Source organism: Perca flavescens, chromosome 11, assembly GCF_004354835.1.
Source record: "Perca flavescens isolate YP-PL-M2 chromosome 11, PFLA_1.0, whole genome shotgun sequence".
NCBI classification, from domain to species: Eukaryota; Metazoa; Chordata; class Actinopteri; order Perciformes; family Percidae; genus Perca; species Perca flavescens.
In genome coordinates this window covers 12291049-12342676 of record NC_041341.1, presented here as the reverse complement: position 1 = coordinate 12342676, position 51628 = coordinate 12291049, and the positions used below count along the sequence as shown (strand labels likewise).

At 40.4% G+C, this 51628-nt stretch overlaps 2 protein-coding genes across 5 annotated transcripts in view; both read left to right on the top strand.

Moving 5' to 3' along the window:
* The first annotated feature begins 668 nt into the window (after positions 1-668).
* LOC114564500 (LON peptidase N-terminal domain and RING finger protein 2) lies at positions 669-17831 on the top strand. The gene is made up of 12 exons (XM_028591879.1): positions 669-2271; positions 7327-7445; positions 8293-8415; positions 8701-8856; positions 10172-10397; positions 11641-11740; positions 11871-11985; positions 13155-13276; positions 13761-13947; positions 14049-14183; positions 14978-15127; positions 16126-17831. The coding sequence occupies exons 1-12, from the start codon at positions 1524-1526 to the stop codon at positions 16282-16284; spliced, it is 2340 nt and encodes a 779-aa protein (XP_028447680.1). The 5' UTR covers positions 669-1523; the 3' UTR covers positions 16285-17831.
* Positions 17832-29656: 11825 nt separating this feature from the next.
* Positions 29657-51628, top strand: part of LOC114563793 (mitogen-activated protein kinase kinase kinase kinase 4) — a 111138-nt gene continuing 89166 nt past the window's right edge. For all 4 annotated transcript variants that reach the window (XM_028590670.1, XM_028590669.1, XM_028590668.1 and 1 more), the window contains exons 1-2: positions 29657-29936; positions 30208-30273. In XM_028590670.1, coding sequence (XP_028446471.1) covers positions 29880-29936; positions 30208-30273 — 123 coding nt within the window. In that variant the 5' untranslated portion in view covers positions 29657-29879. The remainder of the gene's footprint in view (positions 29937-30207; positions 30274-51628) is intronic.

The following is a 51628-nucleotide window of genomic DNA, read 5'->3' as shown; positions in this document are numbered from 1 at the left end:
TTTACCATAACTGTAAAAATGACATATTTACACCAGGCGCTGTAAGTATAAGGTCAAAAGATCAAAACCACCCGCGGATAACAGCTCTTTCTCCCTGTTAAGGTCGGGAAGAAGGTACTGAATACATCAGGCCAGCACTGAGAGGCTCAGGAGAAACTTCTATCCTCAGGCCACTAGGCTTTTTAAATGAGGTAACTTTCTAAGACTGTATTTGAATGGCACTACAACATTTGAGATTGTTTCAAATCCAGAAAAGTGGAATAACCAGGCTACTTTTATACTATAATAAAATACTTGTATTTATTTTGGCTCAAAATTATAGATTTGAACCATTCAACACTGATTTAACAACTCCAAAACAAACATGGAACACTGCTTACATAAATCATTACATAAACATTCAATCCCACAGCCAGGACTAGGAAGAGATTGAGTGATAATTTAGCTAACTCAAACAGAAAACAATTATCCTTATTTTACCTGAAGGCATCTTATTGTGATATCACGTGTGAAACCTTGATTTAAAAACCCAAAACTTGTTTTAGCTTACAGATAGTCATCCACTGTTGTCTGTGAGAGGTTATACAATATCTTTGCGTTGTATAAGTGAGCCACTTAACGGGCCAATAGGAGCACGCTTCGTGCGTCTCGTGACGCCCCACGCTTGCTTCCGCGAAAAGTACGTGAGATCCAAAGGAGCAACAACCTTTAGCTGCTGAAGTTAGCCGGCTAGCGACCCAAATGGAGTACCCCAGCAACTGCTTTATTTTCATCCGATATTTATCGCTTTTGAAGAGAAAGACATGACATCCGGATTCGTTATAATATACAGGGTTTGGGGGCATCGGGTTGTAGAGAGTTTGTGGAGTTCGACGAGTGGTGTTAGTTAACATGCTGTAACGTTAGCTCTCGGCTTTAGCTACTGCTTCGGGCTCTCTTACATAAAAACGATCGGCTGATGTGGACTGGAGCAAAGACGGGCGTGTAGGTCTGTAGCTTAGATATAGCCACTTACCCTTGACTCCAATGTATTGTCAACTATTTTAAAACCTACACTTTGTTGAGTGTGATATAGTATCTTAACGCCGAGTTAGCACGATAGACCAAATGGAAATTAAGCTTCTTACTTGCTAAGTACGGATGACTTAAACAATGCTGAAGAATAATTTCTAATTGATTGCGTTCTCATAAAAAAGAGACATTATCTGGAAAGTGTGTAACGTTAGCCGAGAAATGTAATCTGACCGCCTCCGTGCTGTAAAGTGGAAGGGTAAAAGCGGAGCAACAGACTCAAAGCTTAGTACATGATAACGCCGACCTTCTTAATTCCAAGATGCCAGTTGTTTACAGGGAACACACGTCCCACACGGACCAGCAATGTTACACATACGTGCTGTTTTATCTGGATTGAGGTCGTATGATTTAAGTCCGAACCCACTTCCAGTGACTAGCCGTGGTTGTCGGGTATCATTGAACCTCTTCGCCGTCGCTTAAGTAGTTGATTTCCCCTTTAAAGGAAGACGATGGAGACGGGAATAAGGTCTCAGCAGGGCGAGCTGTTCGTCCACCCGCTCTCCAACCCTGGGGCTGCGGGGATCTGCCCCGAAATGCTGGAGGTGGCAGAGGAGGCCAACCGGGCTGGGGACTTTAACCTGGCTGCGGAGATCCACAGCTCCCAGCTCGCAGACCTCCAGCAGCCCGACAGGGGCTTATGTCTGAGAAAGGCCGACTGTCTGTGCCGAGCCGGGCGGATATCCGAGGCGCTGGACTCGTACTGCACAGCTGCAAACCTGGGCAAACTGCGCCCGGAGGAACTTTCCCTCTTGGTGGAAACCATCGCCCGGACTCTGTGTGAAAAAGAACTGGGCATCCACTGGAGGTTAAACGGGCATGGTAACAGCAGCAGCAGCGGGGAAGATGGGGTTGAACGTGATGGAGAGTGTGGAGAGGATGAAACACTGGACTTGTTTTCCTGTCGCATCTGTAAGTGTCTGCTCCACGAGCCTATAACCGTGGAGTGCGGACACACTTTCTGCAAACGGTGTTTAGAGAACAACTCCGTCAAAGAGTATAAACACTGCAAGCAACAGTTGAACAAAAAAGATGGTCTGCTCAACGACCTGAGATTAAACGTTGTTCTCAGCAGCTTACTGGATAAACTGTTCGCAACCGAAAGCAAAGCTAGGAAATTGTGGATCGAAGGAGAGGATTTGTGGAAAAAACAGAACCTCTCTGATGCTTTGGAGAAGTACAACGCAGCGGTGGATCTAGGTAAGATGGCTCAGCCTTCATGTATTAAACAAAATGTGTTTTATATTTCCCTTTCTTTTGTTAATTGTGAGAAGTTCTCATCAAAACTTTAGTGTTTTGTAAAGGTGACCTACTTTGTTCGGTGTAGCTTTTCTGTGTCACCGATAAGTGGCGCCACTCCTGCCTCTTTAGACTGCACTGAGATCAGACGTTATATGACGCATCGGATTTCGTTACCTAAGCAGCACACATACTGATCTACTTCTTTCCAATGGCGCATTTAGATCATGTTTTCTGTTTGTCCCCGTCAGTGCTGTGGTGTTTTCATAGAGCAAATATGGGGAACACTCTCTGGACATATGATAACCCACTTTGTAATTCAGACTCTATCACATCCACCAAATATTGTATTTATATGTATAATGCTTACTGCAGTAATATATATTCCTTAGCTGTGGCAGACTGCGTTGGACTTAAGCCCGAACCCCTCTCCTTTTTTTTGGTGTTTCATAAGCTGGCAGTTTATGATGTGTTGGATAACAGCAAGTTTGGAATCCTCAGAAATCTGAACCGACCTCTTTCCACATCTGACCCTCATAAAAAACAATTTGCCCTGTTCCTTAAATCGCTTAATGGGTGAAACAAGTCGCTGGCACAGCTGGCCTACTCAGGTGTTCACACTTTAAGAAACTGATCAACTGGAGATGAAAGTGTGAAGAAAAAAGGAGATATATTTCAGTGTCTGTCTGTCATTTTGAGCGTTAGAATGGCACATTTTCAGATATTTCTCTCCCCAGATCAATATTGATTCATGCCTTCTGTTTTGTGAAGGACTCAGGGTGAAGGGAGGGCAGCATGCCTTCACAGCTTTGTCACTGCCAATCAATATTTTCCTAACAAATCAGGAGGCTGCAGGCAGGCAGCAGGAAGCCTTGTGGTGTCTGTGATGTAAGAGGAGTGTAATGGGCTCATGTTGTCAGCAGATATACAGCTGTTATTCAAAATGTGCCTCTCTTGGTGGTTGTCTGTGCCACATGTCTTATGCACTGCATTTACACAACAAAAGTGATATAATGATGTACTGTCTTGTGTTTGTATAAGAGAGAGAAACCGCTGCAATAAATGGCTACTGAGGGAGAGGTTGCAGTATATTTTGCAAGGTAACCCAACTAAGGCTGGAAAAATTGGAGGACAAAATTGTCATTCATCATTCATTTTAATTTATTATACAGGGAAAATTTAATAGCAACAATTAAGTTACAATAAAACGGGCCTGGCTCAGTTTAAAAATGGTTTACAGCAGGTTCCTGTTCTTGCAGCGACATAAAACATTGAACACAATTTCGGCACATTTATACAAGACATTATTGACTAGACCGATAAAAACAAATAAAAACATTAAATACGAAAAAACAAGACTTAAAAACAATAACAATCGTGACTTCAGTGGAAGCAGCTCACTAGCCATTTGCAGGATCGCGGGCGCGGTTAACATTTCCATTGTAACGTGGAGCTCCACCAATCAGAGACGTTTCTATTACGCTTAGGATTGTGGGTAGGTAGTTGCAATTCACTTTTATTTATAGTCAAATTATAACAGAAGTTATCTTGGGACACTTTACAGATAGACTAAGTCTAGACCCCACACTATAATTTACAGAGACCCAACAATTGCCCCATTCTGTTGAGCTCTGTTGGCTCTTTTGTGACTGCTGTTTCTGGATCTGCCACTTTTTTTTTCACTCCTAATGCCTAATAGCTTGCGTGTGTCTCTTTGGTGAGAAGTGATGAGAATGTAGGTCATCCACCTTCTCTGTTAAAGCCCATCCAGTGTGAGCTTAGTTGACCTAATGCAGTGCCACGATCATGTTACAGTAAACGGTAATTCTTACCAAATTTGTTCTTGCTTGTGAGTCAGCTGTCCCGAGCCTGACAGATCAGACTTCCCATCATAGTGTGCAGTCAAGACTCCAGGGAGAGAATTGTGCTGTTTTTTTTTTTGTAAAGTGAAAAATTAGATTTTGATTTTGCTAGACTTGAGGAATGCAAGCACCTATTCTCCAGGCATAATATTCCAAATGTTCGTTCTTGCAGTCTCAAAAAAAAGTCTGTTTGAATAGCACAATAATTGTGCACATGTAACTATTGTCTGTTGTTTGTGCTTGATCCTCAGCTGATTTAGTTCAGGCAGCTTCTTCCCCTTCTTTTCAGCTTTTGGGAAGATGAGAGATCCAGCTTTTGGAAAATGGTTTCTTAAATAACTTGCCAAAGGGTTAAAGAATCCAAAGTTCCACCCCCGAAGTGCCAAGGGCAATGGCAAATGAAAGAAAATTGTTGGTAAATCAGTAATGGTCACCAACTTAGTGAGATGGAAGGAAACTGTAGATGCAAAGGACTTTGTCACTGTTGTGTATGCACAAGCTAAACGTCCTGAACGGAACAAATCGATGAAAAAAAAAAAAAAAGAGTTGTTATATACACTCACCGGCTACTTTACATCTTGCTAGTACTGGGTTGGGCCACCTTCAGAACTGCCTTAATTCTTTGTGGCATGGATTCAACAAGGTGCTGCTGGAAACGTTTCTCTGTGATTTTGGTCCATATTGAGGTACACTTCGGTCATAAAGGGATGGACATGGTCAACAACAATACTCAGGCAGGCTGTGGTGTTTAAAGTGCTCATTTTTTGCTTTTTGGCTTTTTCACTTTCCTTTATTGCGTTATACTGCGTGTCTTTTTTGTGCATGTGATAGGTTTACAAAGTGAAAAAGCCAAAAGTTACCATCTTCCAGAGAAAACTCTGTTCACAAACTGCTCCAAACAGCTCTATTGTAGTCCAGCCTTTACTTCCGTGACAAACATGCGTCACTTTGTAACACACATTATAATGCTCGCCTGGCATGCCCTCATACTCTGCTTCTTAATGGCTAGTTGTCTTTACCTATGTACTGCGCATGTGCGACTCCCAACAAAGATGGTACAGAAGTGAGATGCCTCACACAGGGTGAAAAGAGGAGCTGCAGCCATGTGCAGAACAACAAAAAGTTATTTTTTATTAAACCACATAAACCTATTCTGGTACAACCTCCAAATAAAAGTATGAACCTGAAAATGAGCATAATATGAGCTCTTTAAACAATTAGGGCCCAAAGCGTGCCAAGAAAATATCCCCCACCCCATTACCTTGCATCCTGTTTAAGCCAAATTCAGACCCTACCATGTGATGATGCAGCAGATTCGAGACTGATCAGGCCAGGCAATGTTTTTCCAATCTTCTTTTGTCAGTTTCATGTTTTTAAGTTGACAGGAGTGGCACCCAATGTGGTCTTCTGCTGCTGTCGCCCATCTGCTTCAATGTTTGATGTGTTGTGCGTTCAGACTCAGAGATACTCTTCTGCATACCTTGTAGCGAGAGGTTATTTGAGGATCACCTTTCTTCCCCATTCTGAAGCTTGGTTTGAACTTCAGCAGATTGTCTTGACAAGGGCTGTGCAATTAATCAAAATTTTAATCTGATTTCAGCTTCTAATGATCACAAAAACAGAATAATCGAGAAAAACGATTATTTTGCACTTTATGTGTTGCAAGTAAACTCTTATTTTGTGTTGTGAATGAAAAAAAAAAAGTTCAAATGGGAAAAGTATTAAGGGAAATTTCACAGTTCTAGGTGTTTTCACTGTTGATATGTTTAACGTTTTTTAAGTTTAATAATTGCAACATCTTTCCAAAAGTCAATGAGTCATAGTTTTAAATAAATGAGATTTTAATATGGACCAAAATAATCGGGATTATGATTTTTTTCCATAATCGAGCAGCCCTAGTCTTGACCACATATTGCTGCAACGTGATTGGCTGATTAGATATTTGCGTTAAACATTTGGACAGGTGTACCTAATAGAGTGACCAGTGAGTGTAAGTTATTTTGTGTTAAAAGGGTATTTGCATGACTAACACTAGGAGTATAATAGATAATGCTAACAAATTACATATCTATAAGAGAAGAATAACAAACAGGGACAGCATCTAACTGTCTGCAGAACTTTCCTCTTGCTTCTTTGCAGCTGTGTGCTATTTTGAACAGTCTTCCACAAATGTTTATTAAATACATACACTATTATTATGCTTTGAACTAATCCCATGTAGCCTAATCAAAGTCCCTGGTCGGTGGATGAAATATTTGTTTATATAATCATTATTAAAGTGTACCATTTGCTAATGTGGCACACAAACCCAGCCATGCAGTGACTGTTGTATAACAAAAACAGACTGGTTATTGTGCTCCGACACGACTGATGTTGTAAGGTTTTATCACTACATAATAGGGGTGTGACGAGACGCTTACTCGACGAGACACATCACGAGATTGGGTTCACGAGAACGAGACGAGATTTCTCGTCGAGGTGAAAAGTTGTCTCGTGAGGCGATGTGATGTCAGCGTGATGGAGCGTGGAATTACTATTGAAGATCCCCCTGCCACTTTTAAATCGTTTGTGTGGCAACATTTTGGTTTTCCTGCGGAAATAATAAACGGCGAAAAAGTGACAGACAAGACAAACACAATATGTAAACATTGTAAGAAAAAAATGCTGTATACCGCGGCTAACACGAGCACTATGCAAAAACACTTACAGCACCACCACAGCTCTCTACTAACTACTGCACCCGCGACTCGCGGGTGCAGTAGTTAGTAGTACGGCATTTTTTTCTTACAATGTTTACATATTGCGCTCGTCTTGTCTGTCACTCTTTCGCCGTTTATTATTTCTGCAGGAAAACCAAAATGTTGCCACACAAATGATTTAAAAGTGGCAGGGGGATCTTCAATAGTGATTTCAAGCTCCATCACGCTGACATCACATCGTTTTAATCTCACAAGATCGAGACGAGATCTCGTCACACCCCTACTACATAAGTTACATTTTACAGTTGCACGTGTTCTTGCATGTCAAATTGGTCTCTAGCCACATGTTACATTGTTGCCCTACTTCTGCTAGACCTAGAAAAAAACCATCCATCCCCTGGAGGCCTACATACTGACCTGATGGTGTGTGTGTCTGTTTTCCCTGTGGTCTACAGTGCCCTCTTCAGGCAGACTGCTGTGTCAACGGGCTGAGTTGCACATGGAGATGAGGAACTTCAGTCAGGCCGTGCAGGATGCCAACAGCCTCTGTAGGATAAAACCTCTCTGGACAAAGGTGAGACACAGGTCTGAAATGGATCTGCGGGGCAAAATTAAATACATCGGAGTCAAACTAATCTTTTTAAAACTAATCTTCTTATCTTCTTCTTCAAATCTTCTTCTTATGTTCATGAGCATCAGAAAGTTGTTTTATTTATTGCTGCCAGACAACACTGTCCCCTGCGGGTTACAGTAAACAGGACAGCTCAGAATATACTTCCACTAAAATAAAGTGAACAGAAAAACATGGGGGGGGGATGCAAAGCTGTTGATTATGGTGCAGATATGACTGAATCTTTCCAAATAAATGGGAGAAAAAGTTAATTTTGGACCCTGAATCTACATGTCTGTGCTGCAAATAACCATTTTATAGACAGTGTTCCACCTATATTTTGCATTAGACTTTTTTCATTTAGTAGTTGTGATATATGATATAGCATAGATAAAGATATACAGTAGCAGAAGTGTTGGACACAAGTGAAGACCAACGGAATGTAAAACATTTTATTCTAAAATCAAATATCTTCTTTTTGCAAATGACCCCCTGTCTACATATGAACTGCCGTTTTTAAAATGAAGTGCATTATGACTTGGTACTAAAGCTATTAGTGATGTAAGTGGATAATACACAATGTCTTCAAACTTACTGCAGATTTCAAAACATCTTGCTAAACGAGGGACATTTGTTTTGAAGGTGGTGTATAATAAAAATGCAATAATAGAGATGCTGATCCATCACAACACAGCCCATTAAAACACCTGTTGATATGAACGGATTGTGACATTGAGTGTCTTTTTGTTTTTGCATGTAGAAGAAAATATGTGTAAATCACACTTTGACACAATATTTTTGTTTATTTCAGGCTCACTATTTGAAAGCCACGGCGCTGAGCGAAGCAGGCCGGAATGATGAGGCATTGCAGGAATACTTTGTGTGTGTGGCGCTAAAGCCCGACTGGACCAAAGTCAAACTGGAGGCTCAGAAGGTAAGAGAAGCTCCTTTTGAATTAGAATTAAAAAAAAAAAATATATATATATATATATATATATCCTTTATTTATTCATCCTTAAGCGTAGCATTTTTTTCAATTTCTGATTTTAAAAACAGGTGTATAATATGAGGTGTTTAAGTCAAGTATATGTCATGGACAAGGAGAAGAAGATGTCAGCTCAAAATACAGAGAGAAAAACAAATGTCCCCATCTTCTTCTGCTTATCTGTCTGTGTATTGTGAACGTTAATCCGATGCCTTGTCTCGTTTCATCCTGCAGATCCTCAGCGACGTGTTCTCTTCTGTGTTTGAGAATAGCGACATGCCCACTCCGCTGCACCCACTGCAGGGGCGAGTGGCCACCCGCCTCATCAAACCCCCTGCCTTGCTTAGGTCCCTGAGTCCACTCATACAGAAACCTGGATCCTCCTCACAGGTGACTGCACACAAGCTAACACACTCCACGCACCGAGAACATTGGAAACATCACCGTCAGACACCGCCTACCAAGAGCCTGGGTCTGTCCGAGGTTTCTTCCCAAGAGGGAGTTTTTCCTCACCACTGTCGCACTGCTTGCTCTTGAGGGAATTAATGTAATTGTTGGGGCTTTGTAAATTATAGTGTGGTCTAGACCTACTCTATCTGTAAAGTGTCTCGAGATAACTTGTGTTATGATTTGATACTATAAATAAAATTGAATTGAATTGAATCTGTGAGAACAGATATATTATCCTAATGATTTGAGGGCCATTGGAACATTAACCCTTCAGTTTTTATTCAAATTTTATAGCATTTGAGAAAAAAAGAAGTTTTAAAACGGTATCCTGACCAAACTTTGGTCTGTGATTCACTCAACATCATCTGATCTTAACTATTAGTCAAAATAATTGATAATTTCTGCTTTTTTTTTTTAACTAAAAAATGTTGTATGTCATTTAAATTAGGTTTATTGACCATGAATGAAAAAATAAGTCTCGGAAAAAGGGAATGAAACGTCAGAAAAAGTTCATTTTCAATTTTGACCCGGAAGGACAACATGTTCATGGTGGACGGGAGGACAACACAAGGGTTTAAGGTGCCCTGCCACACGTATTTCATTACTTTGTGGTAAAGTCTGAAGTTCTACCATGGACAAAAAATGGCTTGGTTACCTTGTTTCAAGCCATTCTAGCGTGGTATAGAAAGCCTACAGGAAGACTGCTGGATTTCTGCCAGTTCTCATTAATATCCAACAAGCTAAGCTGTTTGAATCTGATTGGCTAACAGCTAGCCAATGAGAGCCTGGCTGTCAGAATCCTTTTACCCAGCCCAACTGGGCGAGCTAATTAATAGTAATGAGCTCAGGCAGTATGATGTCAGACTGACCAGCTTTTGTAATTGGCCTGATTTCTCTGCTTATTTCTTTTCCGTGATTAGAGCTGACAGAGGAGGTAGCAGTTCATTTTCAAATTCAAAACACAAACACATATGGACCTAACATATTTCAAAAATATGCAAGTAAAATGGTTTTGTATGGTAAATATTTAAGAAGATATTCTATAATAATGAAATATATATTTGATGTAATGTCAATGAAATCAGTTACACAACTCAAAGGGAAAATTGATGAGACTGGTGATCTTATCAGAGCACAGCTTGTTGAGTGTACTTTCACCGCTGCTGTCAGGACTGTGGCTGTCAAAATGATCATCCCTTCAGAATCGTCCGGCTCTGACAGGCTGACTAATCTCTCTGTCCATCTGTGTGTCCAGGACTCAGAGTTTAGTGTGACTAAAAGCGCTCCAGTGGACGACTCCTCCTCCAGACTCTCTGCTCCGTCTCCTGGTAAATCTGAGCATGCTGCAGGGGAGGGCCGCACCGATAGCCTGGCCAGCTTTCTGGCTGCACTGCCAGCATCCCCTGGTGGCCTCAAGAGGAAACACAGCGAGGATGGATCCTCAGCAGTCTTCAACCCCCCCTCCAAACTGCTCAGACCTGGTAATTTTTATTTAATTTTATACTTTTTATTGATCCCCAGTGGGGAAATTACAATTTACACACGGTTTGTTAAAAATCACTACACACTGGTAGGAGAATCTCTCTCTCATTCACTGTTGTTGACTGATGACTCACATGAAAGTACCATAACACTGATCACTGAATATGATTTATCGATATGAATTACTTTATTTATTTATTTTTTGTCCCTACTTGGCATAAAGTCTAAATAATTTGCTCTCATTGGTGTCACTGATTGGATGCCGTATTCCCTTTAAGTCTGTTAATTTTTTTAATCATTATTAATGGGTGATAGAATTATTAAATTGACTGATGGGTTTTTTTAATGTATCAACTCGTGCATTATTTTAATCCTATTGGTAAAATAAATCATTGCATTCAATTTCACTGCACACATCAATGTCATGTTCTTCATGTTGCTTTTGAGTAAAGTGGGAAATATCAGCATTTGAAGTAGCACGCGAACATGCAAACATAGCGGGCAGTGCGACTACGACTTACGTGATGTGGATTCTGTTAATTTAAAACTTTAACCTGAAGGTGTATTACTTTTTGTTTTACTTCTTAGTTCAACAGTGTTCAGTAATGACCAAGTGAATGCAACACAGCATTACAAAATCATTGCGAAGAAAGGAACAAGTAGTACAAGTAATTACTTTCTTCACTGAGTAATTGCTGTGTCATTAAGTTAATGGAGATGTGTTGATTCTGTATTTGGCTGAAACAATCCAATGCTGTGTACATCCTGCGGTCTGCTTCTCCGTACTGAACCAGCTTCTTTTCCAGCCAGAAAAGAGAAACATATTACGTATTCAATATATGTTGGGCATATTTCATGCTTTTGCAAAGTTTGAAGTAGAAATCTGCCCTCTCTGCTCTGTCGATAATAAATACCCTGAACACAAGGGCTCAGGTGGTAAGCGGTTGCCTACCAATCAGAAGGTTGGTGGTTTGATCGCTGTGCCCTGCAGTCCCATGTCGAAGTGTCCTTGGGCAACAAGACACTGATCCGCGACCTGCTCCCGATGCTGCGCCATCGGTGTGTGTGTGTGAACGTTTATCTGATGTGGCACCTTGTACAGCAGCCACAGTATAAGAATGTGTGTGAATGGTTCCTGTACTATGTAAAAGCGCTTTGAGTAGTCGTTAAGACTCAAAGTGCTACATAAATACAGTCCATTTCCATTTTACAAATGTGATGACGTTGCGATGTTTTGTACAGACGAGGAGAGCAGACCTAAGACGGATGCAGTGTGTGGCGGGAGGACGTTTCCTGCTGAGCTGTTGGACAGTGGAGATATGGAGTGTTCACTCTGCATGAGGTGACTGCACACAGTCCATGCATGACACATGCAGCCATGATATCAATGGCAAACGGCCAGTGTTGGAGAGCGCAGCATTTTAGGTGTGGCTGTGTGCTTTTCGTCATGTGTTCTCCTGTCTGTTCTCCAGATTGTTCTATGAGCCGGTGGCCACTCCCTGCGGACACACCTTCTGTCTCAAATGTCTGGAGCGCTGCCTGGACCACAACTCCAACTGTCCTCTGTGCAAGGAGAATCTGTCTGAGGTACACGCACGTTTTCTATAGTTAAACCCTTAGTTTAAAGGTCACATGACATGGTGCTCTTTGGATGCTTTTATATAGGCCTTAGTGGTCCCCTAATATTGTATCTGAAGTCTCTTTTATATAGACCTTAGTGGTCCCCTAATACTGTATCTGAAGTCTCTTTTATATAGACCTTAGTGGTCCCCTAATACTGTATCTGAAGTCTCTTTTATATAGACCTTAGTGGTCCCCTAATACTGTATCTGAAGTCTCTTTTATATAGACCTTAGTGGTCCCCTAATACTGTATCTGAAGTCTCTTTTATATAGACCTTAGTGGTCCCCTAATACTGTATCTTAAGGCTCTTTCCCCAAATTCAGCCTTGGTGCAGAATTACAGCCACTAGAGCCAGTCCCACAATGAGCTTTCCTTAGGATGTGCCATTTCTGTGTATGTAGCTATTGAGGAGGAGGGGGGGGGGGGGGCAAGGTGGAGGGTGGGGGTGTGGCCTTGACCAACTGCCACTTTGCTCGTTTGAAAGCCATGATGTCTCTCTCTTTCTCATGGGTGGGCCAAATTCTCTGGGCGGGCAAAGCAGAGAAAGGGGAGGTAACCTTGCTCCTTATGACCTCATAAGGAGAAGATTCCAGATTGGCCCATCTGAGCTTTCATTTTCTCAAAGGCAGAGCAGGATACCCAGGGCTCGGTTTACACCTATCACCATTTCTAGCCACTGGGGGACCATAGGCAGGCTGGGGAACGATATTAATGTTAAAAAACCTCATAAAGTGACATTTTCATGCCATGGGACCTTTTTAAAAAAAAAAAGGGGGGGGGGTATTACCACTTTGAGACGGTAGTTAGTGTTGTGACTTTGGTGGAATTTGTAGTAGTGCTGAATACATTTTTTCGTATCGTAGTTAGTATGTTGACAGAAAGTTAATCAACAAAAGTTTTTATAATTTATGAATTGCTAAAGTAGTTTATCTGTCAAAAATGTGAGATTTTGCTGTTCTCAGTTTTATATAATTGGAAATGTAACGTCTAAGTTTGGTTGGACAAAAACAAAACACTTTAAAATTGCAGGATTAATAGATAAATCAAGAAAATCTTGACCGAATAAATGATAATAAAAAACCTAGTATCTAATAAAATAGCATACTCATGGTATTTGTGTGTTGTCATTGCAGTATCTGGCCACCAGGGGCTACAACAAGACCCTGCTGATGGAGGAAGTGCTGCAGCGTTACCTGGGAGACGAGCTGGCGGAGAGGAAGAAAATCCATGAAGAGGAGATGAAGGAGCTGTCCAAGTAAGTTTCACACGCATGCAAACACACACACACTGAAATGGTTTAATGGCTTTATATCTGAATACACTAGTCACAGGATCAGAAATATACTTTATGTTAGGAAGTTTTTTTAATTGGAACAGTAAAACCCTTTACGTATTCAACCTATACACAAAAAAAAACGTCTCCGCTTATGTGAATTTTAAAGTGTTAACTGGTTTTGTTATTTAAGCATGTAGTTGTTCTGTTTTTTTTGTTTTTTTTTTACTTCTGTTTAACAAAAACAAACATCTATAATGGCAAAATATTTGAAAATTACAATAATGAAATCAATTTGGCAGTGCAATATTTGCTATATAAAGTTGGACTCCTTTCATTTGAAAAAGTAATTCTGCGTACCTAATTGGCCACTTCCAGACAGAATTGAGCGGTGTTCGATTTCTAAAACCTCCAGATACGCAGAAACGTAACCGGCTCAACAACGTCTTCACTGTGTCTCTTGTAGCTTGAACCAGGAAGTTCCCATCTTTGTGTGCACCATGGCCTTCCCCACCATCCCCTGCCCGCTGCACGTGTTTGAGCCGCGCTACCGGCTCATGATTCGCCGCTCCATGGAGACGGGCACCAAGCAGTTTGGCATGTGCATAGCTGATGAGCTCAAAGGCTTTGCTGACTATGGCTGCATGCTGGAGGTGAGTGTTTCTAGAGTCGGGACAGGATAGTACTACTTTGCTGCATGCAGTCAAATAACAGGTATTTTACCAGTGTAAATACAAGAGAAACTGTCTTTCAGGTGCGAGATGTGAAGTTCTTTCCTGACGGCCGTTCAGTGGTCGACACCATCGGCGTGTCGCGGTTCAAGGTCCTCAGCCACGGCCAGAGAGACGGCTACAACACCGCCAAGATAGAGTACCTGGAAGATCAGAAGGTGGGCTGAGAAGATCTTTGCGTGGGTGTGTTGTCTGTTAGAGCTTGGCATTCCGGACACTTACCATCATGCTGCTGCCAATCAAATGTCACACAAAAGCAATCCTGAGTTCCCCTCTCTGTGCCACTGGTAAATTCAGTCTTCCCAGAGGGGAAAAACTATCCCTCTCTGCACTAATCACACAAAGGCAAACACATAAGTTTGCTGATGTTAGTTAATATATGCCTAGTCTACATCCACAACGTTCCACTTCCGGTGTGGTTCAGGTGCTGCTGAAAATTCTGCCGGAGAACTTTCATTTCGGCCGGATGTCCGTTACCTTCCGCTTTTTTTATGTTGCCATTTTAAACTCTGGTGGTTTTATGAGGACTATGGTTAACTGCTCCTCAGATCTCTGCAGGGTAAATCCAGACAGCTAGCTAGACTATCTGTCCAATCTGAGTTTTCTGTTGCACGACTAAAACAACCTTTGAACGCGCACACGTTCCACCAAAACAAGTTCCTTCCCGAGGCTATTTTGCAGATGCGCCGGTGCTCCGCCCTTGACGATTGTGATTGGTTTAAAAAAATGCCGATAAACCAGAGCACGTTTTTCTCCCGTCCTGGAATGCTGTGTGGACTAGCCAGACCCTCCTTCGCAGCGTTGTGGAGGAGGGTCTGGCAATGCGAGACTAATGTGTGCCTAAATTCTTTTCTTAGAATTAAAAGAATTTAAAACTCTTTTTAGACAGGTGGAGGTTTTTATAATAAAAAATAAAAACAAATCCTAATGATTCACCTCTCTATCCTATCAGATGGAGGGGGAGGCGCTGGAGGAACTTCTGAAGCTGCACGACTCTGTCTACGAGCAGGCCAGCAACTGGTTCACCTCGCTGAAAGACAACATGAAGAGCCAGATCCTCAGCCACTTCGGACACCTTCCCAGCAAAGACCCCGACCCACAGGTCAGCAAACACCTGTGAAGCACACTTTTACCACGATCACTTCAGATTTAAACATAAATACATGATGAAATAAAATGCCCATTTACAGGTTAAAGGTATGGTAAGTGATGTTCATCCAATACACACACAGTCGATGGTAGGGGCGGGAGTAGGCCTGTCGCAATATGCGATAAATCAATTAATCCCATGATAAATAAAAATTAGCTTGATAATTTTGGGTTTGGTTTTTATTCCAGTGCATTTTTTGTTAACAGAGACTCCATTTTATTTATTGTTTTTGGTTGTTTTGTTCATTTATTTTGGATATTTAAAATGTCTTCCAGTTCCAGTGTTAAATATTCTTTAGAAATAAAAGTTTATTGAGCTTTAAAAAAGGTATACCTTCATTATTATGCCATTATCATTATATTAGATGAAAATGTTCTCAGAACGACAATATTATCGTTTATTGCAATCATTTCTGGGACACCTTATCGTCCAGCAAAAATGTGATATCGTGACACGCCTAGGCAGGAGGTGGGGAGGCAGCATTTGAATATCCCAGCCAGTAGTTATCTGTTTTATCTTGTTTTTGTTTGGCAATTGAGTACAAATATCAACAATCTGTGCAGAATCACTAGCGCGTTGTGAGCAGTTCAATTGAAGAGGTTTTATTTTTATTTATTTTTTAAGATATGCATAATTCTTAAATGCCTGAAGAGGAATTTAAGTATTTTACAAAAAAGAAAATTAAAGGAATTGTGAAGCCAGTTTTTCTTTTTTTCTTATATCTTCCCCCAGTAATCATCTTGCCACCCCGTGCTTGAAGGTAGTCCCACATAAAAAGCTGAGCACTCAAAAGAAACATGTTTTTGTAAGTGCTCTAACCACTGAAATCAGATTTCCTTTTAAAGATGCTCAAGAAAGCTTGTCCAGAATGTCCACACAGCCTTTCTTAAGCCCTGTGAGCAGCGAGAGATACACAGAGATCAACCGTATATATCTTTTCTCTCCTGCAGGGCAGTCCCAGTGGTCCGGCCTGGTACTGGTGGCTGCTCGCTGTCCTTCCGTTGGAGAATCGAGCCCAGCTCACCATCCTGGCCATGACCTCCCTCAAGGACCGCCTCATCGCCATCCGACGGGTTCTCATATTCGTCACGCGCAAGAGGCCGCGGTGATTGCCCAGCCCCTTGGGTTCATTTGTTGGTTCATTTGTTAATTAGGTTACTCGTTGGCTGATTCATTCAATCAGTTCTACATTTTTGTTTACGCTTTCATTTGCTTGCCCACTCTTACATTAGTTAATCCTATCAGATGCCCATGAGCTCCTCGCTGTTTCATGTACATGGGTACATGTCAGTTGTGTTGAGAGCGTCAGCTGGGCCAGGGTGCTGGCGTGAGGGCATCCCTGGTTTCTCTGTCTGTCTGTCTGTCTGTCTGTCTGTTCATCCAGCCATGCTCCCCACCCGCATGAATTAAGCTACAGCACGTCACCTGAACGATTGACCTCTCAACTCTTGTCAACTTTGTCGAGGCCGAGGTAAAGTCAGGTCAAGCTGCTTTACTTCCATTTAGATCATTCACGTAATTGACCCGTCTCTCTGTTATGAAAGGAACAAAAACCTGTCCTCACAAAAGCTGTGTGAGCGGAAAGGATCAGGTTCAAGAGGAATTCATTTTTCTTATAAATCTATACTAAGCAGTATTTCACATAAGCCGAAACAGCAGTGTGCCTGCCAAAGAGCCATGTGGCCCAACGCATCTACAAGTGTGACCATTTGTACAGGTACAGTCAAAACAAAAACTCAACTAAAATATAAAGCAAAAGCAAAAACCCTTGCTTAGTGGCAACACACTAAAGTGAATGTACTGGTCCGGCTGTAGTATGTGGGTGTTTTTCTTTCTCCTTGCTACATTTACAGAATCCGTTTGGCGAGGTGCACAAGAGGTCAGATTTCTGTATGTGCACCAGTAACAGCTGCTTCACTCTAAATCTTCCTGGCTGAGCCAAAACTCATGTGCAAAAACCTGGAGCTTTCTATCTGCTGCCTCACCCGGTGGTGGGCACGTACCTCAGACTGTCTGATAGAAAGTGAAGGGCACCATGGGAGTCGTTGCATTGAGAGGAGCCTGATTATGCCCATGTTAACACTAAAAAAAAAAAAAAAAAAAAAAAAAATGCATACTACACTGTGTGAGAACAAGTGCAACTCTACAATTTGTTGTCAAATGAGATTAAGGTTTAACGCAAGTTCTAGTTGTGTTTAGGAAAATGCACACACAATACTTCTTCCAGATACAGTTGATCTGGAACTGTGTCCTATTGTAGCATATCTCTGACGACTTTAAATACAGACTTAGGTATAGGGGTTGATTGTATATTTTCTTTTGTTTTCCGTTTCTCTCTCTGCTATGCCCTTAAGTGTACGTGTTTGAAATCTTAAGTTGGGTGATTTATATGTATATCAATGTAACTCTGAGGCCTTTTTGATGTTTTATTTAAGGAACATTTCACCCTTTCTCTTCCTTTTTCTGTTTCTCTGTCAGTACATTTACATGCACACTGTCATGCAAGTACAGTACATAAAGTTGCCATGTGAAGTTTTCTTGTAAACAATTACGTTTATATTAAATGTTTCTCACCAGAACACATTGTGCCTATACTTGAGGCCTGACAAACCTGTTGAGTAATGTTCGTTTCTCATAAACATTTTTGGAACTTGCATTGTTCCCTCTTTTTCTTTTACTGGCACAATGTGCTTAGCATCACCAACCACTGATCAATGAAGGAGCTTGAAACTGTTGACAGGAATGTGTCGCCCCCCCACAGCCCTACTAGTGGTTAAAAACTATGAAGGAAAATCAACCCTCTGAAGACGAAAGTCGCACCGGCGCGTCCACACGATGTCTGACAAAACTCCTACTCGAAAAAGCGATATTACAGAATTTCATTTAAAACATTTATTTACTATTTTAATTATATATAACCTAAGATTTTGGTAAACTCATTTCAAACACCGTAACAATTCGTACAACACATCATCATTTAAGGTTGGTTTTCAAAAGAGATTTGAGCAATTTCAAAAAGCCAACATTAACATTTCAGCTTTAGCGCCAAATTATCTCTTTACACATTGCTCTAGAAAAAATGTGGGCGTCACTACACGGAAAGCTGACATTTTGATATGAAACTCATAGGGACTAGTTATATGCAAATACCCTTAAAAGGTCTATTTAAGGGCGCCTGGTTAGCTCACCTGGTAGAGCAGGCGCCCATATATAGAGGTTCACTCCTCGACACAGCAGCCGCGGACTCTGACCTGCGGCCCTTTGCTGCATGTCGTTCCCCCCTCTCTCTCCCCTTCCAAGTCCAAGCTGTCCTATAAAAATAAAGGCCTAAAATTCCCAAAAAATTATCTTAAAAAAAAAAAGGTAAATTTAAGAAGATGTGTGAAAATGCCCTTAGACCTCAGAGGGTTAAAGGAAATGTTATACAATAATAACCATGTAGCCCAAATGTAAAAGTTATATTTTAAACAATGGGTTTCTGTTTTGTTTGCACACAGATGACCCAATACAGGTTCCTGACGCTTTCAAACTATTCCACTGATCAACAGTTGGTTGTGAGAACAGCTGTGCCAATTAAAATGCAGGAAAGAAGATTGGTAGGTGATGTTAAAAAAACGCAGGTTTTAAAATATTCAAAACGGCAGCTTTCCTAACGTTTTTCTCGGGATTCAAATTGTTTTGGTGAGAAACACTGAATTTAAACCTGTTTGTTTACAGTCATATTTGACAGCATACCTTAAAAGGAAGGATACATTGTAATAGGATGTGTTGATGGCTTAAGTGCAACTATTTTTGCAAGTCATAAAATGAAATCGAGTATTTACAGTAACTCTCAAAGAGTGAGTAACGGTGTAAGTCAAACGCCTGACTTTAAGATGGTTAAGTTCTTTTAATATGACCGCTGTTGTGATCGCATTCTTAGAGTGCATTTAAATGCACCGTTTCTCTGTATAATTCTGTCCTTCCAAATGTCTGAATCCTCTGCAGTCACTTGCCCTCTGTACGGGGCCGGGGCTCACAATGTGCTGCATTTCCCTGGTACATTTGTAAATTGAGATCTTATACCTATTTTTTTATAGCAAATAAAGAGAAACACATTCTGTCCCATTTCTACCTGTTGTTGGTTTGTAGCAGCTGATTTTATATTCTAGTTAAGAAGAAAGAACACCATGCTTTTTTGTTGATTTATTTTCATTGGAAAGTGAAGAAGATACACATTTCCATACAGAAGCAACATCCTCATCTACACATATCCCACTGTCATGCTCACAGTTGTATAGGTTATTACGTGGATGCTTGTGAACTATCAAACCGGTAAGTTCACAAGGTTTTTTTTAATGAACTAAACTACTAAAAGTTTAAAAAAGCAACTAAATATCCATTTCAACATATGCCATAGGACATATTTGCCGCATATTGGACGCCTGTCAACCTGAACAAACTGGATCCTTCCTACACATGGTCTGGGAGTGTGAACAGGTGCATGAGTTCTGGAATAAAACAATAATATCTGATGTGATAGGATGTCGAATTCCTACTGACCTGATTGTTTTGTTACTTAATGAGGACTCTAAATTACACCTGCTTGGGAGACCGAAGAAAGTTTTGGCTAGCCAGATCATCTGCAACCAAGAAAATGATAGCTCAACGCTGGCTCCCCCCAACTCGCTTTGTATAAATCAGTGGTTGGCGTACTTCCCAGACATAGTTATGCTTGAGCTCTCTACAGCAAGGATTAACAAAGCCAAGTCATCAACTATAGACCTATGGAGAAACGCAGCAGCACAGGTATTGGTCCTAATGACCTCAACACCACAAGAATTAGAGGAGAGCAACTAGGCAAGGTGTGATTTCTGTTTTGTTTTCTTGTATTTTGGTCTGTTTTGTTGTCCTCAAGACCGTGGGGGGGCGGGTGAGGGTTTTGGTTCCTGTTCGATTGTATTTGTTCTACAGTTGTGTTCAAAATAATAGCAGTCCAACATCACTAACCTCATAAATAAGAAGTGATATTTCTACATGGCAAATAATTTACTATTAAGTGTTGTAGAGTCATAGAAAACCAACAGTCATGACATGCATGCTGCTCATTTTGTGTAATTGAATCTGTAATTGAAAGGGGCATGTTCAAAATAATAGCAGTGTTGTGTTGACTTAGTGAGGTGATTGATTCGGTGAAGACGCAGGCATCAATTATGGTCCATATTTAAGGAAGGAAGGAAGCAAATGTTGTGTATGCTGGTTATATGCCTTGAAATGGCATCCAAAGCCTGAATGACATTGGGGAAACGCGGTCAACTACCATTCGAATGGATCGAAGAATAGCCAAAATGGCAAAGGCTCAACCAATGATCAGCTCCAGGAACATCAAAGAAGACTTAAAGTTACCTGTGAGTACTATTAGGATCAGAAGAAGGCTATGTGAAGCAAAGCTATCAGCTAGAAGCCCCCACAAAGTCCCATTGCTGAGAAAAAGACATGTACTGAATACGTTGAAATTTGCCAAAGGACACATTGACTGGCCAAAGGAGAATTCTGTGGACTGATGAGAGCAAAATGCGCTGGATTCAAGCCACAGTACTGTGAAGACAGTAAAGCATGGTGGTGCAAAAATCCTGTTATGGGGATGTTTCTCATACTGCGGTGTTTGGCCTACTTATCACATACTATGCTGAAGAGGAAATGCCTTTGAAATGGGTCTTTCAACAAGACAATGACCCAAAACACCAGTAAGCGAGCAAAGTCTTGGTTCCAGATGAACAAGATTGATGTTATGGAGTGGCCAGCCCAATCTCCAGACCTCAATCCCATAGGTGACATCAAAAATGCTGTTTCTGAGGCAAAACCCAGTAACGCAGAGGAATTGTGGAATGTAGTGCAATCGTCCTGGGCTGGAATACCTGTTCACAGGCACCAGAAGTTGGTCGACTCCATGCAACACAGATGTGAAGCAGTTCTCAGAAATAATGGTTATGCAACTAAATATTAGTGCAGTGATTCAAAGTCAAGCAAACCCTTGAGACATTTTTCAGTTTATACAGTAAATGTTTGAGTTTGTAAAGAAAAATGCAAATACTGCTATTTTTTTGAACAGCCTAATATTCCTTTTTCTTCACTTTGTGTAAAGGTATAACACAAACTTGATCAATTTTGGTCATGTTTTGATTTGGAATTGAATGTGCAGTGTTCCCAATGCATTGATATTATGGAATTAAAAAGCTATTCTATGGATTTTGAGCATTATTCACTTATTTAAACACATTGCTATTATTTTGAACACAACTGTACCTTCTATTTCTCAAATCTTCTCTGACTTTACAAGAGAAAAAAAAGTTGCAATTAATACAGAATACCCGGGTTCAAGATTAAATATGGTGTTACATGCCTCATTGGATGGTATATAAAGAATAAAAAAAAAAAATACTCATACGGTATACCACCCTAATGAAGGAAAGATTGAAAAACATTTGGGGAATAAAACGTAGTATCTTGGTTAGAATAAACGGTGAACATTGTCAACATTAGAAATTGTATATATTTCATTACACAAGAAAAATAAACTCGCCCATGTGAAATCTGCTCAAGATAGGTTTTCCATTAAAGTGGAAATTGTGTTGATGGAAGATTTAGGAACAGAATTAAATATGTACTGCATGTGCAAGCATGAATGTCGTGGCCAGATGGAGGGACATCACATACACATACATACTGATTCGACGCAGATACAACCACATGCCATTTGATTTCTCAGAGGGAAATGCATATGCACTACATGTTGCCTAACTAGATCGTTTCGGGTCTAAGAGAGAAAAGTAGGCCTGAAACATCTGACGTGGACTGTCAGGATGCACCACCCCATCACCAACATGCTTTTAAAAACTTAAACATGTCAGTGAACAGGGAGGGAAAACACTGACAAGACTCAGGTGCTGCTTTTACTAGGCGGGTGTCTGTATCCGCCACTGTAGTATAGACAATTAGCATCTTCCAGTTTCTTCTTGTCTCAGGCTCTGCCACTTTATATAGAAAGCACAGTGTGACTGTTGCTGGGCAATGTGAATGTAGTTTTTTTTTTTTTTTTTTTTTTTTTACATTTCTCCCCTTCTCTCTGCTTGGCTGTAGGACACAGTAGCATCTGTTGGCCACAGAGGGGCAGTGCTTGTTAGTGAAATAGCAGGTGAGATGAATTGCAGGGGCATTGAGTTCATGCAGGGTTCATACTGAGAGGAGAGAGAAGACAGACACAACAGAGAGGCAGACATCCCAGACACCCAATGACATCATTCTAATGGTCATTTTTAAATGTTCTTAAAGGGATGACATTCACGTTCATGATCAACATCCAGCATATTTTGACATCGCTTTGTTGTGTAAACTGAGCTCTAGTCACCATCCTAAAAACATCGTCACAAACATTGTCATCAGAACTTTCTATCATTATCTACAGCAATATGACACCGTTTCTTAATATGATTGACCAAGGAGCGTGCACTCAAACATATCTTCCAAAATATGCAGGACTTGACAAACAAGCGGCTTTATTTACTGTACTTTCATTTTACTTTGCTGTATGTTTAAGGGTTGCTGTGAGGTGAGTTTCCCTCGAAGGAACAATGAGGTGAAGTAAAGCTAGTTTATCAGAAGGTACCAGGTTGTGTTGTTAATCCGTCTTAACATTAAGTTTCTTATACTGCATTCTGTTAATGTTTTTTTTTTAAACACTATTTTTGGGGCATTTTTAGGCCTTTATTGACAGGACAGCTGAAGAAATGAAAGGGGAGAGAGAGGGGGAATGCCTGCTCTACCAAGTGAGCTATCCGGGTGACCTGCTGTTAATGTTGTTGTGATGAGAGTGAAGAAGCCAGAATTTAGTCAGCAACAGCGTGGACTGCATTTGTCAGATGTCCATTTTTTTCTCTTTAAGATATTGTTAACTACTAGTAGAACAGATGTTAAGAGCTTCTGACTGGCAAATATACTACCATTTGAATTATGGACATTTATGGCGAGAGAAGAAAGATTGAAGTACAACGTTATTCCTCACGCTGGTTTTAATATCAAGTGTTATGTGTTCACGGACATGGTGTTCCAGCTTCGCCGAATACTTCCTGCACATCCTGATGTAGCTCTTACTCACCTTCTTCACACAAACACACACACACAGACACACACACACACACACACACACACACACACACACACACAACTTCCTCTGATGGGTCCAGAGTGAAGCATAAAAGAGGAAGCCGTTGCATGTTTAACACAAACAGACAGTGTTTGCTCATTATTTGAACCCAACCAAACACAGAACACCCCACACACACTTGAACACACACCATGGAGTCAGAAAAGAAAGAAGAAGCAGACAAGAACATTCATTTGATTCTTTTTCCAGAACTAATAATAATACATAAGAGGAGGAAAAGTGTAGTTAGTAGTAATATGCATGTCATCTACTGTCAACTGTTTTTATTGGAACTATACTGTATTTCTTTGGTAAATAAAAATAAAAGTAGTTCCAGTGAGAAATTGCATTGGGTTTAGAAATCTCAGAGACAATTATTTCAAAACCTCACTCATGTGGCTGGAGGGTTTATTTTTTTCTAAATGTATCTTTAAACCCTCAAACTGCCCCGAGCTGGAATGTTCTAGGTGTAATTCAGTGTAGGCAATATAGAACATGATATCAATTATAGAATAATAAAATAGGAAACACAGAGTACAGGATTTACATATAGAAAGTGCAAGGTTTACATACCGAAGCAATCATTTAAACATTAAAGTTTAATGTTCTTTCTGCCGTAAAATAAAGTAACTTCACATCACTTTCAAGATACATTGGATTGACTTGCAGGATTGTGATTGGACCCGTATGATGGCTACACACACACACACACACACACACACACACACACACACACACACATAATAAAACTCAGTTTATTTACTGTATAATCACCAAAGGAACTGTAAAACCATCTATAATCGTATTTATTTAGTTATCTATTTGTTTGTCTGTCTGTCTGTTTGGTGGATGTTCACACACATCACCTCTTACACTTGACAAAGCTACCAAGGTGTGGATGCATGGAAGCGGGTGTGTTTGTAACAGAGATTAAGCAGCATTGTTGTATTTTCAGGTTCAGCCACATTGCTTACACTGTTAGAAATGAAGCAACATTATTATTCATCTGGATTCTTTTTTTTTCTGACAACCTTATCAATGGAAGTCTATTATTCCCTTTCCTTTGAGCTCTCTTTTTGGTCTCCACCAATCCCAAACAGTGGTGTAGTCTACGTGATACGCAGGTATACGCAGCATACCCACTAAGAAAGCTCCAGGATTTCCATATACCCACTTAAAAATGTGCAATGACATGTAACAACATACTTTGCATTATTATTTTGATATATTTTTAATTGTCATCTGTTTTTTTTCCTTCGCATAGGCTAATTAAAGATATTTCCGTCATAAATTGTGTGTCTGAATGCAAGAAATTAAGTCTTTGATGCTCAAGATTTTCCTGGGGGAGGACACCCAGACCCCCCACTGTGATATGGCCCCCCATCCTGGCCCATACATATACAGTACAGTATACCCACTACAATACATTAGACTACACCACTGATCCCAAGGGAAATATCTGCCTTTAAATCTTCTGCCATGTTCACCAGCTGTTTGCGACTGAGCAGGTAGCGTACTGTGGGTTTTTACAGCTTTTCCTCTGAAAACAGCAAACAGCTGCGGTTCAACATGACACCAGAGAGCGATGAGAGTGAACCAAAGCAGTAAAATTGCAGACCATAAAACTAAAACAATGAACCGAAAGATGCCGTAAACCTCCACAGGGCTGAGGAGACCTGCAGACATGGGTTCACGGTCATTTGATCGAACCCTTCAGTGTGAGTTACTCAATGAGCTGCACAGAGCCACTGGGAGTGTACTCTCCAGGTCTAGAATAAACTCAGTAATTTAGATGTCCACACAGCCTGAAATCCTTGAAATATCCCTGCTATAGATAACACATAAAAGCCAGGCACACCCAGTGGGTGATACTTTGATGTGTGTGGGTCGTCCCCCTCCATCATTTTCAAAGGAAAGACTCACTCAAGAGTACAGACCAAAGCACAAGTTTCAGGGCAGTGAACCAATTTCTTTTTTTTTCTTTTTTTTTCCCCAACATGACATAATACAGCAGTTCTTTCCTGGAAGCTTTAACATAAAGCAAAAGAATGTATATTTAGCTGCTTTAGTCCAAGTTACATAAAGCAATTCATCGCATCTACTGCCTTTATATTTTGCTTTGGTCAATGCTTTTGCTTCTTAAATATGTTCTTTTCTATTTTGTTATTATGTGTTGTTGTTGTTGTTGAGTGTTTGCTAAATCTGTAAACCATGATTGCTTTTCAATAGAATAATAAATAAAAGAGGTTTGAAGTCCTTTTACAAAAAACTACAATAATAATACACTAAAGGTATGTCTGTTTGTTATTACCCATACTGTATAAAAAAAAGTAACGCTGATAATCAGCGTATGTATGTCCTGCTCTTATCCAGTTTGATGACTTTGAAGTCCTGTGGTTTCTGTTCCATGTGTGCCAACAGATGCTCATTTTTGGGCATTTGTGGATAGCAAAATTAAAGTGAGTGAGGCAGTGGAATAAGCTGTAACATCTGGATATCCAACATCATTAACAGGCAATGGTAACACTGTGTTAGAGAGGGGCATACATTCCTGTGGAAAAGAAAAATGAAAGCATTGACATTACAGCAGAAGACGGGTTGAGAGCAAAGAGTGTTGGGACGTAGGAAAAAAAAAATCTTCTGTGCATAAATGCATTAAAAAAAGAACTGAAAAGGGTGCAGAGCTTTTAAGACATTGCGTGCAGACACAAGTTTTCACAGACTGTGGAAGGATGAAGAGGAGCAAATGGGTCTTTGCAGTTAGGTGAGACAGTTTATATTGCTGAAACTTGGATATTTGCTTGTCATTTTATGCCAGGTAGATTTTTTAATCATAGTATATACTGTAATATAGTACTATAGTATAGTACATTTTTTAGCCACACTAGCAGCTCTATGGATGGCTCTGTGGGTCGGTTGGCCCACCATTTTGGTCCAGACTGAAATATCGCACCAACTATTGGATTGATTACCATAAAATAATGAATTTTAATAATACATTTCATCTGGAGCCACCATCAGATACAAGTTGTTTTTGTCAGTTTGGTTTATGACCAAATACATGCAAAACTAACTAAGCAAATGTAAGCATGCTAATGCTAACACGCTAAACTAAGATGGTGAACATGATAAACATTATACCTGTACTGTAAATCAGCATGTTAACATTGTCATCGTGAGCAAGTTGATGTTCACATTTAAATCAAATCCCTTCTGTGCCTTGTTTTTCACATATCACACATGCAATATCTGAAAATCACTTATAAAATGTTTTCTTTTCCACGTGATAAATGGGAACTGTGTTTCACATGCGATACATTCACATTTGCTTCCGATGGCCTTTACGTTTTCAAGATACTTGTTTGTTTTCTTCCCAGGATAGGCTCTACCTATTCATAGAAGCCACTGAAGATTTGTTTTGCCACATCGGCAAACTAATAAAAATCGAAATAATGCATTCAACTCACTTATCACAGAATTCTGAATTGTTATGTTTTATTAAAACACTCTAGACCAAGATTCTTTTAAACAATTCTTACAACATGCATCTCAAATAGATAATGCTCTGCCCATTGATTAAATACTTAGAAGAGAAAGTCTACTTGATATTTGATTTGCAAAACTCTATCCCCCATGGAATAAACAACAAGATACCATGGCATGTCATGCTCTAAGGGGCCTTGAAGATCTGCTTATGGAACACTCAATATACTAGTAGTGCATATGATTACACAATTTTGAATGATGTATGAAAGCTGCAAGACATGCAATATCTGTGAATATTCTTGTAAATAGACTTAATTATGTGCTGTGTCTAACTTGTTCCTGTTTTTCTCTTCCTTTTCTTATATTTGGAATATAATGTGACACATGTTGTCACACACTGCCACAGAAGAAGAATTTGCCCACACCTGTGCACCCAGAATGGGCGGCGCTATATCTATTTAATATCTAATACTCTTGTTGAAGTGAAAAAGGTCTATTAGTACCTTTCTAAAAACACTAGTTCCTGTTATGTCTTATACTGGTTTTAGTCACAGTCAGGCAATTGATCGTCTGTGAAGGAGTGTCTCTGACGCCTCAACATCGTAGTCCGTCTGTCATTTGTGTATTGAGGTGCAGGTATGTGACTATACCATACTATACAATACTAATTTTAGTAGTATGTAGAAATTGTGAGATCTTCTTTTTTCAAGTCTCAAGTGATACGTTCCAACCCACCTGCAGCTGAGATAGTTGGATGTGCCAATATCTCCTTTTAAAAAATGTAAATAAGAACACCATATCTCTAGGAGACTGCTTTTAAAGAACATTAAAACTGCTTTACTTACAAACAGTATCTGCATTAGCCTTCAACATCAGGGGCCGGCCGACCGACCTGATATTTGTACTGTTGGATGACATTAAGTCAAAGAAATTAACACTCACACCAGTTCACACAAAAATGTTGAAACCAGAGTACTGAAATCAGTCACATAATGCGTTATCAGCATATGGTTTTAGTGTTTGTTTTTTTAGTGTTAACCAAAATCATGGAGGCAGATGACAGGTAAGAGCGATGGCAGCAGGAAATAATGCAGCCTGTCTGGATGTCATACCCGCCAACAGAACAGCACAGCAGTGACAGTAGTGCTGAAATATTTATCACTGTTTCCATTTCACATGCTCTAATTGCCCTGCATCTCTCTGATGGAGAGACGGAGGGAGAAGTACAAACAGAAGCTGAGAGAGAGAGAGATAGAGACGTGGAGAGAAAAGAGGAGGACAAGATAGTTATCAGATATATATTTACATCGTAGGCTTCACTGTGCATGTTTTCCAATATTTCACTATAGAACGAGATTTGTAAAGTCATTTTTCGCAGCAGAAAATGCAGATTTAGTTCCTACGTTTAGCTCTTGTGGGTTTATACCGGCTGAAAGACAGTGGTAGGTTTGGTTTATTCATCTTGCTTAATGTTGTCCTGACCATTAACAATCATAATCGGCATCTGAAGCAGGAAACAGGAGCAGCTCAATCTCACCAATCACAGTTTTTCCACATGTGGTCAGGGGCGTTTCTGGACATTTTGGTGCACTAGGCTAAACTGCCACTGGGGGACTTGAGGGGATTGATTATATTATTATAATATTTTATAACATTTATAATGCTTGTCCAATAATTTTCATTTAACATCACTCACGTTCTGCTCTGTCATCAACATCAACTGTCTAATGATGACCTTTTTCACAGCAGCCATTTTGACATGTCATAGCAGGAAAAGCACAGGTGTTGTTGACAACATTAAAAACAACTGTATTCTATTTCAGTCAGCTACTTCCAGGTTCCTTGGTATTGTGTATGCTGGATCATCGGCTTTACTTATTAGACCATTATTAAGAAAAAATGTTAAAGTTTAACATTGTAACTTTGTATTTGCAAAAGTTCAATGATTTTTTAAGAAAACAAAAATGTTGTACTTTGCACTTGATGTATTGTTTAAATCTGGATGTTACGTTAAATGATATACATTTTTGGATGGAAAATTGTGAGATTTAGTCTTGGTTATTGTTTTATGTCTACCTTAAACTAAGGCAAAAAGTGAATTTTCCAAATAGTGAGTGTATTGTATGTTTTTTAAGATGTATTTATTAGGACGATGCACATTAATCAACATTTCTGTAAATGCCCAGGTGTTAGCAAGCTGGCTAATTTTCTACAGTAGAAAATGTGCATCCATCACCTGGCTTTTCCTGCTTTGACAAGTCTGTCTTTCTCCTGCTGCTCGCTGTCATGTAATTTACTAAAACTAGCTGACATTTTGTTTTAGATATGTTGTGGCTCAGTCACTCGCTCACAACTCTGCAGTAGCACTCAGGCAAGCGCCTAGCAGCATGTCTAAAAGGGGCCCTGCACATGGTATCTTTGTAGCTGCCAGAGCTCCAAAAATGTACCTATGGTGGCTACATGTGTAGCTAGGTATTAGGCTACCTTAACACACAACTAGCCTATATACATGCATTTTACAGGGGTGTTAGTGGATTGGTCAATTTACAGTTCCCCTTTTTAGATGTGAGGGGGCATTCAAATTCTCTTCAGGGCCCCAAAAAGTATTTAGGCTGTTCCTGTTTGAGAGAGAGAGAGAGAGAGAGAGAGAGAGAGAGAGAGAGAGAGAGAGAAGGGGTGGAGAATGAAGAGAGAGAGGGAAAGAGAGATGCGTTCAGACTGAGCAAGAGAGAGGGCGGAGAATACAGGCAGAGAGACGTACACACAGAGAGAGAGAGAAGGAGAGAGAGAGAGAGAGAGAGAGAGAGAGAGAGGGGGCTAGCCTGGAGCAGACGGGGCTCCAGCAGTTGGTCGGTATGTAGCAGCAGAGCTGATCGTCTGCCCGGGATTACAAAGAGGAAACACGCGCCTTGGATAGAAAATATCACCAGCGGGATTTAAAATAAAACCACCCGAGGATGAGACACATACCGTCCGACTAAAGGAGACTGAAAACACGCCGATATTTCGCTGATTTAACACCGTTTTTGAACGAAAATGGCGAACGAGTCCCCGGCCAAAAGTCTGGTGGATATAGACCTGGCATCCCTGAGGGTGAGTACGTGTTTCAAAGACATTTTCGGAGTGCATTTTATTTGTTCGTGCTCAAAAATAAAAACACAACCATGTTGTAGGCAGTGCTGTTGTTGACACAACCCTGCGGTGGCTTTTCTTTGTCTAATATCCGCTGGCATAGGAGGCCAGCCAACCGGGCGCAGCCGGCTCTTACATCGAACGAACCAGATTGTAAATAGCTACAGGCAATCAATCTAGTTTTTTTTTTTTTTTTTTTTTTTTTTTTTTTTTTCATGTTTTTTAATTACAGGATCCTGCTGGGATTTTCGAGTTGGTGGAAGTGGTCGGAAATGGCACCTATGGACAAGTCTACAAGGTTGGTGTGAGCCTCCATCTCTGTGTTGTGTGTGTGTGTGTGTGTGTGTGTGTGTGTGTGTGTGTGTGTGTGTGTGTGTGTGTGTGTGTGTGTGTGTGTGTGTGTGTGTAAGCCCCAACCGAGGGAACAAACGGACGGAAACTGGAGCACAAACATGCATATATGTATTTTTCCCCTCTCACGGGCTCTCAGGAACACGTTTATTCTAACATGTCCCCTCCCCTCATTGGGACCGGTGCAGTCTGGACTGGATTATCTCTCCGATAGCGCTTTGGCCTCTCACTGTTTCACATCCACATTCATTATGTTTGGATTGTAGCGATGCAAACATCACCCCAGACCACCTATTTCGGTACCAAATAGGTCCCTCCTCCTTTCACCCACACCCCAGTAAAAAAAAAAATATTCCCTGCATACTGCACGCTTTCCAATGGGACTGATCAGGCCAACCCCATCCGTGCATGACAAGCCCTCACCACGCTGACCGACTTGTGCGCCATTGAGTGGGCGGTGTTTCATTGCGCATTTGTGCACACTATTGCCCAGCAGGCCTTTTGCTGGAGTGGCTCTGTGCTGCATTTATGGGGATAGGCCTGTTCATCCAAACACACACGCGCACACGCACGCTGGAAAAGGCATCTGATGGAGACCCGGTTGCCCCATCAGAGATGAGCAGAGACATCATCCTGCTGTTGCCTTGTAGAAATGAGAGGCTGGATCTGCCCAGGCTTTTACTATGATGTTTAATTTGGAAGTAATCTGAGGAAATGTGAATTTTGTTGTGTGTGTTTGCTTGAAATGATGTCATGTGAGACAGAAGGCAGCTATAGATAATATCCCCATGATTATTATGACTTGTGAACAGTCGCACCATCGGATAACTCTACTCGCAGATGTTGCAAGAGCTGTGTCCAGCTGTGATTGACTCTCATTAGCTTGTGGCTAGAAAATATTGACCGATGTGCTATCTTTTTCCTGCTGTGTTGCATTGCAGCAACGGAGTTACAATTCCAAACTCCTTTTTGGAACATATCCAAGTGAAATTGGACCTAGACTGAGGTCGCTGATCTGCTAGGTAGCTTTTATGGAAACCCAGCAAAAGTTCTGATGTTCGCAAGTTACCACATCGCCTCATTTAGGACTATGTTCTCTACAGCTACAGAGAAAGCGTGTTTTAGTCCCCGTTTGAATTATTAAGACAGAGAAAAGTGTACAAATATATACATTGTTGAAGATGCGCTAAGTTGGCGTTCGCTGAGCCCCTGACCCCCTGACAGGCCCGGCCCAATTACAGCCAGGGGTTGGCTGTATGTACTGCTAAATATGCCAACGTCTTGTGACACTGAAGCACAGCCAGAGGTGATTCTGTCACTTGAATGTCATGAGAATACACACCTGGAGACAAGTCGATTTTGCAGAGGTGGAGAGCAGCAACATCTGTAAATGACAAAGCTCCATCCTCAGGCTTTCATGTTACTTCTGCTGCAGATTCTGTACACTAAATGATGGCGATAAAAGGGTCACATCAGCCTCGACGTGGACATTTCTTATGACTGCTGTCTGACATGTACAAGACATCATAAGGTAAAAAAAAGTCTATGTGGACTTCTTGTATGGCATACACTTGCTGTTGCTCTGCAGTTTATTGGGCGAGGCGCATGGTAAACATAACACAACGTAACTAACATACAGTATGATGTGCTCCAGGAAATCATAAAGTAAATATGAGGAGCCATTTTGGGCCTTGAAGTGATGTCTGAGAAAGCACAGCTTACGGAGATGTTACTCACCTGAATTGCTGCAACAAAATGAGGTTGTAAAACTCTGAATCATCACTCGCCTGTAAGCTCATGCACATCAGTGTCTTTCTTTCATGATGATCAGTTAGTCGGCATTAGAGCTGGGCAATATATCTATTATATCGATATTGTGATATGAGACTAGATATCGTCTTAGATTTTGGATACCGTAATATGGCATAAGTGTTGTCTTTTCCTGGTTTTAAAGGCTGCATTACAGTAAAGTGATGTCATTTTCTGAACTCATCAGACTGTTCTAGCTGTTCTATTATTTGCCTTTACCCACTTAGTCATTATATCCACATTACTGATGATTATTTATCAAAAATCTCATTGGGTAAATATTTTGTGAAAGCACCTATAGTCAACACTACGGTATCGATATCAAGGTATTTGGTCAAAAATATCATGATATATTTCTCCATATCGCCAAGCCCTAGTCTGCATACCCTAAACAGTTGGCATTGGCTCTCACATAGGGCTGGCTATTGCCAATGATTTCTAGATTCAATTCTGATTTACAAGGTTCAGATTCGGTTACATTTTTGATTCAGTGTCACTTAGGTTAGGGAAATTTCAGTTACAATACCAGTTTTGCTTGGATATAAAAGAGATTCTAAGAACGTATGCTGTACATTGTACAAGCAAGAAGCAACCCTCAAATATTTTTTATAATGCGCCACGTCAATGTTTCAATTAAGAACTGACCCCCAAAAAGTTTGTTTAAAGTACTTTTTACTTAACAGGACTAACATTATATTAACTTAATTAACATTTTATGTATCCATATCGGATCACTCAAACAAAGATTGACTTTAATTGGAGAATCGATTATTTGAACCCAGCCCTACTTTCACACTTGTTTCAGGGTAAACGGGACCTCGCAGGGTTATTTTACACATGTACAATATTCACAGAACAATCTAAGGTCTACTGTGTCTCCAGTTCTGCCTCTGAGGATAACACAAATGACCAGCAGCATTGAATGATTCCGTCGCTGAGACGAGTGTCACTTTAAATCAGATTGTGTGGTCATGGACAATGAGTCACGCCCTAGGGCGAACCTCCGTGAACGCCGGCTCTGCTGTTACCTCACAGTGTGAACGTTGAAATGTCTCCTCATAATTGAGCACAGTGACGGCCATATGGGTGTGTGTGGTCATACCTTTTTGTGCTGGGAGTAAACAATACCGCTGAAATCACATCTTGATTTGCTTTGAGGGTTTTTTTGTGGCTCGGGGGAGGATGGCGGCTGCTGTAAACGTTTCATTAAAGAAGGGGACAAGTGGTTGTGGAAATGCTCAGATGCTCTGGAACACAAATTAACCCTGACATTTTGAGTTTAGTTCCTCAGGATTCAGTGAATCATAACTACGTGTGCCATGCAAGTTTGAGGATGAACCAAGCTCCTTTTTTTTTTTTTTTTTTTTTTTTTTTTTTTTTTTTCGTCTGCGCTGCCTCGCCTCGCATACATCTGACCAAAAGTGTGTGTGTGTCTGTGTAGACACACATTTTTGTGTGTCTGTGTGTGTCTGTGTTTGTGTCGGCACGTGTCCACTTGGTGATTGGTTGGGCTTCCCATGCCGGCGAATAGCTGCAGAGCACCGTCTGCAGCTATTCGCCAAGGCTTGTTGCAGCTGTGTGCACCGACAACAGCTGTTGAGATGGAAAAATAAAATAGGGGTGGGGGGTACAAAAGAGAGAAGCACTCCCCCTTTAAACATAAAAAAGTGCTTTAGTTATATTAGGCCTGAAATGTCAGACATCAAGCTGGTGTTCATACACTATCCACTAGACTAAAATCTGTTAGTCTATGATTGAGTTCTAAAATATTTACTTTTAAGTGAAACATCTGTCAGCATGTTTTCAATTTCACTTATTTTCCATGCCAATTTCTTGATACTCGTGGTGATCAGCCTCAACTCTGACTTGTTCAACAATAGTAATAAGTATTTCTAGAAAATGCACCTGGGTAATTTATCTAAATGTATATATATATATATATATATATATATATATATATATATATCTCAATTTTCCCCTACAAAAAATGTTGTTGGCTAGCAAATGTATTTTGTATGTGGAAATTGTCTTTGGTTTTATGACAAGGCGTAAATTAAAAACAAAACAAGGCGGTAAATTGAGGACATTCATCAAGAACAAAACATCCTGTAACCGGGAAAAAAAGAAACAAACATGAATTCCCAAAACACACACAGATAAGGTAGAATAACCCATACTACATTAACAACAACCAAGTGTAACAAAGGTCAGAGGTCACGTGTTTTTGTTTCCATTAAACGGTGGGAGGTAAAGGAAAAGTTCAATCAGAGCTGAAGGAATTTTTAAAACTCTGGGGTAAGACTACACTCAGCATGTGGGGCTGGGAATCCCCCTTTCTGAGGAAATGGTTTAACCCATGTAAGACTTGCTGAGTTACTGAGCTTCTCTCCTTCAACCACAGCTGTGATTGTTTCAGCCTCGCTGAGGCAGGCTGCCTTTTAAATTTATAAAATAGGCAAACAAATCAAACTTTGGGGACTTTTTTGTTGTTGCTTTATTCTCTAAAATAGAGAAAAGATGGGATTTGTTGGTGGGGGTGTCTGCAGAGAGAGCGAGTGGATGTTCGTGAGGAAGTAGTGAAACGGCGGAAGTCATCAGTGCAGTGAGGAGAAGTTGGTGGCTTTGTTGTGATGGCCAGATTAGAAAACCACAGCCCTGTTCCTGTCGCTCTTTTTCATGTACTAACATGAAATGTCTCAGCAATATGGAAACTGCTGACTGGGTGATATGGGATGTAGAAATGCAATGCAGATAAAAGTGTTATTCAGATGCTGATCATTTGTGTGGATGCTGTTACCGTTTAAAATTGATTTAATGATCTTCATGCTCAAGAGTGAAAAATACCCATCACTCTTTTCCAGATTCAAAGGGTTCAGCTTGATTTTGCTTGATATATCCGACCAACAGTCAAAAAACTCCCAAAAATATCAAATTATAATCATATAAAACAGAGAAAAACACAAAATCTGTACATTTTGGAAGCTGGAAATACAGAGTGTGAGTATGAACATTGTTGATCATTTATCTTCTGTCGGATCAACCCTAAATCTTCACGTCGCCACATGCACCGGATATATTATTTAGTTACCATACTACTGCGCAATCTGAAAATAAATGCGTACATTTGTATGTGAAAAAAAAATAACAAACGAAAATAATGAGCTTCATTAATGAGACTCTAAAACTTTGCGCTGAAACCAGACGGACAATTTTATCACTCTTTAAATGAATTACCAATGTCAAATGAATGGCGATAAACAGTCAGAGCACTGCACTATTTTCTGTAACTGATTAGGGAGAACCCTTAATCGTATCAGTTTCTCACTCCGATGCACTGTGTTGTAATCTCCATTCCCTAACCAGTCATTTCAGTGCTAGGTGAGGATTTCTCTCGAGCCTTCCTCCCCTTTTTACCAGGGAACTTCCAGTGACGATATCGTTCACTGTAGATAAAGGTTGTTCCCTTTGAAACTAACGTTAGTCCTGTTTACCTTTTTTTTTAGATCGGAGGACGTAAAGCATCAGCAGGAGGGTCGACCCCTTCGTAGCTTAGTACCTAGTCTTTTCTTTCACATATTTAACTTCCATCCATGCTGCTGTACATTCTGGGGAACGACTAGAACTAAACTTATGAGATGACTTGACGGGTAACCAGTGCAGAGAAGTATAAGAGTAGGTGTGATATGATTTGACAGCCAGACAGCAGCATTTTGTATCACCTGCAGGCAGGAAACATTTATATTTATTGTAGGGTTGCAACTAATGATTATTTGCATTATCTATTCATAAATTAATCTAGGCCTCTAGACGATGTCTTCAAAATGCTACAAGTTGCAGTCCAACACCCAAAGGGAAATCCTCACATGAAATGCATGTATAAAACTGATAACAAAAACAGCCCTTCAAAGCCACTTTACAGCTTCTCCCCAACCTGACATTTTAACAGGAAAGATGTTAGTTTTTTTTTCTGTTGCTGATAAAGTTAAGCTGGGTGTGGCTCTCCAGTAGCGGCCTGTCATCAGCAGGGCACAGCACCATCACTGCGAGTTCCTCCGAGGAAATGCACCGCAGCAATTCACTGAATGCACCTGCAGATCTGTCAGATGCCATGCTTTTATCTTCCTGTTAATCCACATCTGGAGCTGAAGAAACAAGAGCTGCAAACACTTAAAAAATATGACAAGCAAAAAAATATCATTAGCAAAAATGTTGATTTATTTCTAGTTTACCGACTAGTCATTCAATAAAAATAATGGCTTCAGCAATAGCATCTTCCATCTTGACAAGAACAGTTTTCTAGGGAACGCTGAATATTTAGAGTTGTTGGCATGTGAAAAGCTATTCTTAAATGCATTTATACTGAAATATATCAACCCAAATAATTGTCCATCAAGTCCTTTATCTTAAGTCATCAGAAGCATAGTACACACTTCTTAAATGTCTATTGTTTTCTACTTATTCCAGTTCTATGGGGAGCTATTTATAGGCTGGTCCCTGCTCTGTAAAGTTGAACTACAAAGCTGTCAGAAGGAATAGACTCATGCAAAGCTGGCTTACAGACCTTCCGGCTATTCAAACTGGAATGTTAGTCGTGTCTGTGGTGACCTTTCACAGCGCAGGAAGTGAAGTACAGCACGACCAACAACAGCAGCAGCAGTAAAGCTGTGTCTCCACTGGGAACTTTTCTTTACAGTCAAAACTGGTGTTATTTACCGTGCCCTTTCCAATCAGAAGAAGTGGAAGCTCTGCCACTGATAGCAGCAACAGGAACTGGACTTTGTCACGATTTACGATGGAGAAGTCCTGCTGCTTTGTGTTCCCAACCAGGGCTGCACCTACTAAGCATTGTTTTCAATGTTGATGAACAAATACCGAATCTTTCAGTGTAAAGGCTCAACCACAAGTGACCAAACACCCAATACACCAGAGCCCAAAGTGACTTCTTTAAAGCAACACTAGAGCACTTTTTCAGCTTCGGTCCCCCTACAGGTTGGAAGCGGAATTGTCTGTTACATTACATTATGCAAGTATGCCAGATCGGGTAGCTGATCTGTAGTTCGAATGAGACATAATGAGACATTATGTCAGCGGTAATGGACAATTCCGCTTCCAACCTGTAGGGTGACCGAAGCGGGAAAAGTGCTCTAGTGTTGCTTTAAACTGCTGTTTTTTAAGAGCTGTTGTCTGATAGTCTAACCAGGACATGTCATACATGCTAGTGGCTTTTTGAGGCTGTTTCCCTAATTAATATGTCCCTAAAAGCACAAAGAACTTGAAGGATTAATTGCTACAGTACAAATGCACAATTAAAGATACAGTGGTTATCCTGATTGGATAATTATTAATTCCATTCAATATTCTTGATACAAAGAGTAAGGTTTAGTATGAAATGTATCTGCAGTTTTTGCTGGTCAAAGCACTGCCAGTACACCTATATGGCAATTAACTGTTAAGAATACTGAAGCAAAGATTATACATTGATGACATATTAAATGAAATCACAAGTGGTTTCAAAGAGTAATTATAGAAAAAAAAATATTTTACACAAAGGTGACATTCTTCGTACTGCTGTTTAATGAGTCTGTTAGCAGTGACCAGCTCTGCGTGCTAGCTACAGTTTAGCTAAAAATAAGACCCAGAGCCTTAGACAGTATCTGGGTCGCATTCCTTGATGCTCACTGTGTGCACTGATGCAGTGACCGTGCTGCTGCTTCATACATCAGGAGCAAGATTTCTGTGCTTTTGTTTCCTATTTGCTGGCTTTTTAACACATTTGTTGGCATTTACTTCTGCCATTTTTTTTAAGCTATTGCCTTAAGAACAAGAGAGGCATCTTAAACTCTCATGACAGCCATTGTAAAAACCAACCACTTATGACAGTTTTATGTAATGTTAACACATAAAGCTAAATAGTCTCTTAAGTTTGATGAGGCCGGCTATGACATATTTTTGACAGGTTATGTTTTCTAGGTTAATTTCAAGTTGTCATAACAAAGACATTGACAGGTTATATTGTCTTGCTTAAAGTTCCCATTGCATGAACATTTTACTTTTTATGAGTTTTATGAGCCACACCCCCACCCTGCACCTTGCCCCACCTCTCTCTTCCTCAATAGCATTTAAAGCTACAGACACAGAAATGGCACATCCTAAGGAAAGCTCATTGTGGGACTGGCTCTAGTGGCTGTAATTCTGCACCAAGGCTGAATTTTGGGAAAGAGACTTCAGATACAGTATTAGGGGACAACTAAGGTCTATATAAAAGCATCCAAAAAGCAGCAGTCATAGGACCTTTAATGTCAAATTGTCATAACACAGAGATTGTGGTCTTGGTTAATGTCAAGTTGTCATAACACAAACATCTCAGACAATGCTAACTTTGCATTTAAAGTGTCATAATTTACTGAATGACATTTTAATTTTTTCATAAAAACTCCTTAATGTTAATGACAGGTGTCCTGTCATGGTTATAACAGTGTTATGTGCAAACCCCTTTAAATAAAGTGTTACCAAAAGGTTTATCACAATCTCCTAATCTCCTATCATATTGTCCTCACATTAATCAACAGTAGGACTGGGTATCGTTTAAAAATTTACAATACCAGTACCAACACCAGTACCCTTAAAGTGATACTGAAAGCCGATACCAAAAGAGTACTTCATTTAAAAATAATAATGAAGCATTTTATGTATTTATTTTTATCAGATGCCACAGGTGTGTAGTATAGCCATACCGTTGAATGTTTTGGTGGCATCACGGCACGCTGAACTGCAAACTCGGTCAAATACACTGAGCTTGTCTTCACCACACCAAAGACTGTATGGGTTTTAGCTGCTGCGGTATCGAAGATCGCTTGCGGGGATTGACTGTGAGCAAAACCATACAAATAGTCTCTAATAAATATTTTTTTTTTTGCTAGATCTGGTTACAAAAGGAAATGCAGGTATCATTTTGACTGGAGAAGTTTTGATACTACTTGGTACTGGATTATTTCGGTCAATGGAGTACCGATACCCCACCCTACTCAACAGGCAAAAACCCAGAGATATTTTAGATTGCATAATTTGAAATCGTACAAGACAGAGAAAAAACACCATATCTTCATTGAAGAAGCTGAGAATGTTGGACGTTTTTGCTTTATAAATGACTTAAACGAGATTCAACTAAATTGAGAATCAAAATAGTTTTCAATAAACTTCTTGGAGATCAATGAATCAATTAATATATAGAATAATTGTTTAAGTTCTGTATTTATCATGAACTCTAGAAGATGAAGTCTGTGAAAGTGAACGCTCTCATTAACAGAGCACTATCACACCCTGTTTGCCCTGCCCTAGTTTGACACCTCGTTTCTCCTGCTAACCTGCTCTGGGTGCAAATCCCGAGCTAATATTTCTCTTCATTCTCTGCGTTTTACTTTTGACAACACACATCCTAGATATACGTTTTATCAGCCAGCAGGCAGCAGGGTGTGAATGCACAGAGGCTGTGACAGAGATCATGACACATAGGGCTGCAACTAACGATTATTTTAATAATCGATTAATCTGTCGATTATTTTTTCGATTAATCGATGAATCGGATAAAAAAAAAAAGCATTAATTTACATCAACTCAATACATACTTGTTGTTTTAGTTAATAGTTGTGTAAAGGTAACTAACCCAAATAGCAGATACAGACAAGACATACAGACAGACACACACACACACTTATTCATTAAATTATTACCATCATTGTAGTAAGTGCAAGTTAAGTTCATTTATACACCACACACTAATATATTTGTCAACAATAACTGATATGGGACAAAGCACATAATATATACATGACAACAGATTGAAAAATGAATGGGCCAAAAAAGGCGAGTGAATAAAACCGTGTCTTTAGTCTTGCAAACTATACCACCCCTGCTTTATTACTGTTATTACCGAGCTAACGCTAGCTTGTCATGCTAGTCAGCTGGATAACGAGTAAACAGCAGCACCAGAAGAGCTACTGGAGGGACGGTACGTTCCTCCCTTCAGACCGGAACAGAAGGAGGATAGTGTAGTGACTTTACCCTGCTGTTGAACTCCCTTCCTCCTCATCAAGGACTCCAACATGTTTACGTTTTAGGTGCTGACTCATCACCGTGGTGCGCCCGTGCCATGCCGTGTCGCTTTTGCTTATCTTGCAATTAACACGTTTTTGATTTATTTAGTGTGAAATGCTCCCACACCTTGGATGACTTGGGTCGTACTGATTTCTCTGCCTCCGCCGAGTGTTTCAGAACAACGTTACGGGTCTCTCCGGTCTCTCTCCGTATTTCCTCTACCCCCGCTGTGCGCTTTTTTCTTTTCTTTTGCTCCGCGCTGCTCCTCTCTGCGCTCAACTCAATTTTTTTTTATCTCTGCGACTAGGTGGCGTAATAGTTGCGCGACACAACAAATCGATAATTAAATTCGTTGCCAACTTTTTTAGTAATCGAATTTTATCGATTCGTTGTTGCGGCCCTAATGACACAGCAAGTTCACGGAACGAGTTTGCTGGCCTGCCGAGACAAACTGTTAAACACGAGTTTTGTGGACAGAAGAAGAGTTTCCTTTTTCCTCCTCTGCCAGCCCACCCAGCCACAGGCCCATTCCTGAACCTGGGTGAAGATGGAAAAAGCTATGTCTTCCTTTTCTCTGGCTACTTAGAGCCCATCCTCAATGAGGAATGTAAGGGTCAGGGTGCACCCACAAGAGGAGAAGAGAAATGTTCAGATGAAGCAGAGGAGGAAAAAGGCTTTCAAATTAGGGATTGATGAAAGGGGTGGGGGGGGCAGCAGAGGAAGGTTGGTGGTTCCCGAGCGTCCCTTCTCCTTAACCCTGGTCAAGGAGGATATTGAGGGGGGTTTGATGGAAGGCACCGTGGCTGTAATCCCTCAGAAGGAGACTGCACACGCTGAGAGGAAAAAGAGGTGGAGTCATTAGGATTAAGAGCCAAAATATTATATAAATCATTTACTAGCTGCTGTTCAGTTTTCCCTCTTAAAAATGTAATTGCTCAGTTTTTTATGTCACAAGCTACTATTTGGTCCCTTGTGTCTGACAGCAATGATTCCTCTGTGCTGTACGATTTCTTGAATGAGTGAAATTATTATTATATACACTTTATAAACGTACTGTTGTCATGACTTGGAAGTGAGCCTGCTTTATCTCAAGGTGGTCACCCTCACTGTTACCTTGTAGTCACATCATATTGTTGGAAATTAAGCATCAACGGCCTGTTTGTTTCACTGAAACTACTATAAAAAAACATCATAATTAACAAGTTACCTCTTTTTATTGTTTTGGTTTTGCTCGCTCCTGCAAGCATACAGTATATAATGCACTATATAGTGCAACTACAGTATGTGTTAATGTGGTGCTGGGTGGAGCGACAAATGCATGCAGACATTGCAGACAGATGGCTTGTTGTAGCGGTGAGGCAGTGATGCTGAAGAGAGACAGAGATTATTAACTGTATCTCACTGTTGTGTCAGGTGCAGCTGGTCAATTTTCTCAAAGGAAGAAACAAAATAAGTGAGCTTTTATTTTGAAAACCAACCCATTGTGTACTTATCCGCCGATCAGAGAGTTGATGATCTGAATGACAATTTATTTTTCAATTTTATGCTGTCATTTATTTTGTATGTAAAACAAAGCAAGGTATCAAATAAGATTTTTCCCGATGAGGGCTGTCAAAACCAGTTTAAGTCTTCAAATTTAATTTCAATATCCCAAACTGCTAGTCCAGTGATTTAATCTCTTCTTTTTTTTCCTTCCTCTTCCTCATTTTTTTCCTCTTTGGCTTCCTCATCTTCCCTCTCTTTGTCTTCTTCTTGTTCCTCTTGTCTTATTTCTAGTCAAACAATAACTTAAATCTTCCAGGACTGCTTTATTTTAAAAGCCAGACACCAAATAGTATGTTTAAAACATTTCCCTTTACATCCATGAGTAAAACAGATCCTTAACTCTGCCAGGCCTTTAGGTTTAAACATCAGTGGATTAACTTCTACTTCTCTTGGCCTACATTGTGTTCAGTTAGTCTTGGTGGTGTCTGGAGGTAAACTGTGGTTATCGTTGTAAATCTAAGACTAAATGCTAAATGGCTGAAATGTAATGTAATGTTGAAAGCTGAGACTGTGGGGTTTGTTTCTGTTTTTTGTTGTGTGACTTAGACAGAAGGCCATTTGTGGTTTATTAGGTTGATTATGTGTCCTGTTATGGACAGACGTCCCTTTGTGTTTTCTCTTCTGTCCTCGGCTGCAGTTACACTGACAAGCAGACATGCTGATAGACACAATAATGTAGGAGAAATATTTTAGTTTGAGTTTGGCTTAATATTTTCTGTATGGTAAATCAATCATGCTTCAATAACTGCTGAAGAGCCACAACTCTAAATACGCGAGGTCCACGCAGCCAAAACTAAAGTCCAGATGGAGAAGCAGGAAAAGGAAAATGGATCATCCAGCAATAATAATAAAAAAAAGAACAGATCTATCTGATGTTAAGGAGCCAGTACCACATAACATTTTCAACAAGCATCAGGACATGTGTTGTTATTCAGTCATTAGAGTAAATCTTTAGATCTTATATAGATAGCTTGGAATTAGTCAAAACGAGAATTGTCAAACACGCACGTTGATAGATTCCCTATGTGGTAGAGTCAACATCGCCATGAACCACAGAGTCCATCTATACATCCATCTTTTTTCTTAGCCTACTGTACATAATGAAAAATAATGTAGTTGCAAATTCAGAAGATTAGTAAAAAATACGAGACCCAAGTGCCACTGTGCTTTGAGCTAAATACTAATGTCAGCATGCTTGAACACTAACCGTGACAATGCTAACATGCTGATGTAAAACATTAGTAATAAACAACTGAGGCAGATACAAATGTCATTAGTTTTGCTGTTATTTGGTCATATATCAAAGTATTGTATTGGACCAGTTGGAATTTTGGCCTGGTGGTTGTTCATCCTGAGGGGGACATGAATGTGTTATTTTTTTTTTTTATATACCTATTTCATGCAAATCTGTCCAATAGTTGTTCAGACATTTTGCTCAAAACGACAAATGTCTACCCCATGGAAACATCAAAGAAAAAGTCAAAGGGTCCGCAAAGTCTTCAGCATTCATCATCTGGGTAGCATGAACGTCTGTACAAAATGTCCTTAAATTTCAAAAGCTGTAGAGATATTTCAGATCGACCAACGGACATTGCTGTTTCTCGAGCCATGCCGCTAGCATGGCTAAAAAGACAGAAGAGAGGACACATTACATATTTTTGATGTGATGAAATTAATAAAATTAATCCCTTCCTGGATCATAAAAATTAGGATGATTTTATGTATTTAATTGGCCCATTAAAATCCATTTTAAAAATTTTCCTCCTTTTTTAAAGAGGAAAATTGTAAACTTTCCACTAGGTAACTAGCATTGTATCGGCCCAGCTCTAATATAAGCCATAGGCTCCTCTTGTTAGCATACGATTTGAACTGTATTATATATACAAAAAAACATTATGGCTTGTCGACTGGAGGCACTTGTATTTTAAACCAGATGTAAATCCGTAGTCTTACAGTTAAAGCTGCTCACCAAAGTAATAAAGTAGGAACTGTTGGAATTTGGTAAGTAAAGACACAATAAGAGTGCAGGCACAGCAAGACTTTGTAGCTGCTGCAGCTGTTGCGTTTAAGACGGTTGAAAATATGCTTGCTACGATAGTGTTGAATCTGGAATTTAGTCTTTTTCCTTAGATGGAGACAAATAGTGATCTATAATAGTGATGTCACAATATCTGGCAAGACAATAGGAAATGTATTTTTTTTTTTGTAGGAATAGAGCCCCACAGAAGCCCTTACACATTATTTTTAGATCATTTTAATAGCATTTATCTTCATTAGGGAATTAATCAGATTCCCACCTATCCTTGGATTTGAGCTTGCGTAAATGGTCTTGAGTCATGAGTCATGAGCGCACACACACGCACACAGTCATATTTCCAAGGTCGTAGGCATCAGTCATGCATGTCTATGGTTTCTAGATGGGTTTCATGCCTCTCTCTCTCTTCCTCTATATCTTCCCAGGACTCCACTCTTATTGATTTTCCACAGCACTAGCTAGCATCTTGTACAACGGCCCCTTCATTCTGTTATCTGTGACCTGCTCTTGCCTGATAAAGCTCAGTAAAAGCCTCTCTGTTAAGAGTCCAAATGGGCGCCACCTGGGTGCTGCATGCTCCGATTTGGGAATGACAGAGCTTTATGATGTGATGGTCACGTGTGCTGTTTCAAATCCACCCAACTCGGATTCTTTATGTTTAATAAATGAACGTTCATCATTTGTGCTGTGATGATTTCATAAAGATGTAATGGTCACCTGTTATTTCGCTAGGTAGCTTATTCTGTGTGTCCTCTCAGCCAATTGCCATATACAGTACTAGCTAATGTGAACTGTGGCTTTAAACCGCATGTTATGCACATCCTTTGCTTTAAAGCCAGGCCTGCAGCTAAAAGCCACTAAGAAATCAGGCATTGGATATCCGCTGTGGTGTTTCCACATCTTTGTTCAGTACAGAGGCCTACTCTTTATCCATCAGGAAGGCGGAGGATTATAATGTAATTCTATCGCAGATGGGGCTGGATGTCTTTGACTTCGGATAGAATCTATCATGATTATATCATCATATTGTGTCCAAATGAATGATTCTGAGAAAACTAGGATAGGATGAATGATTGATCCATTTTTTTAATTTTTTCGAGGATTTTTGCATGCATTTGTTACATCCAGATTTTTTTTTTTTAATATAGTGACACTTATTTTAATGTTACTCAGCCACTATCCGTGTTTTCCCAGGACTTTAATTCATCTGAGAGCAGTGACTATATGTTACAGTATAGGCTACCGGACCGTGACATGTGGAATTGTGCACGCATGCGCAGTTCCACAGAGATAAATCACTCTGCAGATAAATACACTCTGCAATGTCTGTTGTAGGGTTTAATTTATGTGTCATATACCACACTGTTTCCTGTGGACAACTGTTTTACAGTACACACACGTCCATTACATTCGTTATCCAGTTGAGGGTTACATTTCTTGGGGACCCATCCCTTATCCTTTCCTCGGTTGTTAGTATGATTATAGTACCGTCGCCACTGCAGTCCTTATCCCTGTTTTAAAAAAAAGTATATGCAATACAAAAGTCAGTCACCTTTCCCCCAAATTATGTAGCATTAAATGATCTTGTGAAGTGTAATGTAAAAGAAAGTAGCGACATTCCTCAGGCCACATGTTGAATGCTTTCTCAGTTTATTGCAGACGGTTCAGTTTTTGGAGTTCATGCCTAAAACAGTTGTCTCTTGAATTAAACACTGTATGGTTAAAGAGATGAATGACCCTGGGAATAACCCTAGCTCTGGCTAAATGCTGGTCTAGCCGGCCAGATAAAGGCACAGCCCAGCATCCCTCCTGTTGGCTTATTATAGCTCCTCCCCCCGTCGAAGCATGCACATGCGCCAGCTAACTCTTAGCGTCTGGTCGAGGCTCTTAATGACAGTTGTTGGCCTGTCTGAGCTTCTTTGGTTTTAACGGGTAGTGTGTGTGTGTGTGTGTGTGTGTGTGTGTGTGTGTTACTGTATGTGGGGCCATCTGGAGAGGGAATAACAAAGCTGCTATTGGGTGGGGGGGGGCTGTTTATTCTGAGTACAAGCTTAAGAGAAGTCTTGGAGAACAGATTGTTGAATTTAGGAAGAAATAGAGTTAGTAAGTCTGTGTTTTAGTTCAAAGCAATATAAACCTATCTTATTTTGAGGAAAAAAGTGTGCATGGTCTGTTAGCCGGTGACACACTTACATCCGTCATTTGTCTTTTGTCTTTTGCCTTTTTGAACTGAAAAAAACACACTCAAAATGTTGCCAAATGTCTTCTAACAAACCAAGAGAACCAGGAAATGAGTCGGGGGGAAATGTAACGCTACCAAGCCACGGCCGAGCAACGTGCGTTGCCGTGACATGTAGTTACATTTTTCGAGAGGTGCACGTCAGGCTATGGAGCACGTACGTAGCCACGACGTAGATTTAACACAGAAGCAAAAATCACGCTTTAGTCATCATCTACAGTAAATGTTTGGTGAGTGGTTTACTACCAAAATTCCTCCAGTAACACTAAAAAAAGGTCCATTCCAGGGGTGTCGGACTGGGGACTGAGTACCCAGGGCCCTCATGTAAGGAGGGCCTAAAAAAAGATGATAGAATGAATAGCTGTGGATATGGGGAAGGGCCCATTGACACAATCAATTAAAGGACTATTTCTTTTGGCACTAATGAGGAATGTAGGCCGCAACACAATAAAGTTTCACACACCAATTTTATGTGTTTTTATGGAACGCCTGCTTTGTCGGACTGTATTGCAAACTGTTTGGTTTGATATGGAGCTTAGTGCCTTTCTCAAAGACACATTGACAGGATAAACTGGATGTTAATAGATTTGAACCTGTTACATTCCAGTTAGAAGATGCAAAAAAAGGGCTGAGGCTAACAACTTTTTTCATTATTGATTAATCTGATGAATATTTTCCTGATTAATTGTGGTCATAAAAAAGTATACTGTATGTCAGAAACTAGTGAAAAATGCCCATCAGAATTCATTGAATCCCTTTCAAATTGTCCATCCAAAAGTCCAAAACCCAAATGTATTGTATTTACTACCAAACAAGATGGAGGAAAGTAGGAAATCCTCACGTTTGAGAAGGTGGAACATTAGAATGTATGATACATTGGCTAATCGTTTCAGCTCCAAACAGTACTAGTATGAAGATATTAATGGTAAACGCACAATTTTGTTGTTTTGTTTCTTATGTTATCTTATGTCATATCTTATGAGCCTAAAAGGGACATTCTTTCATGGAGCTCTGTAGCTTCTTTCAGTCCTTCACACAGCGAGGCAGCTGTCAGGGACGACTGACAGCCTCATTAGCTTTTGTTTTCATCTGCTTCAAAACACTCAGAGCCGCTCTGAGCCGGTCACCTGACCACAAGCCCTGCTGCGTGATTGGACCACAGCAATGAGCCTCAGCCAGCTGACTAGAACCCAGGCCTCTGATTGGCCCAGAGTTTCTCAAAGCACTTCCTCCTGTAGCTGGGCAGACTCTGTGCAAACTCCCGTGAGTGCTGAAGGGTTTGAAATCACAAATAAGCTGCAGTCAAGAGACAGACAGTTACAACTAGACGTACCATTTTGCACATGAATCCTCTGCAACAAACGGGCAACTATATAGCAGTCAAGTGAAGATTCATTCCTCTCAGATGAGCAGGCCGTTTTTTTATTCTTTTTTGCTTCATCTTGATGACACTGCATTACTCAATGTTTAAATGGTGGATTTTAAAGGCTTTAATAAGCTGAGAAAGTGCTCTGAGCTGACGAGAGACCGCTAAAGTGAAAACCTGAAAACAATCTAAACTGTAGATACTAGGTTTTCATCTCACTGGGCCGACATGTGGAAAAAAAACCTCACAAATGCAGGCGATGTTTTCGTGAGTCTGAGGCTGCTGGTGTTACCAGGCAGATACAGAAAGTCAAACAAGTTGCTCATGCAGGGAGGGAGAAGCTGCTGGAACTGGAGTTTGAGTTGTTAAAGGAATAGTCTGCTGTTTGTCCTCAAAGCCTGAATCACAGAAGACATTCAATATCAGTTTCATCCAGTCCAAGGAGGAAATACTTTATTAATATTTATATATAATATGAATAATTTTTTTTCCTATGTTATTATACACACACAGGACCTATGCACATATCATAGTAGTATCAAATGGACAGATGTCAGGGCGAGGGGGCTGCCCAAGGACAGGCACCCCAAGCAGTTGGGGGTTCGGTTATCAAGCACCGAAAGTTGGCATCTGAATGCTTTATCAGGGCTTGTGTAGATATTCTTTATTCAATTTATTTATCTAAGTCAAAAATAAATCAAGAAAAAACTGAGTTATATTCAATAAAAAGTATTGAAAACGAATATCAGGTTCCAAAAACCAGTACTGAAGAAAATGCCGTATCTAATTTCTTCGTCACCTCTTTACGGAGAACTCTCCAACAGATGCATAAAATCCCCAAAAGTACTTGAACACACACACACACACACACACACACACACACACACACACACACACACACACACACACACACACACACACACACACACACACACACACACTAAGCATCCCATTATTTGTACACTCCCTGTCCTTGTCTGTATCTTATTTGTTTGTCTCTTTCTGTTATCTGACACACACTCTGCCTCGGGCATGTTGTTAGCAGCTGGTACACGGGTCACTGTAGGGTCAGATCTGGCATTGATGCCCGCCTATTGCTGTTTTCCGACCAGCCTTTACCACCACCACCCTCCCTCCGACCATCCTCTGTTCACTAGGTTGCCTTGGTGACGAGTTTGTAAAGTGTTTAGCAGTCCAGCAGACGCCTTGAAACTAGATTTCTATTGTCATGTGTTGATCAATCGAACAAGACGTCAATGAGGGAAGTTCCAATCATGTTTTTGACCCATATTCCTTACATATTGAGTAAACCACGAGCAATCTAATATTTAAGTCTTGTAATTGCTACATTTGTTATATAGATACACTTTATTATATTGTTAATTTTTTGTTTGGATTTAAAGCAATTTAAGTGTATTAACATTTGGATGGTGTCATTTTGTATAGTGTCCTGTAGTATTTTGTGTACTATTCAAGCAGAGTGTTGAGTTTATATTTGTTGTGGTTGGGCAGGATTTTAACAGCCTTTCTTTAATCTCAGTGTACAATCCCAGTATAAAATATTTAGCCTCAAATGCAGTTTTGAACCATAACTGCAGCACATAGATGTGTGTTGCACCAATAGGCACATAACAACAGATTTGTGTTTTTTCATATATTAAAACTACTATCTACTCTCGGTCTATTTTGTGCAATTAAGCTGCTTAAACACTTTTGAGACTCCAGTGTTTTAAGGCGCTGACTCACCAACCCAATAATCTGCCGACGGACAGTCTGGCGAGGTCGGTGACTCGAGTCGGAGTCGAGTGTTCCGTGCTGTTGTCAGTCGGAGGAGCCGTCTGCATCCATTTTGGCCCGATTTGACTCGTTGAATCGGCCGGTGGGCAGTCAGACTCAATGACCAATCTGATTGGTAGATTGCTAGCCCTTGACTAGCGAATAGGGGTGGGAGATATTGACAAAAATGAATATCTCGATATTTCTTTTCAATATCTCGAACGATATTCAGACGATATTTTTGAAATCCTTCTAGAAGTTAAAAGAAGCCCTGTTCGGAGGCTATTTCGTTGGTTGTCTTGGGAAAATGTACAAGCAAGATGAAATCATAACAATAAACAAAGGGCTCTGTTCTGTAACATATTGCACACAACCATGTCCTTATTGGAAGCAATCCTGGAGCTGGGACAGGGCCGGGTCAGACTAGGTTCTGATAGTCCTTCTGACTGAGACTTATGCTGGGATCAGGAGTTGGATGGGATCTGACTGGCCCAGGTGAGGGAGAGGTGCAGTTCTGTGTGCTTTTTTGGTGTTAGAGTAACATGGTCTAGTGTGTTCTTCCCTCTAGAAACACAATCTACATGCTGGGAGGAAGCTGGAGGGGAACAGACTTTAAGGACACCTTGTTAAAGTCCCCTGTAACCCATATCCAGGTGATCGCGCTGCAGTTTGTTCACTATGGTTAGCAGTGAACCAAACTTTTGCTAACGTTAGCATCGGGGGCTATGTAGACGGCAGTGTGCTGTTTTCGTAGTAAATAAAATGGTCAGTATATTACCGACAGGGCTCCAGGTCAGGTGAGCTGTGCTGGGAAACGATCCTGCCGTTGGTACTCCATTCATGGTGCACAAAAATGCAGTCCTCCGCCTCTGGTCGTGCCGGAGTTATGTTCTCATTCTGCCGGTAGATAGCTAGCTCGGCGTGCTAGCGCCGACAACCACCTGGAGGGCTCGGTCAGGCTATGTCCTCCGGGATGTTATGAGCCGCCTGGAAGGCTCTCGTAACGTCTGTGTTGTATTGTAGTCCTGTATTGATTAGTTCAGTGTGGCTGTACGTACTTGTATAAATATACACCGAGAGGAGAGCCGCTGCACGATCGCGCGCTGCCATCTTTGTTGACATGAGTGAACGTCATAACACACAGGTAAGAACTAGTAGCAGCTTACTCTCGTGCGGGACGATCGTGATTTTGTACAAAAAATACAGTCAAACAAGCCCCTACAGTATTAAAATCGCTACATATAATTGTTTAGAAGGTTATAGTGTGCGTTATTGGTTTTCTCTTTAACTTCCTTCAGCTCTTTTCATGTTTGGGGGGTCGGATTGTACAAATTATGAAATATTCGATATCCCAATTTTCGATATCGTCCAGACAACAATTTGGATATTATCTTGACTGCTATCAAAACTCTCTGATGAAAACAGCGACTGACGACAGCGTGCTCTGGTCTAGAGAGATGTTCCGCCATTTCCGGTTTTCATTTTTTGGGCGCCAATACAGATTAGCGCCGCCTGCTGTTATGGAGACGTATTACGTCTCGCGCACACGCAGAAGGTACGCTCAAGTCGACGTCGCTAAATAAATCGTTATAAAATCGCAATCCCGATTTGCCCATGTTCACGATTTTACTTTTAAATGACTGTTTTTTGTAGTTTTTCTCCTTCAATTAATTTATTGAAAGCATTTGACATTGACATTAACATGTTTTACTGATGTAAAGACATATTCAAGGAGTTCAGATAGAGCCTGTATTAGGGCCATATTTAGTTCAATGTGTTATACAGTATGTTGCTATTTTTGGTAGCCTATTGGATTTACATGGCCAGTATGTACTTTATGTTCTTTATTCATTGAAGCCTCTATGTTTACAGGCTTGTGGTGATGCGCGATGTGCTATAGGTGCCCAAAAAAATCAATGTTTGGTACTGCCAATTTGTTTTGTTTTGTCATGGTTCATGTGTGCAATAAACATTACACTTTGTGAGAAAAAAATTGTGACAGAGAATCGTGATCTCAATTCTAAGCTAAAAAAATATGTCATTCATATTTTTCCCCGAATCGTGCAGGCCTAGTTCCGAGGCACTTTTTTGACCCACTCGGGGAGACGGGAGCTGACTGATCAGTCCGACTGCCTTCTCTGCCGACGGTCGGCCGTCGGGTTGATGTGTCGGAGCCTTTAAATGACCGGCACGGGGCCTTGTTTTTTTTGTCAGTTACTAGCACAGCTCACCTTTCTCTGCATGGTTAGCTCCTGCTTAATGTGCGAGTCGCTGAAATGTTACTTTATATCTTTCTGTTAATATTCATAGTGTTGGAGAGTGGTGATACATTATCTGGTAGACAGAGTCCCATTGTTTTTTAAAATGCTCCCCTCCCCTGATCGGTCCCAAAACACCCCCAGAGAGCATAAAACAAGTGGGACTTCAGGAACTTATTA

What these genes read in the sequence shown, in the direction of transcription:
- LOC114564500 (XM_028591879.1), top strand. Translation starts at nt 1,524, where the DNA reads ATGGAGACGGGAATAAGGTCTCAGCAGGGCGAGCTGTTCGTCCACCCG. An exon ending in CTCCAAACTGCTCAGACCTG is followed by an intron (nt 10,398 to 11,640) that starts GTAATTTTTATT and finishes TGTTTTGTACAG; the next exon opens with ACGAGGAGAGCAGACCTAAG. An exon ending in GCAAGGAGAATCTGTCTGAG is followed by an intron (nt 11,986 to 13,154) that starts GTACACGCACGT and finishes TTGTCATTGCAG; the next exon opens with TATCTGGCCACCAGGGGCTA.